The 72,089-nt window shown below is 39.3% G+C and overlaps 2 protein-coding genes across 4 annotated transcripts; both read right to left on the reverse strand.

The window, feature by feature from the left end:
- Positions 1–3,644: 3,644 nt before the first annotated feature.
- Positions 3,645–53,694, reverse strand: LOC128468057 (EH domain-binding protein 1-like protein 1). Of its 3 annotated transcripts, XM_053449829.1 has the most exons (20): positions 53,034–53,694; positions 30,951–31,008; positions 29,638–29,733; positions 29,418–29,471; positions 23,162–23,340; positions 19,420–19,550; positions 18,380–18,415; positions 18,205–18,264; positions 17,907–18,102; positions 14,054–17,228; positions 10,613–10,761; positions 10,125–10,173; positions 8,974–9,948; positions 8,780–8,843; positions 8,561–8,643; positions 7,697–7,817; positions 7,188–7,287; positions 5,339–5,412; positions 4,902–5,016; positions 3,645–4,019 (listed from the first exon to the last, which is right to left on the reverse strand). In XM_053449829.1, exons 1-20 carry the CDS (start codon positions 53,135–53,137, stop codon positions 3,932–3,934), a joined length of 5,907 nt encoding a protein of 1,968 aa, XP_053305804.1. In that variant the 5' UTR covers positions 53,138–53,694; the 3' UTR covers positions 3,645–3,931. The 3 variants fall into 3 exon arrangements, with proteins under 3 accessions (XP_053305804.1, XP_053305805.1, XP_053305806.1); XM_053449830.1 differs by lacking the exon at positions 18,380–18,415; XM_053449831.1 differs by lacking the exons at positions 3,645–4,019; positions 4,902–5,016; positions 5,339–5,412; positions 7,188–7,287 and having other exon boundaries at positions 8,787–8,843.
- A 10,274-nt stretch (positions 53,695–63,968) lies between these two features.
- ZNRD2 (zinc ribbon domain containing 2) lies at positions 63,969–65,661 on the reverse strand. The gene is made up of 3 exons (XM_053448582.1): positions 65,518–65,661; positions 65,345–65,429; positions 63,969–64,395 (listed from the first exon to the last, which is right to left on the reverse strand). Exons 1-3 carry the CDS (start codon positions 65,575–65,577, stop codon positions 64,076–64,078), a joined length of 465 nt encoding a protein of 154 aa, XP_053304557.1. The 5' UTR covers positions 65,578–65,661; the 3' UTR covers positions 63,969–64,075.
- Positions 65,662–72,089: the final 6,428 nt, after the last annotated feature.

The following is a 72,089-nucleotide window of genomic DNA, read 5'->3' on the forward strand; positions in this document are numbered from 1 at the left end:
TGACTGGTGCTGCATATTCAAGGTAGAGTCCTATTATTGAATATAGAGGTAAAATTATATGTCCCTTTTTAATGTCATTTATGGACGCGGTGTGGTAATGTTGCAGATTCTCCCTGTCCCCAGGAGTGAGGATATATGCCCCTGTGAGCGCGATGGGTGAACTCCTGCGCGTGATACCTACGGTGTCCGCCGGGGTCCCTCGCCGGTCTGCCACTGGCGGGCGGCGCTCGCACGATGGCGCGCACTCGTCCTCTCAGTGTAACGTGTGCACGTCACGTACACAGAGGGAAGTGCGCGTCAACACAGCACACTCACTGACTTCGATTCTGTGCTGCCTGCCCCGACCTTGGCTTTGTTTACCGACTTTGATCCTGTGCTGCCTGTCCCGACCTTGGCTTGTGTACCGACTTTGATCCTGTGCTGCCTGCCCCGACCGTGGAATATCCTGATTGCGTTCTCTCTGCCGCTGACCCTGTACCATCTATTTGCTTTGGACTTTCTGCCTATACCCTTCGTGCTGTGCTACGCTACCGTCTCTGCATAGTGGGTGCATCATCCGTGTTGTCCTTAGTCCCGCATAACACTGCCAAGACTTCATCCCCACCGCTGAGGGACCGGTAACAGGGACACAGGTCAGGGTATCACACTCTCTTCACTTTTCTTAGGATAGGATATGTATAACAAGCCCGGTCTTGTTACTGTATTATTGCTGTTATGTTGTTTCTGTTATTCTATTTTGTTGTTGCTGTAGTGTGTTGTATATCGTAGCCCCTTGACGGTTGTGTTCCTTGCCCTGATAACGTTTCCTGTACTCCTGTAAATCTCCCCAGTGCGTGACCAATTGAAATCATAGACATCATTTTGGTTGGTCCTTGTATCTTGCCTTCTAAGATTCACATTTTTGGCCACATTAAGTGAACACTTAGCCTTCGCGTTTAACATCCCATTGGCCTCAGATAAAAAGAGTGAACCAGTTGCCTTTAAAAACCATGTTTTTCCTCAATAAATGTTACATCTTACTTTCCATCCTGAATGGTGTGTCATTACTGGTAGTTTGACAGAATTTACCAGAAAAGGACGGTTTTGTCAGAGCATAAGACCGGCTTCTGCTATCAAACAAGAGGTTGTGCGAATTCAATAGCTCCTTTAAAATATGAGTTGGATGATTTTTTTTTTAGCAAAGAATATAGAATAGATAGGGATGTAATTTTGTAAAGACATGATTAGCTATATCTTATTGATCCTGTGAGAAATCAGATTAGCAGTTGAAGCACAATTGTAAATCACTTCAATATGTGTTTTTATTTTTTTTTGCACACTTTGGATCAACAGCAAGGTTGAACTTGATGGAAGAGTGACATTTTTTTCAACCTTCATTATTATGTCACTATATTTTAATCCTAGATCCTTAACTGGCTTTCCTTTCTAGAATGGTTCCACTATAATGGTATTATTATTTATTGTTTTATATAGCGCCATCATATTCCATAGTGCTGTACAATGGCTTTATAACGGCAGGTGTGTGTTAGGGTTCCAAAATTGGACTCTTACAAAATTATAAGCAGTTTTGTGAAAAAGAATATTTTTTTTTATCGTGTTCATAACAATATCCAAATGACCTGGACTAAACTAGTAAATGTGTGTTGTTGTTTGGTTAATTTTATTCATTGACATCTCAATACAGCCAAGAGGCTTATAAAATGAGACATTTTTTGCAGCGACAATCTCATGTTTTCAGGATATGCTACGTTATTTATTAGAGCCACGTAATTACCCAGACGCAGCTGCTGCAACTTACAAATGAAATATATTTACCTTAAACATTACTCCACAAATTATTTAATTGAGTTTTTATTGTTTTTTTTTTTTTTACTTTAACACAGCAAGAAAAGTAGCAATCCCACAGGTTTTATAGCTTTTCATTCACCTTCGTACCATGGCAATAAAAGTCACTCCACGTTGATACACAGCATTGTGTGTATGTATCTCTCATCAAGATGAGTGCATGCAACTGAATATGCTGCTTTCTTCCAGAATATAGCCAAACTATTGTCTATGGACTGAAGCTTTTGCAGGCATGTGGACACGGAGTCCGTGTTTATAAAGCATGTTGACAAAGCACCAGCCAAAAAGACAATCTTCTTGAGGAATGCAAACAATGTTCTTAAGACATATTTGCCATTCAAACAATGAGCTTGTTAAAATGATTTGGTTCCTAATCAAAGTGCAAATTACTGTATGGTATCACATATCCTTTAGCAGTTAGCTTTTAAATACAAAATCTGCTGTATTTAATAACATCTTTCCATGCTAGTGAGGGAACTGTCATTGAGAAAGAGTGAGCAAGAATATCAAATTTTATATCATTCAAATATTTATACTTCTTGCAAGCACAGCAACTCCTTGACTATTGATCATGATCTCTTCTAAGCACACTGTGCAAGGACAGCGCAGTATACCATAACACAATATCTGCCCAAGGACCAAATGCATACATATACCATAAAGAGAGTTGCATTCTGTTTCAGGCATTGATTATCATTATCTAAAGCCCATACATTTATACTTGTATAGTAGTAGCAGTAGATGTGCATGAAATAAATTAGAAATTGTTAATTTGGGAATTCATGTCTCAAAAATATGCTCTGTAAATAAAAAAATGCAGTCTTGCTTCTATAAAGTTTTTAAAGGATTTAAGAAAACTATCCTGCCATAATAAATCAGAATTTGGTAGTATACATAAGATTACTGTACATTCCTGATGGAATTCATATCATTAAGGCAACAAATATGTTTTTTTGCAAAATCCACACATTCATTATATATATACACTATATGGACGAAAGTGTTGGGACACTTGACCACTACACCTGCAGGGGCTTTTATGACATTGCATTTTAAATACATAGACATTAATATGTAGATGCCCCCCTCTTTGCAGCTATAATCTAGATCTTAAAGTGTTTCTGTGGGATTTTCTTGCTCATTCATCCATTAGAGCATTTGTGAGGTCAGGCACTGATGTTGGACGGGAATGCCTGGCTTGCAAACTCCGTTCTAGTTCATCCCAAAGTGGAGTGGAGGTCAGGATTCTGTGTGGGCCAGTAAGGTTCTTTCATACCAAACTCATCCAACCATCTATATAAATACATGGTTGGATGAGTTTGGTATGTCCATAAGGACATTGCTTTGTGAACTGGTGCGCAGTCATGCTGGAATAGAAAAGGGGCTTCCCCACTCTGTTCCCGCAAAGTTGGAAGCATAGCATTGTCCAAAATGTCTTGGTATACTGAAAGGGACATACCATGAACTGGAACGGAGATTGCGGGCCAGGACTTCTCGTCCAACATCAGTGCCTGACCTCACAAATACTCTTCCCAAAAGAATGGAAGCTGTTACAGCTGCAAAGGGGGGACCAACTACATGTACATTAATGTACAATTATTTAGCAATGTTTTAAAAATCCCTTTGGGGGCAATGGCAAGTTGTCCATATAGTGTGTGTGTGTGTGTATATATATATATATATATATATATATATATATACTGTATATATAACAAGAAGCCACCTATACAACCATGAAAAACACACAATTAATAATAATCTACGTTGTTAGCAGCATGTGAAATAACAGGAAGCAAATATGGTTAAGTTACGTTTATGAAGTCTCTCTGCTTCTGCATTGGGTACCCTTCTTACTAAGTGCCCCCCTTTGAAGTTGAATGCTATTGAGGAGGCAAAAAAACCATGTTGATACACACTGTCCCTCAAAACACTTTTACTTATTTCATAAAGTCTACCATATACCATAAGTCTCTTATGGATTTTATTGTAGGCACAGGTCGTGTTTGGTTTTGAATGACATTTAATGATATGTTTTTGGAGCCAGGCTTTTCTGTTCTACTCCCTTAAACATTGGCTGTTATACCCCTCAGCTAATTTGGCACTTCTCCTTTTTGCTCAGCTTCCTTCTTCTTTGCTCTAGGCTTCTCTCTATGTATTCATCCTCCTCCACAGCTCTGAAACAAGGAGATAGGGCAAATTATTATTCTACAATCATGATTAATCAATTATTAGTTTTATTTCTATTGTGATACTACTAAGATATCAGCACCGAAGGAAATGAAGAAGTCGTGTTAAATTATATTTAGAACGTGCAGTAGATTATGTAGCATTATTACAAAAAAACATGAACAAACGTAATAAGCACTGGTGCAAAAGGAGAAGAGGGGACATTTTATACGGTGGTTAAGGAGGGATGGGACAGAATGTAAGTCACTGTTTGAGAGAAGATATCAGTAGTCTGAAAATATCAAATGTGGTAGAAACAGATAGTTTCAAGTAAAAAGCACGCTTAAAGCATAAAATGTAGGGGTTCAGGAGTGTATCACAGTTGCAGTGTGGATGTACCAAGCACAACACAGAGAGTTAAAGCCTGAAATGAAGGGCTGAAATTCTAGCCATTATTGTAATTATGTAGTTATATTAAACCACTGAAAATGCTAACTTTTTCCCACAAATATTGTTTTTATTTCAATTTCATGATCTTGTTGGGTTCAAAACCAAAATGAAAACCCCATCTATGTCTTTGGTTGCACACTTTAAATACTAGTCATAGCTTTTCTTGCAATGTCCAAAATATTCTTTTTCTAGAGGATTAATAAACTAAAGTATAGAATAGACATATGATCATATGTAAATTGCAGAACAATGGGGTTCAGATGTAAATTGTATCACTAATGTTGTCGATTCTTGTTATACACAAGGTAAATAGCAAATATTAACTCCATACCAAAATACACCAATAGAAGATACTAGCAGCTGATTTGCCTGTCTAATATTTCATTGATAATATAATGTAAGCTAAGAATTTATGAAAAAAAATGTTTAGGGGTACACACCTTCTCTCCTTGATATGCAGGTCCCTCACAAGACCATCACGTTGGTCCACAAGAGACACCAACTCATCTAGTAGAAGCTTTTCTTGTCTCTTTTGTGCTTCACTCTTCATGCAGTCTTGAAAAGAGTGAAAATCATATACATCAGTGTTTGTGATGGTGGCCACTTTAGCTACTGGTCTTCTCCACCTTTGTGCTCAATGAGATTCCATTTTGAACACAATTTCTCCACCACCGGTTCAGTTAATAACAAGAATACCCCCGGTGCAGATCATTATGAAATAATTATGACCATGCCCTTTATGTTTACCACTACATGCATTCAACCACCTAACGCAACCATTACTCATGTTATGTCCACCTCCCTGCTTCTGGATGTGATAGGAGGATTTGAGCTACTAACCTCAATTAGCAGTTATTTTCTTTCTCAGAACACTTACCATCAATGCACAGAAGTGCTCTTAGGTCTCTGCTCAAGAGTTCAAATCGCCTTTCAAGGTCCTGTTCCTCTGCACTTTAAGAAAGAAAATATAGAAAGCTATGATGTGATAAGAACAAATTAAAGCACTTAATTAATATGATGTTTTGTATTTTTAATCCTAAAGACACTCCACGCAACAACTACTCCTTTGGTTCTATAAATCAATCTTTGTATTTTAACTATTGCTGTGCAAATTAACCCTGACTGATATGTGAAAACTTTGCGAAAACTATGTTAAGTAGCGAGTTATGTTTTTTAGGTTAGCCTTACCCAGGAAAGCGTGTAAGCAACCTCCAAGTGCTTACTTCTGTGGACCCCTACTCTATGCTTTGTATATATAATGTTAAAAAATGATATAAATGCTTCAGTATGGGGTAAATGGAATATCATCCTTTTAAATAGGAAGTGCGATTTTACTTAAATAATTGGCTGTGTTACTTTATACTATTTACCTTCGGTAATCTGAGCTCTCGATTGATACTCCGGGATTGATGCCCCTCCCTCGGGATCACCCCTAAATAGTGACTCTTTGTCGGATGGGCATTGCTGGCTTTAGAAATGTATGGTGGCGACGGGCTGTCTGGTGGTTAATGGGATTATACCTTTAATCCTACATGTTTGCTGTATATATATATATATATATATATATATATATATATGTGTGTGTGTGTGTGTGCTGTCCTCAATAAAAAGAGCTCTGTTTTACCCCTACACTAAGTCTCGGCTAGTGCTTATATGAAGGGTTTAATCCCTTGAGCAATTAAATTTGGAAAATCTCTAGGTCACCCTCACAAGCACCATACTAATCTACTCAAACAGACAATAGCCAATACACAACTGAGATAAAGAGATTTGGGAAGTAATAATTAAAATAGGCTAGACAGTGAGTCATTCTTAACCACTTAAGGGAATGTATGGTTCCTTTTTTAACCCTCCGTGACCGTGTTTAGCTGTAATTTACTTCTCTCTCATTTAGTGTACCCACATACCGTATATATTAATATAGATATACTTTTTTTTCTTCTTCAGAACAAGAGGGGCTTTCTTTAGATACCATTTTTTTATTTTTTGCTTTTTTTGCAAGTTATAGGGCAATACATACAAGTAGTATTTTTCTATTTCAAAACCAGATTTTATAATCTGGTAATCCTGTCCCCATGTCCTGTTTGAAAGATCTTTGAAGCCAGACAATTCAATTTACCCCCCATCAAACCATAAAAGCCCAAATCTGGGAGGTGCATATTTATTTCATTTTGACATCTGGTCAGTTGCACTCTTTGAACCCAGCTAATTCAATTCACGCCATCGAACCATATATTTTATTAAACAAGACACCTCATGGGTAATTTAAATGCTAGTATTTTAACTCTTTTCATGCTTGGATTTTTGGAAAGATACGGTACTAATTGTTTTGTTAGGTCTGGATGGTTCCCCTGATGTGACATCACTGGATAATTATTTTCCATTTTACCACATTTTTACCCTCTTGGAAACTTGTTTATTTTGTAATGGGTGCCACCATCTTGAGAGATTTGGCGTTTGTGACCAGATAGCGGAGCAGTCACAGTGCGTCCTATGTTGGGTTTTTGGTGTTACTGAATGGCTCACTATAGTTGATCAACATTGAGGCATTACAGCAACACTGTTTAAGCAAAGAAGATGACAGGTGCTGGACAGGTGCTGGTATGATGCTGCATCACTAGCATGTTAATGTACATTCCAAATCTTGTACATGTATGGGCAGCATAATAATTAATCATTCTTTAGCAATGAAATATTATTAACCCATGTTCAGCTCCACTACTTACAGTAACTGTAGCTCATCCTGCCGACGGATCAAGGCATTTTTCCTGTTCACCAGTGAGAACCACTCTTGGATCAGGACTTCTTCTGCTATCTTATCTGTACCTACAACAAGTGCAACACAATTACTTACAATATTTGTGGTTTTTCCATGTACTTATCGGGACCTCAGGTGCACATATTGCTGTTGAGCATAATTCAGTGCAGTGTTATAAGATAGGAAATTCATTGGCTTTTTCATATTTAATAAAACCAACTACTGCAGATAGCAGATATTTTATTATTACAGTACATTTTAACTATTTCATTAAAAGCTAATTTTCATATTTACATTCTGATTATAAGAGAAACCTCATTTTTTGCAGTTAATATCAATTCAAATTAGTAGGGCTACCCCCTTAGTTTCTCTACTAGGGACCAAAACAACCGTACCATGTGCCTGGAATTTGAGTTTGTGTTTTTATCAGCTCTCCCAAAATTTTTACTATATGCAGTGGGGTTCAAAGCTCATTACCCTTTTCCATGAACTGTCGGAGTTCTTTTTCCACTATAGCAGCCCGTGCATCAATCACTTTCTGCTCGTTCTCCAGAGCAGCAAGTTCGGAGGCAACATACTGGCTGGTGTCTTTAAGACTCTGTGTGAGAAAATTAAGATTTTAAATTCCTTATTGAATATAACAGTGGCATGATAGGAAAGATTGCCAGCACTTCATGTCTTATTGGGTCATTTTAAGCTCACCTTCTCAAGTCCACCCTTAAGAGCTTGGGATATTTTGGACAGTAGTAGGGCACTGTTCTATTTTACCTTAACCCATAATGGCCTAAATCCCATGACAGATGATAGATGTATAAAAATAACTCATGCCAACGCTTGAATTGGACCATGCCCCGGATACACACTGACACACACGCACATGTATGTGACTATATACATGCTCAGCTTCATGGGACTTACAGCTAGAGGGATGCATATAAACACATAAATTGACAGCAGATAAGAACCACTTGGCCCATCTAGTTTTATTTTTCCTTCTGTAGACCTGTTGGCTACCTCTGAGCTATATAAGATAGCTTTAGTTACAAACATGTATACTATATAAAAGCGAAAAAAGTTTTGTTTGACCCAGTGTTTTGTTTTACAAACAATTTAAAATAGGTGTTTTAATATTTAATAGGTAATTTATAGATCAGAAAAACAAAGATCATACTAAGCATACGGATGTATAGTGGAAGTAGAGTGAAACCAAGGCATATACCGACAAAGGTAAATATATAGGTAGATCCATACTAGACAACATATACATGGAAACACACAAAAGAAAAGAATGAAACAAATGGACAACATATAGAAACACAGTAAGGTGCTCTTAGAAGATACCAGGGTTTCTTCATCTTTTACTGGAGTCTCCGTGTGAGGACCTTCAGCTGAAGAAGAAAGTATGGGAATGGAAACAGATGGCTCTGTAAGAAATAAAACAAAACATTAATGTGTGATGTTAACTGAGGTTAACCCTTAAATTAAGTAAAAAGAGAGTTGTAGTAAGAGGAAGGTATGTGCAGTTGGGGGGGCAGAAAGTGACATTCTATTTATTCTAACCATTTACAATTTGAGAGGACGGCCTGGAACCCATATCAGTACTTTTCTGTGTGTTCTCTGTGTCCTGTGGATGTGAAAAACAATGTCAGGATTTATTGCAGAAATATCAAAGCTGTGTACAATAAAAACAAATAAAGCAGAAAATGCCGGGAACATGGATAGGTACATGGAGGGAATTACCGAAGGAAACTAACCTCATCTTGAGAAATAGATTGAGTCCGAATAATAGATCGTCTTTTCTTTACAAGGTCTGCATCACGAAGATGACCTAGACCACCTCCTTTTCGAGGTGGAGGAACTGGCATTGATGCAGATGAAGCAGCATTTTCTCCTTCCTCGGAGTGACCCTCTGACCCCCCGCCATTTACACTTAGTCTTTTCTTAATACGAGGGGGTGGGATGACAACCCCATGGGAAGAGGAATTCGGCAAGTCATTTTTATGGGAAATTGATGTAATAGGCTGTATTGTGCCATTAGTTCCAGATTCTTCTTTGGCTTCCATGGAAATGGTAGGGTCCTCTTCGATATTGTTTGGAACATTTTTCGGCACCATTTCTGCTACACTGCTCTGTACTTCTTGCTTTCCAGGAGAATGTTGTGACTTTTCTTCAGTGTGACACAATGGAATCCTGGTTTTCTCAGGGGAATATCTTGATGTATCCTTTGTTACTGTCATCTGTGGATTTTCTGCCTGAATGGAGGAATTTTGAACCTTGTTGTGTTCTTCAGATGAATACAGTGATATTTTCTTTTCTTCTTGGGAAGACCTCAATAAATTATTTTCCCCTTGCTTAATATTCATTACCTTATCGTCCTTAAGTGGGGAAGTGTGTATTTCATATTCATTTTGAGATGGCTTGGACTTATATTGTTCAAGACAAACAGTATCCTGACTGATGGAGCTTTGAATGGCCAGTGTTTTGGTGGTTTTAATGGATTGTTCCTCATGTGCATGGGTAGACATTTCTTGCTTTTGTAAAACAGAGCCAATTATCTGAACATTATTGCTTTCAGGTTCAGAGGTTGCACGTGGCTCAGAACTAATAAAATGTGATCTGATCTGACAGAGATATGTTAGAATTATGAGCTTGTCAGGAACAGGGCAAAGAAGCATGTCGGTGGGGGAAAGAAGAGGAGGTATACCAAGAGCGGCAAAACTATCATATGCCTGCAGAAAAGAGAGAGATGTAGTATAAACTGCAGAAATCACAGTTAATTCAACATATTTGTCCAGTGTCAATAGGTTTTTAACTTCCCCGAATTTAAGTAATTCCAATAAAATTCTTCTACTTTCTACTAATAATAAGGTACTACAATACTTGATGGCCAAGATGAAATACTTACTTTCTTGTTGTTTTCTTTTATGTTTAACGGGTCCAAAGCTTCATAGTCACTATACATAAATAGAAGAGAAAAACAAAAATTAAAGAAACTGTCTTTCTCCAAACCTAAATTGGGAAACCTATTTTTTTCAAATCCAACCCTGTTTTTTACGTCTTTCCATCCTGTATACTACCTCAATTATTTATTCATACTCTTATCACATAATTAACCACTGTCAATCAGTGCTCTATGAGATCTGCTACAAGCATGGTTATTATGCCATCTCCAATTCAACGCCTCCCTTCCACTCACCTCTCTTTTATTACCCACTCTGTAATTCTCCAATTTATCCCGATTGCATCCTAACATCTTGCATAAATCCCATTATCTGCCCTTACTTGCTTTCACCCTATATGATTATCTTTCATTCCACTTTTCAAGTTCTATATGTTCATCTATACCCATCTCAACATCTTTGCATGTCCATCCTCTCTGAAAATATTACTTACATGCTGTCAGGATGAAAGTGATGAAGTATTGCACAAAATGCTAATCCATTTCTCCAGGAGGTGGTGAAATTATTAACACGTACACCACGGTATCCTGAAGTCACCTCTTGACACCATCGCAGAAGTGAGTCAGTGCTATTGAATGCTACCTGATGGATAAAAATGATTGTATGTATGTTATATAGAGTTTATGCATAGAATAAAGCAATTCATATGCACTACATGGGCAAGTATTGGGACATCTGAGTGTCCAAAATCATATGGAAAGCCTTCCCAGAAGAGTAGAAGCTGTTTCAGCTACAAAGAGAGGACCAACTACATATTAATGTCTAAGTATTGAGAATGCAATGTCATCAAAGTCACTGTTGGTGTGACAGTCAGGTGTCCCAATAGTTTTGTCCATATATAGTGTATGTATTGTATGTATTTGTATCTTCATTTGCATTTATCTTATTAATGCATAGCAAATACATTATATAGAACATTAGTGCCAAGATGCGAATACAGTAGAATAATATGATAAGGTAAGACCACATATAAGCAAAGCTTAAAAGTTAAACATTTGAACAGCGGAACTAGTAACACAAATGCAATTCCAAGGCCAGCCTTAAGATGTCTCTAATGCTGCATGCATGTAATATGTTTGAGGGAACCCTCTAAATTTCTTGCACACGGTAGGTAATGATAATCTGTAGTTTCTTTTTGTGGCAGATTTCGGGAAGGAACAATTTCATGTTACTGTTTGATTTAGCACGGTCTGTTTCCTTGGGGGGGGGGGTTACTTTGACATCGTTCTAGAAATGCTTTAGTAGAAACACTGACGCTAAAGCATGGAAAGTTAAGAAGAAAGGTTGATTATGAACAAAAATATTTTTCATGAAGCATGACAGATGAATTTCATTCATGATGAACAATGTCATCTAACACAATAAATAATATCAATCTGAAGTATCGTTTGTACTGCAAGATAGGCTTGTATAATGTGTGACAAAAGGTGTGGTAAAGTGATAGATGGCAGGTATATTAGACCAGCCTTGGTCAATAGTAGCCTGCTTTAAAATATGTCCCAGGGAAATATGTTGTTTGTTTACAAACTGCACTACTGGCAGTTTGCAAAACATGGTAAGGGTCCCTGGGGCGGAGCATCTGGAAGAGCAGGGTGGGCCAGTGCTCCAACAGCACTAATTGCTGTTTTGATCCAGTCCAGAGCCTGCATTCTGGACAGGAGCTCCACAGGTGTGGGCTAAGTAACAGCTCACCTGTGGGTAATTAATTAGCAGGCAGAAGGTTAAAGGGTTTGAGCCTGATTCAGAGGTGGAAGCCACTGTTATGCCAGCTAGGAGAGCTGATAAACTGAGGGGTGGTTTCTCTTTGCAAAGCCATATTGATGGTAACTTGGGACCTGTTTTGTTCTAAGCAAAGACTGTTATTCTGCGTACAACCGCTGCTGTTTGTTCCTTTAAAATAAACATTGAAGCTGAGCTGGATGTGTCCTGGACTTCATTTACCCTAGAAGACTGTGGTTACAGCCAAGATCCTTGACAAAAATCCCAAGGAAAAGGGAGGCCTGTCACAAATGTTTTCTTAAATCTCTATTTTTATTAATGAATGTATTTATAGAATGACCCCATGCATACAAGCACAGCAGGAGGGAGGCAGACATATTCTGCAAACCTCTGAGACGTTTCAGGGAAGAATTGTGTTGGTGGGACTGACTGAAAGAAGGCAGACAAATTGTGCGAGAACTTAGAGTAATTTTGTAATTGCCTGTATCAAGGAATAATAATTATTTCAGAGATATTTCCACCAATAGAAGTGAATACCAGATTTGTGACTGGTTAGTGGGGAAGCAAAACATATATGGAGATATCCTACCCAGCACATAGAAATTAAGATTAAATAGTTCTAGTAAAGTGGAAGTTACACTCTATGGCTGCTTTGTGAAGGAAAGTTTTCTGCAGGTGCAGCAGGAACAAAATCACTAGGTTTAAGCACCAGGAGACTGACAAAACAGTCATGTCAAAGCAGTCATTTGTAGATATCTGAGTAAGTGTGAGACGTCAAGATCCAAATAAAAAGCAGACAGCACCTAAGCGATTTCTACAATCAGGACAGAAAAGCACATGCTCAATTAGTAATGCCTGAACACTGCAATGTTATACATAACATTGTATAAAATTAAACAATAGGGGTGATTTTTAAAGGCTCCATGTCTGCATAAAATTATGTTTGTGTCATAAAGATTTGTATAAAGAGAATTAAAATCCCTTGATACTGCATCTGTAATACTGACATTTAGAATGTGGTAGTTGATTTTGTCAGTTTTCTTTTTTTGGCACTTAACAACAAAAGGTAATACATGAGTTGCATCACTTTTCTTTTTTTTCTAATCTTTTTGGCATCTTTAGTCACCATCGGGGCAATACAGCCGGTAAGGCCCCCTGTGTACATACACATATATGCCCTCCCATGTCCACTCCCCTGTACCAATACCTCTGTGTCCCCACCAGGGATGTATAGGCACAGGGGCATGATGATAGGGAAGAGGCAGAGATGTATGGGCACTGGGGGGAGAGGCAGGGGTGTATGGATGGGGGGGGTAGAAGAACTCCTTCCATCATTATCATCATAACCCAGCCAGACAGTGTGGATATGGGTGGAGGGCAGAGGGGTAAGGACGCTAGGGTAGATGGTGTCAGAGAATTATGTAGAGGAGAGGCAGGGGCACTATGTGGAGAGGTAAAATGGAAATGGTCATTGGGAAAGATAAGTGGTCTCAGAGAACATGAGGAGTGGGTGTGATGCTGGTAGGAGTCCCAGGCACAATCATCTATAGTGGGTCCCAATATTCCCGATAGCTGCCCTAATTTACACCATGGTGCAACCTGCTGCACCTTTATAAAATCACCCCATTATTGTTTTCATAGATGATGGAAGACACATGAACTAAACAGAAGCAATGGTCTTCCACGTTCTAGTTGGAAAGATTAAAGTGTGGGAGATACTTTGCGGAGCTACGAAAGCAAAATGCAACTCAGCAGTTTTCAGCCAAGAGAAAGGAGGGCAAAGTGGCAGCAGGATGCAAGTTACACCAGTGCAGCTTTATACAGAAGGTAGAAGTGGTTGATGTTGTTGTTGAGTTCTAGTCATATCAATAAAGACAGCAAACACTTCTTGCAGGCATGGAAACACCAACACTCTGCTGTTAGGCTCTGGTAACACTCTGGGAGGGCATAGTAACAATGTTCTACTAGGTAAGAGGTTAATAGATGGGAGATACTGTCTCCCACCAGCCACATGCTTAGTCATATACTCAAGTGCATAATCAACACATTTCTGTAGAACATTGCCCCATTTATCCAACATATGAGGAGCATCATTCTGTTAAGGTGTTCCCCCTCAGAGTGTCTCTTATGATGCTACTTCAGGGCTTTCACATACCTCCCCCTCCTGCCCTGTGCACACGCTCAGTCTCTTCTTTTCTGCGCTCCTCTGTGATCCAGTAGTTGCAGGAGAGGATATAGCAAATCTGTATTCTGATAACTTCTTGTCTGCCTCATTCTCAATTCCTGTCAATCTAACACTGTGTGGGGTGCTGTAGAAATAAGGGGCAGACTCTTGGCTGTTACAGTTTGGTAGAGCTTCTTCCTGCTCCCCTATTATCTCTGGCACACTTTCATTAACTTTATCATCAACAATTATGTGTGTTCCCTCGACAACATTGTCATCTTGCTTGTTCATATTCTCACACACACTGTTTTTCACAGTCAGATGTGTCTGTGCCTTGAGAGCATTATCGTCTTTTACTGCTCTTCTCTCAACTCTATTATCTTGATGTACCCTTTCCTCCTTTTCTATTTCTATTGATGATTCAGGCCCTGTCACCTGTACAATATCTGCAGTTTCTGTCGTTTTCACTAATTCCTGCTCTGTAGGTTTTTTTTTAGATTCAATGCCCTGCTCACATTTGTCTTCTGTGTTATCCTTTCCAGCCATCACTTTCTGAATACCCCAAGCTAAAGAAGGTCTAATTTCAGATGTACTCGCTACAGTCTTAGTATTCCAAGCTGCTTCTGGTATTCCCACTTCCTCCAGAATTGTAATTTTGCCCAAAGATGTATTCTCTTGCTCTTGATTTTCTTCAGTTTTGTTCTCCACCATGGTTGCTTCTTGCATGCTCATGTCTGCAAAGGATTGATTTTCAGATACAATCTCTGTGTCCTGAACACTCTTAGCTGTTTCTTCAATTCTGAAAGGCGTCTCTTTCTGTCTATATGGTTCAATGGAAACCATTTCTTCCATACTCTTTATTTCCTGCACACCCATCTCTTGGCTGCTCTTTGAAACCTTGTGAGCTGTGAGTTCCTCTATGATCTGGTCATGATCCAGCCCTATCTTTGCATCCCTTTCTGCTGTGGCACTATCTGTATTTTCTGTTTTACTTTCTTTGAAAAATGGTGTTTCCACCATTTTATTTTCCTCTGCTATAGTCTCTTCCTTACCAATGTTTTCCAGTACATTATCATCAATGACAAGATCAGGGCACTGCACTGTCTCAGTTACATGTCCCATCACTTGTTCATTGCTTGAAATTTCTAGTGGCCCTATGTCCTCTTTTTCATCCATCTTGCTTACATTTACTTCTCTTCTCTCAACTCTATTATCTTGATGTACCCTTTCCTCCTTTTCATCACATTTGACTATGGACTCATTTGCTTTTATATACTGTGACTTTTCTGCCTCCATCCCTGTTGCCTTTACTTTCAGCATAGCATAGTCAGTTGAATTATTCACCTTGTCATTCTTTACTCTAACTTCTATTGATGATTCAAGCCCTGTCACATGTAGAATCTCTGCTATTTCTGTAGTTTTCACTAATTCCTGCTCTTTAGGGTTTTTTTTAGATTCAGTGCCCTGCTCACATTTGTCTTCTGTGTTATCCTTTCCAGCCATCATTTTCTGTATACCCCAAGCTAAAGAAGGTCTAATTTCAGATGTACTCTCTACAGACTTAGTATTCCGAGCTGCTTCTGATATTCCCACTTCCTCCAGAATTGTCATTTTGTCCAAAAATGCATTCTCTTGCTCTTGATTTTCTTCAGTTTTGTTCTCCACCATGGTTGCTTCTTGCATGCTCATGTCTGCAGAGGATTGATTTTCAGATACACTCTCTGTGTCCTGAACACTCTTAGCTGTTTCTTCAATTCTGAAAGATGTCTCTTTCTCTCTACGTGGTTCAATGGTAACCATTTCTTCCATACTCTTTATTTCCTGCGCATCCATTTTTGGAGATGCAGGTTTGGCTGCACTCTCTGTCTCTTGTCTGCTCTCTAAAACCTTGTGAGCTGTGAGTTCCTCTATGGTCTGGTCATGATCCAGCCCTATCTTTGCATCCCTTTCTGCTGCAGCACTATCTGTATTTTCTGTTTTCCTTTCTTTGAGAAATGGTGTTTCCACCATTTTATCAATGACAAGATCAGGGCACTGCACTGTCTCAGTTACATGTCCCATCACTTGTTCATTGCTTGAAATTTCTAATGGCCCTATGTCCTCTTTTCCATCCATCTTCCTTACATTACAAAATTCCAACATATCTCCCACCTTAAGAACATTCTCGACTGCAGCCTTATGCTCATTTGCTGTATCATTATTATTTGGGGTTCCTTTCTCCTGAATTGTCTCATCTCTTTTGGTTTCCCCTTCATTTATCATTTGTTCGGTTAATTTTAGCATTTTCTCTCTTTCATTCTCTATAAATGATGCCTGTGTCTTACATGTTTTTTCTCTCTCCTCATGTTCGTCCACTTTTTCGTGTACACCTAAATTTGTCTTCTCTGATAATGTTTCAAAGATGTGGCTTTCCCCACCTCCACTCTCTGTTACTTCCTCAGTCATACTGTTTATGTTTTCTTGTGCAACAGTTTTCTGGTCTTGTACAAATCCTATGTGAGCACTCCCATACAAAGTCTCTATTTCTTGTTCATTAGCAGACTTTGATGCTACCCCTTGCAATTCTGCAATCTCTAAAATGCCCTTTGAATCATTGTTTTGTGTAGCTATCTCTTTGGCAATATTTGTGTCTGGCTCACTTTTAGCAGATATGGGCATTATGTGTGTGCAGTCTAATGCTATTGGTGCTGTCTCTTGAGCTATGTCTGGTTTTACCATTCTCTCAGTATTTTTTACTATTTCTGATGCCTGATGAGTCATCTCTTGAAATTCTACAGCTTCACAGAGATTCGTTTCTCGAACTCCTTCTGTTTTTAGTATTTGCTTTCTTCTTACTTTAATCTCTGGAACCTGAACAGTTTCAGGAGGTTTTTCCCCTTTGATATTTGCATCATGTACTCTATCTCTGATTTTCTCCTTAGCCTTCTCATTAACTTGTCCATCGTCTTTTTCTTGTTTCACAACCTCTTTCATTGGATCTTTGTTCACACTCAATGTAACCTCAGGAATCTGAGCTATATCTGACAAACATTTCACTTCTACTACACCCTTCCCATTCTCTTTCCGCATATGCTGATTTGCTTCCCCAGGTTGCTTTGTGGGGGTCACTTTGAGATGTGGCATATTGCAAGAATTGACCTCCTGGGTCTTCCATACCTCGTTAGATCTGGCAAAAACACACAAAATAAAAGGAAAGTTATTATATATTTAGATTACAGTGTGTACTCTATATAAATATATTCTAAAATAGCAGTGTAACTGTCTATTGTTACTAATAAAGACTTAAAGGGAAGAGGGTACACTAAGTATATTATTGAAAATAAGAATACCGTAAATTTACTAGATTGCAGAATCTTTTATGAAATTATAGGATGATCTTCTTCAAAAAGTAAATGCATCATGGCAACTGATGAAAAAAACACCCCCATGTCAATGAAGCAGATATAAAATACAACGGGAGATGTGTAGGTAGGAATGAAATCAAGATACAAACATTTTGTAATATGATTTGGATATATAGATCCAATCACCGTCTTAAACTGTACCTATACAGTATTTAACTTATATCTGAAAACATGTATTCCTATAATTAAGTCTGAATTGTAGTACCATGAGTACACTGCTGATGGTGCCACGTGGCATCTGACAAGAATTATCAGATATTTTGTAAAATGAGGTCTGCAAAAATGTGTACCAGCTTAATATGCCAATAATAACCAAGCTTTATCCTAAAGTAATATTACTTACGTTTTATTATGGAGTAAACAATTTGAACTATTGCACAGTACCAGTAAGTAAAGGGCTGGTCTTACCAAGCTGAAAAATCACATTTTGAATTATTCACCTGTCATCGTAGTTTGGGTTCTGTCCACCTCCTGTTGGTGCTTCTAAAGGTCTGCTTGACAGATCTGTCCTACTGTTTTTATTAGAGGTCTTTTGTTCCAGATAGGGCTTTATGTCTTGTCCTCTTCCTGGGTTTGAACGTGAATATCCTGTTACAGTATTACCCTGAAGAGTAGCAGAAGCCTTCCTTTGGGTATCTTGCAAAAATTGAATATTTTTAAGTGAATATAATTGAATCTATAAACTTGAAAATTATTAAGTGGCACCAGAAGACAACTAACGGAAGCAGAGTAACTAACCTTTTGTGCTGGGAACCTCATCCTCTTCCTCAGCTAGAGTTTTCAATTCCCTCAAGGGATCTGAAAGAGAATTGTTGTTGGGGATAAATGGCATTCAGTAAAATGGAAATCTGATGTTGTAGTAATAAGCATCATAGAGGAAGATGGCAAAGGAAAGTAAAGGAAAAGGAGTTACCTGAAAAATAATCAGTGCAAATGCTTGTGTGATAGCCTAGAGAAGAGAAAGTATAGATAGAAGGTGTACAACATTTCGAAAACTATGATTACAAAAGCAAGCCATTCTAGTCATTCGCTAAAAAAAATACTCTCAACATGCATTCAATCTGCTGCAGGTGAGTCAGGTTCATGGGAGTTGAAAATGCAAGCAACTTAAGGATTTGTTAACCTGTGAATTGCTTGTAGCAAATATGAGTTGGATCTTGACTACATTTAGGGCTATGGGAATTATTCAAGTCAATAGGGGATGCAACTGCCATGTGAAGAAGGGATCAGTTTTGTTTTGTTTTACCAGAACAGCAGCCAGCAGTATGCTGACACCATTTTGTCTTTATAACATTGCTTACCATGGTAGCAAGCAAGTATATTAGAGTTTTTATTTAACATTTTATTGTTAGAAATGCTGCTGATTTGTCTTAAACAGTAAATGCAAAGCTTCCCCTTTTTGACGTGAAACTTCCACATAGTGTTAAAAGCATGATACATCCTCTGCGAACAGGTAAGGTGGCTGCTGACTGCTCTAGAGCCAATCTGCAACCTCCATTACACTGCAGAAAGGAAATGTCCACGATTGCCCCCACAAGTGCCACAAGTGGTAAATGGTTGGCATGCTAGCCATTTTTATCAACCATGTACGACATATGAAGCTGGAATTTTAAGGATTATTTTTTTTTATTAAGCTGGCTGTCACAAGGCAGGGATGTCACGAGGCAGGAGAGGGTGAGGCATTTATGCCCCTCAAAGGGTCTTTTAGTTATCTTAACTTTGAGCAGATGCTTATTTAGGGACTATAATACCCCAGAGATGATACATTTTGCTTGTTTTAGGTGAGGAAATTCAAGTTGAAATCGCATGCCCTTAACGGTCTCTTAAAAAATATAAAGTAGAAGACACATGCATGAACTTTAGTGAGTTGTTTTTCGAGATTTAACATGCAAGGGCACGCAACTTCAGCGGAGCTGGGACAGCAGAGATCTATATATATATATATATATTCACCTCGAGGCCCTATAGAATTACGACTTGATCGACGTTTGTCCTCTTCTTCCTCTTCATTGAAGTCTTCTAAGTCAGCGATATCTGAAGGCTTCAGACTCAGGAGACTGGCTACACTTTGCATGTCATCATCACTATAGAGTAACCATAATAAGAATTATACATTATAGCTAGGTTATATATTAAATCATAGCTTCCAGCTCTACCTTCACAGATTCTATTTTTTCATTTCTATATATTAAAACATATACATGAGCAAACAGATTCACACAGAGATTAATTTTCTACATTTACATTCAGACATACACTTAACCATCACTCTAAATAGCAGACATAGTCGTGTTAGCCCACTCATCACAAAGAGATTTACTGACACATGGTACAAATATTGCAACCTATTGATGTCACCATGTCTATCTAAGCTACATATTGCACAGCTAACTACACTCATTGCAATTATGTGAGTGGGTTGCTGCTCCAGAACCACATGCATGACATGAACCTGTCCTGCACAGGATAAAAACCTATAACTGGTCATGATCATTTATATTACTTACTTAGTGATTCTACATAATCAGAAATATCCAGAGATAAAGATACCAACTGCTTTACAAAATACTGTAGAATCAAGATCTATGCCAGTCCTCAATGGTTAGTAGTCAAGAACATTTCCAGAGTACATTGAGGGATAGAGACCAATCATATGTTATTCTGCAGTTCCTCTGGTGTTACAAATACATCATGAAGATCCACAAAAACGTTTGCCCCTTGACACAGGGACTTATTGGATTAATAAAATCAAAAACAATGGCTACCTGATTGGGTGCAGACCCAGTTACTTACTAAAAAAAGTAAATCACCACATACCACAAGAATCTTGTCTATCTTGTTCTATGGATTTGTTAATAAAATAAACTGGGGACCTAAAAGTATAATGGAGATCTATTCTGATATGATTTTGTAGTTTAATCTTTTAGTGGGACTTTATATATTTTTTGTTGGTGTTTGATCTAATGTAGTTTTATATTAGCTTTGATTTATGAAGGGACTTTTATAATAACAGAACGATGCCGTCCTGGTGCCGTACATAACTTCACCAAGTCGACATCACCATGTTGCATCAAGAAGTGGGAGTGAGTTCTTTCAAATATATTATTGTTATAGAGTTGTTTATTTTATAGTATTTAATAAATGGGTTAAAAGTCTCTTTTCACTTAATGGTGGAAGCATTGTAGCCCTGAAATACCTGCATCTTTAGTGGCATGCATTAAACTGTCTTTCCGAGTATACTTGAAAGAATTGCTTGGTGCCAATTATTTTTTTATTTCCCAGTGTGATGGTAGTTCAGCAGCACAGTTACACACTGCACCAAGCAAGAGGTTCATCTGAATAAGTGAGTCCTTACTCATTCATGTAGTCATTTGACAATCCTATTTTTTTGTAAATGTGCTTGGAAAAAGACCCATCTTTCTAAACATCTTGCCATCCCTAAGCATCCCTGGTCAGGTATACCTGTTAACGTCATTATTGACTTACCTCCTGCTCATAATTCACCAATCTAATTGTTATAGTTGCCTGAGATGGCAAGGAGCATATAAGCATTTGTCCCAGCATCTGAATGTGCTTGAAATAAGACCTATTGTGTTGTAGGATTCCCTTAGCCTTCAGTGTCATCCTGTTAAAACCTTGGATCCATAGACTCTTTCATAGTCACTAGCCTCTTCCCCCTCAACCTATACTCATTAACCCCTTAATGACAAGACTGTTTCTTACTTGTAGTACACTTTGTATGAACGAGTATGCGTGATTGAGGGAATAAATGAGTATCTGTGAATGAGTGAATGAATGAGTATCTGTGAATGAGTATATGAATGAGTGAATGCGTATCAGTTAAGTATATGAACGAGTAAATTAGTGTTTGTGAATCAGTAAAGTAATGACTATGTGCATGGATGTGTAAGTGAGGGGGCATGTCACAGGGAGGCTATTTGAGGCTAGGATGGCAAGTCCTATGCTTCCAATCTGGGTGTTGAGCAGGTCCTGTTTCGAATCTGGGTCCCATGGCTGACAAGATACTAAAGGGAGGCAACATGCATGGGTATGGGGCATTGACTTCTACATATTGCTGACAAGCTCAGATAAAAATGCTGCCCTGCAGTATGGGGGATGTATAGACACATGGAAGGGAACCAACTAGTCAGATACACATATCCCATACTGCAGGGCAGTATTTTATCTGGGCCGGCGGCATCAATACACAAGGGGGCAGCTGGGGGAGTTTAGATTCTGTCTATTTTAATCCTCAGCACCAGGCCCCTGATACTCTCAATCTGCCCAAAATATTCTAAGAAGTATTTTTTTTTTTTATCTCATGGACAAAATGTGAGAAATAACGTATATATCATACAATCACTTCATAAACACATACCAAATACACTGCATATATACAGTTTAAAGAAAATATGTTTATAAAATAGTTTTTTACCATTTGCCAATTAAAAAAATGTCCCCGGATTTCATTTTAAAAACCTAGTCACCCTATTTAAACTCTTTCTATGCGACAATTTTTGTGAAGATATAGCACAAATTTTATGACTCACCCATACAAAAAGTACCTATATTCAACCTGCAGAGGGAGCTCGAGAGTGCTGGATAGACCCTCTGTGTGTTAGCAATGCCACTTACTGATGGTGCTTGTGGTTGCTCTTCGGAGCAATCACAAGGAGATCGGGGTAGGGGGGTTGTGTTGCTGAATGCCTCAGTATAAAGGCATGTAAGCAACATTGATTACGCTTAAAAAACGATTCCTCATGGCTTTCTAAGTTCCGTTTTAGCCGGCCCACATTTTTGTTGATCGGTTCGGTGGCAGCCATTTTTTGGGAGGGAGGGATTTTCTCCCATCACCCACGGCTAACTTCACTTGTGAGACTTCCGTGGATGCTGTAAAGCCGCCGATCACAGCGATGGAGGTGTTTGAAAGCAGCCCGTACATTGCATTGTGAGTCCATACTTGTCAAAAAGGAGTTAATGAAGAAGAACATTGAAGAAAAGAGTTGTTGAAAATACTTGACGCTTGAGTCCAAAGGTAGAGAATCTATTCCATTGAAAGGTTTATGGACCCATTCTTAAGAACCTGATACACTATATGGACAAAAGTTTTGAAACAACTGACCATTACACCAACAGGGACTGTTATGACATAGACATAAATATGTAGTTTGTCCCCTTCAGCATACCAAGACATTTTGGACAATTTTATGCTTCCAGCTTCATAGCCATGACCTCAACCTCATCAAACATCTTTGAGATGAACTAGAACTGAAATTGCGAGCCAGGCATTCTCGAACAACATCAGTGGCTGACCTCACAAATGCTCTAATGAATGAATGGGCAAAGATTTCAGCTGTTATAGCTGCAGAGGGGGGACCAACCACTATAATGTCTATGTATTTAGAATGCAATGTCATAAAAGTCTGTGTTGGTGTAATGGTCAGGTTTCCCAATACTTTTGTCCATATTGTATATATCCAATATATATGCCATATATTACAACAGAAGCTGATTGACAAGTCTAGGTAAACACTTTTCTAATAAAACATGAGGCACTACATCAACTATTACCATTGTATCAATTATGATTAACTTTAAATATGTACCTCAATATTAAATATTAATTAAGGCCCACAATAGTAATTGTTATACCATAGGAAAGAGCAAGCATAACGATTTTCCGCCTGAAACTTACGTAGCTTTGCCTTCACGCAACAGGGTGCAAGCAATCGTAACAGTCAATATGGCAGACACAACCTTGACAGATCGTGGTGACAGTGTGAGCTTCACTTCCCGTGGGGCAGAAGATATTGCTGCAAACTTTCGCAGGTCAATAGGGCCAACTGCCAGAAGTTTTTTGTGTCCACGTGATTCCTGCAGCAATGAAAAGCAGAAATAAGAGACAGAAAAAAGTTTTTGTACACAGAAAGAAAAAAATGTTTTTGGATGCTTATGTGTGACACTATACTGTTCTCCAGACCCTCTTCAGCTAATGATGGGTAGGGGCAGAGGACAGAGACAAAGGCAATGCTCCTTAACATTGCTGTTGTCTATGAAAGGTTTCCATTTATGTGATTGGTTAAAAAAATTATTGCGTGAACAAAAGTACTCCGAGAGGGTGGTCTCATCCAGCATGAGCCATGCAGCCGACAGATCACGGAGGAGAACGTGCTGGAGGTGATCAACCCCTTAGGAAACGCTATTACGTCCTCTGTCCTTAATGGTAGGGCATTGTAGTACGTCCTGCTATGCAAAGAGGTTAAGGAAGGCAACAAAAACTGCCCCAGTTATTCAGTGCAAAGTTGGACAAATCTAATAGATTTATGAAAGAAACAATATGTCTGTCTTTTATTTAATAAAACTTTTTTTTAATGATTGTACTGATAATATCAGTAGTATCTATACTACAGAATTAAGGAAAGGGTTAAGATTCGCTCCAACTTATAGATTCAATTTGTTTTCAGCTTTTATTGATATTAATAAATTAACACGTAATATCACCTTAAAACGTTATTATGCTCTTAAACCACAAATCAAACCCACAAATTAAACTAATGAATACATTAGAACAGATCTAACAAAGATATCTATTTTTTTACACAACAAATTTTAAATCGGGACCCATTCAAATGCTTGAAGCAGTGGTTTTAAAAGATCTGTAAGACTGGAAATATGACAGACAGAACCTTTCAAAAATAATTAAAAATAACACAAAAGGATGAGCAAATTGATATAACACCAGCGCAGGAGGAGACATAGTAATACAATCCAGAGATAATTATATTAGAGAGGCTTATCGACAATTAAAAGACAATAATACTTATCAAATATTAAAGGAAGACCCAACAAACGAATATAAGAAGATCCTTAATAACTTCCTAGATAGGGGTACAAACATAGGGATTCTAGCAGCACACAAATGAACAAAATACATATATTCTGTAATCTATCAGAATATATTGATAACATTTTGCAAATAATTGTTCAAAACACTTGCTCATATTTAAAAGATACGATGAATCTATTTCAGATTTTGGGAGAATTAGTTTGGGAACCTGAGTATTACTTAGTAACTAGTGATGACACATCCCTTTATACAAATATAGACCGCTAAAATGGGTGTAAAGCGATAAAACATATGTTTAGTCTATCCTAAAAATCCAAATTTAATTTATATTAGAAGGTATTGATTTAATTCTTATCCACAATTACTTTTTTTCATGATAAATACTTTCTACAATTGAGTGGAGCAGCTATGGGGACCAGATTTGTCCCCAGTTATGCAAACCTCTTTATGACTTATTGGGAAAATCAATATAAAAGTATACAGGGTGAGCATAACTGGAAGGCAAACTTGGTCCTTTATCTACAATATATTGATGATTTACAGTACATAGGTAGAACTATTAGGCCCCTAAAAAGAGACTAGAAGAACATGTAAAAATATTCAGGATGGTCACATACATCTTCTGCCTAAACATTATCTAGAACATCGTCAAAAAAAAAATCCCAACCATTTCAAATCTTGGGCACTTATGAAGGTGAGAAAATATTGGAGAGGAAGAGATAATATTAAAAATATATATATGAAGTAAATTGAAGTGGGTATTCCACCTACAGACTCTATATCAAAATGGTCTTAATGCTGATTTTGATCTCTTCATTTTTTTATAATTATGGAAAATCTCATTTTATGTTAAAATATTTTTATTTGATTGAATAAAGAAATTGCTAAAATACTCCTATTTCATGTAATGCTAAAATACTTTAACGTTACGTAAAAAATTATTTTAAGGTTGAATTTAATTCCAAGCTTATATATATTTTTATTTGAGCAAATACATTTTAAATGAATTTACTTTATACATTTATTTTACATATAACAACATAATAAATAAATAGATAAAGTTTCTAAAAAACAAAAAATAATAACTTTATCTATAGACTGTGAAAATGATTTGTTTCATAGTTAACTGAAGATCAAGAATGAGTTACTGTGAACATGATATATATTGTTGCCACTGTTTTGTCTTCTCATTTTGTAGTGAATGGATTTCTAGAAAAAAAGATCATCGTAATATTTAGTACATAACATTTTTTTTGTATTTTAACTATGAATGGAAAAGCATCCGCTAACCTCCATTAACGTAATGAGCTGAAAAACATTCACATGTTTATATGAATAAAATGATTGAAGACTTAGCAGGAGCAGTGGGACACTATAAAACATCTAACGAAGAGAGGATGGCATCTGAAAAAGCCTATCTGAAAGGCGAAACGCGTCAGCACCAACAAACTGCATGAACCAACAGGGTGGACACACCATTTTCCCACGGACTTAACAATCCAACTGTGTGGACACTGTTCTCTCATGGACTTCTTGACTGCAATATGGTCTTTTAGCTACATCTCAGCTAGAGATGCATTTTAATAAAAGAATGTCAACTGTATGATTGCTTTAAAGATTTCTTCTATACTTCTTCTATTCCTAAAGTCAAGTCCAAAAGCAGCCTTTTAACATTCGGGAGAAAACGTAATTGCAGTGTTAGAAAATCTAATCTATTTGTGAGTGCAATATATGATATTCTCCCACGCAGTATACGCTATGAATGTTTCTTCTTTTTGTTTCATGTAACATTATGTACATTTCTAGGAAGAAAACAAGCAGTTAAAGTCAGTTTAGTGTCTTTTGGTTGATGTTTTTAACTTCTTTCCACTTCTATAAAGCGCACATTGAACTTGTTCTGTTACATACTACAGAATTGTTTACCCTTAAGAGATAACCTTAATGGTTATATTTTTATTTTATTTTATTTATTGCAGCAATATCTATTCCTCATTCAATATATTTCCCTAAGCTCGCAGCTTCCTCTTTATGAAACAGAATATGTCAACATTTCTGCAGCTTCTGCTTTACTCTTTTTTGGGGCAGTTCTTTGATTATTTCATTAGCACAGTCGGGGCATAGTTTATCATGGTTTGCTTGAGAACACAATTGTAAACTTTCAGCAGTCTACATAGTATGCTTAATTGTGCAACTTCCTCGCTAATCCTCGGTCTTTTATTCCAATTATTGAGTCACTATATAATATAGTGCACAAAAACAGCCCGCACCATCAACAACTGCATTGGGGCTCATAATAAATTCCACTTCCCACAGTTTTTTGGGTTTCAAGTTAATATTGATCTCAAGTTAAGTTGACCTCAACCTACTAATCTCCTAACAATCAATTTAACTGCATCACATCTAATCTTAGCCCACATTAACGTGACATATATCCAAATGATACCGGATAATTAAAATTACAGTATGCAAATCATGACACGTCAGTTAAGATTTGACTTGACTGACAATTGATATAAGGTGATTAGTCTTGAGTTTCAAATTCATATAAACAGCCAAATGGCTAAAATGGAAGTATGAACATTAAATTATTTGAGGGAACATGGATATTGACACTGTGATCAGCAAGCAGGGCTCCACAGACTTGCATTGCTCATCGCAACGCATAGGACCAGCCAGCAATTGGAGATTCCAGCTCTGTCTAAGTCAGTAATAGCGAACCTATGACTGAAGCATGGGGTATGTTCATACAGACCTCTGTCTACTGCTCCAGTACAACACTATTGAGAAATAAAAGAGACAGTATGAAAATGGAGAGATATAGAGAAAGATATAGGTGAGATATAATAGGGAGCAGAGAGAGATAGAGAGAAGGGGAAAGTAATGAGAAAGAGGGGAGATAGAAAGAAAAGAGATAGTGATAAAGACAAGATAAAGAAAGGAGACAGAGAAAGGGAAGATGGAGTGCTTAGATAAAGAGAAAAATTAGAGGTAGGAAGAAAAGGGAGAGATTATGAGAAAGGGGATATATATGAGAAAGAGGAGAACTAGAGATAAAGAAAAGGACAGATAGGGAAAAGAGAGAGAGAAAAAGAAAATGGAGTGATTAGGTAAAGAGAAAGAGAGGTAGGGAGAAAAGGGAGAAATAAAGATAAAGTGGAGAGATAAAGTGGAATAGAAGGCAAAACAAAGTGATATAGGAGGAGATATAACAAGAAATAGGAGAGATGGAAGAAAAAGAGGAGTGATATCGAGAAAGAGGGATCAAAGAAATGGGAGATATAAAAGAGAAAGGGAAGAGATAGGTAGAAAATGGAGAGATAAAGATATAGGGGAGAGATAGTAAGAAAGGGAGATAATGAGAATGAATAGAGATTGTGGAAAGGAGGAGAGAAAGCGAGAAAGAGGAGAGCTAATAAGGATGTTTATGGTTTTCTCTAATATATATATATATATACCGGTATTAAAAGTATAAATTAAACAGCATGGGTGCAAAGTTTTTGGTTACCATCAGTGGTCTAGAAGACCCTGCAGAGTCTCTCCTGCTGCAGTTGAGCATTCCTTATATAACAGCGTACCGGTACTTGCGCCATTACACTGGATGATGGCTTCTGCTGACAGAGAGATATCCCTGCCACTGCAACAAACTCAGGACATACCCATATGTCCACATGGTCACAAAGGGGTTAACGAAAAACTGTAATTTTCATATAACCCAAGCCTTTATTCTGGCATCCATATGCAACATATGTATCATGTTTGTTTTCACACTTCAGCTTGCTGCTGCATCCCACCTTCTCAGATATTCATGAAAATAAATTGTGAAGGAAAGGACATAAAGAATATCTGGTGCTAGATGTGCAGTAAACAATAACCACAGAGTGCAGGAAATGAGTTACTTCCTAATTTCCAGACTTCCTGTTGGAGACTACGATTCTGGTACAATATGTAATTTAATAAAGATGGGAAATAAATAAATGCCTTTAATGGATGTGAATTTTAAAGCTTGAAAATAAAAATTAATAAACAATGGTTTTCAGTGTCGCACCAGTTCCAGTTCCCCCTCAGGTGTGACAATTCCTCATTAAAGCTGTATTATTGTGATTATTACCAGGTTGTTGTTGTTTTTATCCTTAATGTCAAATGTCATGCTAATCCCAGCTTTTCTATAATGTAAAATGATGCTATCAAGGCAGTTGTTTTTATTATTTTCAGCTGTACATAAGCTTGTTTCTAATTTCCTTATATTATACCGTTCTCTGCAGCTCATTTCTTCTTTATTGTATACATGGAATATGCATTGGATTGCCACATTTTAAGTACTTCAGTACTTTGAAATACAAAATTAATGGCACTAGATCCCACTAGATCCACTTCTATTTGGACACAATTTGCTTAAAATAAAGTTGAGCCCACAAATATTTTATTTTTTCAGTACAATACAGTTGTTTGTCTATATTTTAGGGGACATGGTGTTTCTAAAATGTAAATCCAGTGCCGACTCCAGGAATTTGAGAACCCTCAGTTAGAGCTGGACGCTGGGTTCATTCTTTCCTCTGTGTAACTTACTATTAAGCCTACAAACGACACTCATTACTCAAGCTGCTTTTTTCTACTGCTCTACCCCCTCTCTTTTGCTTTGACCAGTGCAGTGAAAAGGGAACAGAAAATAATTAACTCTGCACTTTCACAATACATTTTAATAGTACTTCTTTGTTTCTTTCAGCGTCATGAAGTTCTCTCCTATAAATGCTATAGACCTAGGACTGAAAATCTCAACTAATCTGTGACATATAAATGACAAAGAACCAGATAAGTAAAACATGTTTACTTAAACAACATCAAAATTAAATCATAAATCATAATTTAATTTAACCCCCCCCCAAACTTTTCTCCAGCACTGCCATGAAATGAACAGCCTTGGGTGGGAGAAGAAAAAAACATACCAGTACAGGCAACAACAGGCAAGATACTGCTGTTTTTATCACTAAAGGTAATGCACTCCTCAATGCAGAATTACAAACATCATTTGTCTGAAAATTGTTAGGTAGAGACAGGTAGTAGCTAAAAGGGGGTTGATATGGTAAAATAATGGGTTCAAACATACCCCTTCAATCTGGAATGTCCATTCCTTCTCTTCAAAGTGATCAGAGTGCGGATCCTACAAAATATGTTAAAGCAATTAAAGGACAGATTCACCTCTTTTGTTCCTTCATTTTATCACTTTCTTTCATATTTACAATGTGACATGTTATCTATATTCTTGTTCAGTCACTGTGCCCTTTTCCTTTCGGCCCTCTTCATTACCTGTATAACCATTTACTCACTCTGTATAGTGTTGCTGTGATGTCCACATTTTCAGGAACAGCCCAAACAACAGTTCCGCGGAATGGGTCCCTAATACCAGGTTGCCAGCTGTGAGCCTGAATAAGAATAAAATCACTATTAAAGTTTGTCACAGTAGATGTTGCATATCTAAGCAGGTAGTTGGAATATCCAGTTAACATCAGAGAGAAAAAGGGCCAGGGCAATATACAAAACAGCAGTGAGAGATTAAGGTTTACCTACACTGGTACAAGTAACGAATAGCACTGAAAACAGTATTCAAATACATGTTTGTAAAAAATTGTACGATTTGTATGATGTGCACATATGCAATATCTCATGCAAACGGCTGTGATAATCTGGACTGATTTTGGAGGCACAAGCCACTTTCCATCTGTGTGCCACTCATCATCTAAGTGCCTGTTTCCAAAGTGCCACTAAAAAGGGAGTTAACTAAGGGATTCATTCTACTGCATGATCTACTGACATTCATACCATACTCACATCAGGAACTATGTTATCTCTCTACTGACATTCATACCATACTCATATCTCTCTTCTACAGGTATTCCCTTTTTTTGCATTTACCTCTCCTTGTCATCCGTATCATTGCTGGCTGTCCTCCTTAATTCATTATTTAGGTCTTCCACTTTTTTGCATTTCCCTCTGCTTGTCATTTGGATCGTTAATGGCTGTTCTTAATTATTTAATTATTATTATTCCACTTTTTTACATGACTATGATTTCTTTGTTTGTCCTTTAATTTGTCCATATTGAATTATGAATAGTTTGTTGGCCATCTTCCCTTCTCCGTTGTGGGGGTAATTAATCAATTGGTAAATATCTAAGAAGGAACCATCCCTTATATCTGGACTGAGTTTGGAGGCCCAGGCCACTTTTCATCTAAGTGCCAGTTTCCTAAGTGGCACTAGAAGGTAGTTTACCAAAGGATTTTAAAGTACCCCTTTAATCAATAATCAACGGTGCGTTTTTCCAAGAACTTCTATTTCCATTTATCTCCACCACCTTTCACTCTCACTTCCATCATCATCGTGCTCCAGGTAACATGCTCACCATCCTCCTCTAAAAAAATGTATTGCTGTTTTGTTCCTGCTAAATGTTTTGGTAGACAATAAAAAATGGTAGTGTGGATTTCCTGATAAGATCAATAAATTATGATGAATTGATTTATTTAGTTCAGAATGAATAAAACAATTCACTCATTAAAAGAAGGGAGAGGAATGGGGACATGTAAAAGATAAAGTGTATAAAATAAAGGAAGTAAGAGGAAGAAGCCAATAGCACATTTTAGTACCTTGGAAGAAACTCTTCTGTTCCTCCGAGTCCATACAACCACCACCTTATCTGGCTGCCTAAAGAAAGAAATGGGAAATAAAAATTAGTAGAGAAAGGCAAGACAGAAAATGATTGAGACCAGAAATGTATTACTCACACTTGGATGTATACATAAAAAATATGGAATGAAAATAAATGAGAGGACAAAATATGTAGCAAAACAATATTCAAATTTACACAGTCATGTGTAAGAATGAAAGGGACTGTAGATTTATATGTATACCTGTTCAAATTTTACTTGTGTACAGCCCAGCGATTGCTAGAAACAGCTTTACTGTACTCTAAACACTTTTATATAAGCACTGGAAGGTAAGTCGCATTACTTTGGGACAACGTATGCATGGTTCTTTACTTCTAAGTTGAATGTGCCATAACATGTATAATATATTGCAGATAGCTACATTGGCCAGATCTTCATATTTGTCACTGTTTAATAAACTGCAACAAAACCCTTTCAAATGACTGAATATGCTGATTACATATGGGTTCTATGTTCCTGTCTCATTTAGTACACCCACAAAAATGACATGTTGATTCTGTTATAGGGAAAGTAGGGATTTAAAATAGGCAACAATTTAAAAAAAAAATGTAATTTTGCTTGCTATTAGTATCACAGGAAAAGAGCCACTGCTAAAAATACTCAATTATGTTTAGCAACATTATGTTTAGTTCCTTGAGTAATATCCCACATGCGTAGCTTGGTCAGGCTTATAAGTGCCAAAACATTATCATTTTATTACTTTCGTAATACCTTTGGGTTGGTGGACAGCAATGTTTGTTATTGTATAAGTTATTGATTGTCTTTGAAGGCTTTTTAAGATTCTTTTTTTTATATTAATAATTTATTGGTTAAAATAAAAATATATAAATACATTCAACAAGATAGAAGCCGAAACAGTTTACAAAAGAAATATTTCTTAGATATAAACATATATACCGGAGAATAATTTTTATAATTCGAATATCCGCAAGACCTCTAATACACTCCCATCCATACAACAATACGACCTAGACGTAGTCAAACAGCAGCAGCGTCAGTAAGGGACCCAGACACAAATTCATGGCCATTTGGGGGGGGCTCTGGCACACTAAACCCATTAGGGTGTAATCCTTAAAGTAGGTACATTACCAGGTACATCATTGCTGAAACAGCATATCTAATTGATTCCCTTCTCCTCATTTGACCCTTCCAGAGCTTCCAAAAGGAAATGAGGGATCATTTAACAATAATAATTTATTGTTTTTAACAATAATTGTAATAATTTAAAGGGAGGTGATACAAAGAAATATTTTTAAAAAAAATGCAGACTGTAGATGCAGTTAGGTCCATAAATATTTCAACGGTGACCCAAGTTTCATAACGCTGGCTCTGTATGCCACCACAACTTGAAATGCAGCAAACAGGTATTTACATCCAAATGGGGTGAATGGTTTGGAATTACAGCAATTTTCATACACAGTCCCCCATTTCCAGGGAACCAAAAGTAATTGGACAAACTAACAATCATACAAACATGATCATTCTTAATACTTAGTTGAAAATCATTAGCAGTGAATGACTGTATGAAGTCTGGAAACCACAGACATTACCAAAATCTGTGTTTCTAACCAAGTGATGCTTTGCCATACCTTTAAATCAGTTGTCTTACGTCACTGCTCATTTGTGGGTATTTCTGCCTTTAGTTTTGTCTAGTCTAGTCAAGTGACTGCCTTGGCTGTTGAATACTATTGCACTTCTTTGTCTTGAAAAGGTATTCGGTTGCTTTCATGGTATGCTTTGTCCTATTAGTTTTGCAGCATTTGTCTGAATCTGAGCTGATAGTATAGCAGAATTCATCTTTCTGCTTCTGTCAGCAGTCTTATCATTAATAAACGCTACTGATCCAATTCCATTCGCAGCCATACATGCCCATGTCATTACAATGCCTCCACCATGTTTAACATATGATGAGATAAGCTTCGGATCATGAGCCATTTCTTCCCTTCTCTATACTTTTCTCCTCTCCTCCTGGAGAGTGTTCTTCTCATAGCTAGATGGTGTAAAGAGGTTTAACTTCACTAAGGTAATAAGTCAGCTATTTTCAGCTACATCTGTCCTCCGTGGTCATCAAAACTTTTTGGTGTGGATGTGCTCAGAAGTACATTTTTCTTTTTCAGAATGCACCAACTTGTTGATATAGTCACTCGTAATGTTTCTGCTATCTCTTTAATGGTTCTTTTCAGCCTAAGGATTTTACGATCTATTGGCAGCTATTTGGACCTGGTATTCAGGGTTTACAGCAACAGCTTCCAAATGCAAAGTCCACATTTGGAATCAACTCCAGATGTTTTAACTGCTTAATTGTTAATGAAATAATGAGGGAATAGTCAACACTTGGCCATGAAACATCATCTCAATTGTCCAATTACTTATGAGTCTCTGAAAATGGGGAATTATACATGTAAATTGCTATAATTCTTAAACTATTCAGCCTATTTGGATGTAAATACCATTAAATGAAATCTGAAACTCCTCAATCACATCTTGATTGTTGCATTTCCAATTTATTGGGGTGGCATACAGTGCAAAACCTATGAAAACTGTGTAACGTTCCAAATATTTATGGACCTAACTGTACTCTTTTTTTCAAATAAACTTTATTCGATGTCAGGAAGACAATTATTCCACAAGCCTCTGCCTTTTTTAAGATCAGAACGTTTGTTAGCATGTGAGGGGCAACAGACTTTCATCTACGGGCAATGGATAATTTAATTGCTATTAGAAAGTGAATAACTAGTTTCCTAATTCAGGAGGCAAAATCTCTGGAAGAACAGAAGTTAAAGAGACAATACCAAGTTAATGGTTTGAAAAAGGTTTGACCATAATGGTTTGACTTTTGGACATTGCTACCAAATATGAATCATGGAACTCTCATGTTCACATTGTCTCCAACAGTTCAATAGGAATGTGTTAATCATGTGGGATAAACTCCAAGGTGTTAAATACCATCTACAACATTGTAACTACATTGAGAGACTTCATTGATTTGTTTGCCTACTGCCAGGACTCAATAGGGAAATCTCACCATAATTCTCATTCCTATACTTCCTATATAATTCTCATTCCTATAACTTATCCACCAGGAGGTGATCTAGGAGGCTAGCATAATATCAGGAAACTGTCCCAGACACACTTGGAGCTATAATGCACAACAAAAAAATAGGATGTAGTGCAGTTGCTGCAGTCAGGTTCTGTTTCCAAGAAGGTTGCAAGAGGTGGCAAATTTGCATATATCTGTAGAATTCGAAATGTGATAAATTGAACGTGTGATGCAACTGCTCAAATGAACACAAAACAAATCCCCAACTCTGAAGATACAACGCTGACACCACTGAGTGAAATAGCTTTCAGCTATGAGCAGCTTCAAAGCGGAGAAAGGGGTAGCTACTGTGATTTGGGATCCAGTGAGCCACCCTGTCCCTCACCTCTATGGCAAATTTAGTGGTCGAGGGGATGTAGGGCAGATAAGGTTTAACAGTTTTTTCAAAGTCACACTTGAGCCACTGTTTAAAGAAAAGTTCTTATTTGCAACCCAAATTGAGGACATTTCCTGCACATGAAAAAGTATAGCCTGGGAGAGAGAACACTTGCCAAGTAATAATACTCAATATTTGGAACTCCCAGGCCACCTTTAAATCTGGGAACACACAAGGTGGTCTTAGAAACCCTAAATTTCTCTCAAATTTTAATAAAGTCCATAAACGTGTTCTGAATGGCGAGTAAGAGCTTACGCGGACATTTTACTGGAACTGTGCTCATAAGATATTGTTAGGGACCAGGAACCAGACGGACACAAAACTTAAAATGCAATCACCTTTATTGTAATGACAATAGTGAACAAAGCCAAATTGTGATCCAAAAGCATATACCAAAAGACAAGCCGGGGTCAGGAACCAAGACAGGTACTCAGACAAGCCGGGGTCAGGAATACAGAGATCAGCGAAGTCAGGAACAAGCCAGGAATCAGGAGCCGGGATGGACGTCAGAGAAAGCCAGGTCATACACAGGAATTCAGGAACACAGCAATAGCACTTGCAGCCGGAAACAACACAAGGGCAAGGAGGAAGTGAAGTTTAGCTGCTTAAATAGCCAAAAGGGGCTGGCTGTGGGTTGGACAATGGGCGGAGTCACAGGAGTGACAGGAGTGTAGCCATGGCAACCTAGCCAGGCTGTATAGCCTCCAGCAATGCAGAAGAAAAGCAGCTAGCCCATAACAGATATGTAATTTAGACCATGATCTTAAGAGCAGCAATTATACACTTTCAAAAAGTCCTCCTTAATTTGTTTCCAGATTATTATTTTTTTTAAAATTAAGCGAGTTAAGCACTTGGGGAGTTTTGGGAAGTCTAATACCCACATAAAGCAAAACAAATGGGTCTCCATCAACAATTATAGGAATTGGTTAATTTCAGTTTTACCCTCTAGTTTACATTGAGACCTAACGCTTGGGACCTCATGTCATGGTATGACACCAAAGCGTTTGAGTGATTCTAGTAGTGAGGGAAGAGTAATTTCCGGGTTGACGATGGAGGCCAAACCTAATGTGATCTACAAACCAGATTTATGAGGAAAACTTTGAATTGATTCGTACATTAACTGTCAAAGGTTCCAGTGCTATGGTATACAACAAATGGAAAGAAGGCAATCTTGACTTGTACCATTCGTTATTGAGAAAAGTTTTAAAAGAAAACCTGCCATTGATACGCAAGCTGCCCGTGTGCCATATAGTACCATAAAAGCCTGGATCATAGCATGGGGAAATTCAAATTAGAAAAAAACAGATGAGGGAAAGAGTTCGCTTAACCTATCAAATACCCCAGGCCTAGAAAATGAGCTTACATCCCTGTGTATCATAAAGTGCAGGTAACAGCAAATGCTCTATATAGGAGGGTAAAATGTCAATACAGCTCAGTCATGCAACACAATGTCACACGACCTGTCTGCAATAGGAGCGCAATAGAAAGAGGGAAAGCTAAAAACAGCAAGTCACTGGACGCCCGCTGGAGTTAATTAAAGTGATGAAATTGTCTGTTATATTAAAGGCCTATAGTTACCTTTGCGTATTTTGGGGGGCTGATAAATATGTAACCTCAGTGAAACTTTGTGATTACTATAACTGGATAACAACACTCCTAAAATTAAGTTAAAAGGCAAAGCCATTTTCTAATAAAGATAAAGACATCTGAATTTTGGGATTCCAAGTTAATCCACGAGCCTATATAAACATTTTTGTATTATGCAATTGTTGGTTTGCAAAAAGGTGTTTATTTTACTAAAACAGAGAAATAACTTTTCCTTTTATGCATCTACATGGAACAGGATCTGCCATACCACACATGTAAGAAGGTTTGCTTCAAGAAAGAGGTGAAACTGAATCAATGCATTGTGCTAGCCAAGCCTCTAAATATACCGTATTTGCTCGATTATAAGACGAGGTTTTTTTCAGAGCAAATGCTCTGAAAAATACCCCTCGTCTTCTAATCGGGGTCGTCTTCTAATCAGACCTCAAATAGAGGTCTGATTAGGAGACTAAGATCCAGATAACCCGCACCACTGCAGGGGACCTGCACACTTACCGGTGCTTCCTGCTGTGTTGCCGGGGCAGCGGGTTGACATCTACACGATCCGCGTAGACAACGTCCGCTGCAGCCGGAAGGAGGTGTGGCTAGCAGCGGGGGTTGTCTGCGTCCGTCGCATAGACCTTCCCCGACTGTCAGAGATCAGAGTTCCCCGCACCGGTGCGGGGAACTCTGATCTCTGACAGCCGGGGAAAGTATACGCGACGGACGCATACAAACCCCCGCTGCTAGCCACACCTCCTTCCGGCTGCAGCAGAAGGCGACGTCAACCCGCTGCCCCGGCTGGAAGCACCGGTAAGAGAGGGGGGAGAGCGGGGGAAGGGGGGTGAGAGAGGGGGGGAGAGAGAGTGTGTGTGTGTGTGTGTGTGTGTTAGTTAGTTAGTTAAATGGGGGTATAGGGTGTGTGTGTGTGTGTTAAATGGGGGCATAGGGCATTTCTGGAGTAGCGTTAAGGGGGCATTTAATAGAGCACTCTGCCTCCTGAAATGCCTTATACCTCCCTATATGCCACTCTGCCCCATAATATGCCTTTTAACCCCCTAAATGGCAGAGTGGCATATAGTGGTATAAGGCATTTCTGGAGGCAGAGTGCTCTATACAATGCCTTTTAACTCCCTTAATGCCACTCTGCCTCCTGAAATGCCTTATACCTCCCTATATGCCCCTCTGCCCCATAATATGCATTTTAACCCCCTAAATGCCAGAATGGGATATAGGGGTATAAGGCATTTCTGGAGGCAGAGTGGCACATAGGGGGTCAAAAGGCATACCATGGGGCACAGTGGCATATAGAGGGTTAAAAGGCAAATCATGGGCCACAGTGCCATATTGGAGTGGCAAGCCTGGGGGCAGATGTGCGTAACTGGGGGACAGGTTGGAAAATACAAGAAATAAAAACAAAAAAAAATCTTTTTCTCAATCATAGCTTTTATTTAAAAAAATAGTTTACATGAATTAACATTTACTGGTAAAACTTTTTTCCTTTGGGGTCGTCTTATATTCAGGCTTTTTCTTTTTTTCCTAAGTTAATATTCAGATTTTGGGGGGTCGTCTTATAATCGAGCAAATACGGTATGTCAATTTTACATAATATATTAAAGAAGAGTAGAGTGCCATTCCCAGGTCAAAATATCCTAAATGCAAAGGTGCAAATATTTCGTCAAGACTTGGACCTCATCCCACTGAGCACAATACCGGGATAGAGACGCACAGGGAGTTTCATCCCTTCCTAAGTATTATTTTTTATATAATGTGACAAGCCTCCCTTTTCCTTGGGATTTTTGTCAAGGATCTTGGCTGTAACCACAGTCTTCTAGGGTAAATGAAGTCCAGGACACATCCAGCTCAGCTTCAATGTTTATTTTAACGGAACAAACAGCAGCAGTTGTAAGCAGAATAACAGTCTTTGCTTAGAACAAAACAGGTCCCAAGTTACCATCCATATAACTTTGCAAAGAGAAACCACCCCTCAGTTTATCAGCTCTCCTAGCTGGCATAACAGTGGCTTCCCCTCTGAATCAGGCTCAAACCCTTTAACCTTCTGCCTGCTAATTAGTCAACCACAGGTGAGCTGCTACTTAGTCCACACCTGTGGAGCTCCTGTCCAGAATGCACACTCTGGACTGGATCAAAACAGCAATTAGTGCTGTTGGAGCACTGGCAAACCCTGCTCTTCCAGATGCTCTTCCAGATGCTCCACGTCTGTGGGCAGTCCTGGCTGCGTCCAGCAAGGAAAGGCTCAGAAGTTCCCAGGTATGACAAAATCTATGCTTAAATTAGAAATATATGAAAAATGTTATTAGAGGTTAATTGATGATAGCACATTAAATTGTCCTTTTGCACAAGAACCTAGGAAGTATTGTTTTTATGGATTACCTACTAAATTTTGAATTACTGTATACATTCTCAGGGGTGTATTAATATGAATAAGGGATAATATGCTACATAAAAAAATGGTTCTATAATTGCTCAAGTTTAAATTATTTATAATATTCACTGACATAATTTACTTACTCTGTATCTTGAATAAGCTGAACAAGTAACACTTTGTGTTAGAATGAGACAAAGGAACCATGCCACTAAGGGGGTGGCAGGAATAGGAAGTTCTGGATGGGCGCTCCAGACTCTATCCTAATTACAACAGGGTTTTATGATTTAAGGACTAAGATTAACCCCTTTTTGGCAATGGCTGATTTAATTTTTTGTACCCTGGCGGTTTTAAGATTTCTGCTGTGCTCACATTTAGCTGTCATTTTCTTCTCTCATTTACTTTTTCTTACTTTTATTTAAAAAAATCTTTTAAGCTAATGAAAAAACCTGCTAAATACTACTATTCGCCCTGGGTTTAGAAATACCCAATGTTTTTAGGTTTTCTTGCAAGTTATTGAGTAACAAGCATCATATTGCTATTTCAAAACATTTTTTTCAAAACTGGTCATTCTGCCCCTATCTTTGAAGCTGGTCACTCCAATTTACCCCCATCAAACCAAATATTTTTGAAGACTAGACACCACAGGGTGTTTCAGTGCTAGTATTTTTACTCTTTCCATGCACTAATTCTACCACCAGCCTTAAAGTTAAACTTTCTTGTAGTGATTTAAAAAAAAAACATTTTATTAATATACAGTTCATGGTATATGTCACTGTCTCCAATATGTGTTCAGCAACCTCTCCCGAGTACAGTAAAACCACCCATGCTTGGGTGGGTTGGGTTGTTTTGGGGGTAAAGGCCACATTTTGGGCTTGTGCAATTCAGTTTTTGAACTTGGAATTTTGACATGTTGAAAATTCTGCCCCCATATCATATTTGGGAAATCTTTGAGCCCGGCCAATTCAATTTACCCTATCAAACCATATAGTTTTCAAAACATGTTTCAAATATTTTTAATTTGGGAGGCCACTGGTCAGTCTGTACCCACGTATTTTTTGGGACATGATTGAACCCGGCCAATACAATTTAACCCATGAAATCATACATTTTTGAACTGGATGGTTTGCTTGATGTGACATCAGTGGGGAATTATTTTTACATGTCACCAATTTTTTTTTCCACTATTATTTTACTACATTGGGCTCCATTGACTTGGTTGAATGTTTTTAAACTGCAGGGGAGACGCTCTGAACAGACCTTTTGTGAACTTAATAGCCTTTTAGTTGGTGCCGCCATCTTGTGAGTGGCAGCAATGTCACTCACTGATGGCGCTTGTGGTTGCTCTTCAGAAAGCCTCGATATAGATATATATATTCAGCAAAATCGATTACGCTTAGGAAGCAATTGCTGATCGTTTCTTAAGCTGTTTTACCCATCATTGTGTAGTCATTTATAGTAGTCATTTATAGAAGTTTAGAATGAGAAAAGACTTGCGACCATCAAGCTCCACCCTTTTCCTATTTCTTGTTTACACAAGAAAACCCTTATGTCAGCAATTTTGAATTGTGCTTTCAATGAGAAAAAAATCCTTCTTGACTCCAAATGGCAATCCGATTTCTCCTTGGATCAACAAGAACTAAATAAACATTAATTCCTATACTATCATACATAGCCCTATATGTTTTGCTTCATTAAAAAAGTGTACGGGCCCCCTTTAAATGTGTCTAATGTATTTGCTAGCACCACCTCTTAAGGCAGTGAATTCCATAATCGTATAAAGGACAAGAGGGTGACCTCTTGTCCTTTATAATGTTCTATTAATTGTTGATCGGTTTAGCTGCGGCCATTTTTTTGGGGAGGGTAGGGCTTCCCTTTCAATGACCTTGGCTAGCCTCACTCACGGTGATTACAGCAATTTTAAAGCAACCTGTACATGTATGGGCATTGTCACTAATGCACTGCATTGTGAGCCCATACATTACAGGCTTTGTCGTGAAGGGGTTAATGGTATAATTCAGAGGAAGAACTTGTTTCTAATGGGGTACCCCAGGGATCAGTATTGGGACCTGTATTTAATTAGAACAATGGTCAAGAGTGTGGCAGCAGCAGTTTAATGTTGATAAATGTAAAATAGTTCAGTTGGGATGCAACACAGAATATAGTGTTCTGTCACTGTTCTGTCAGTGACAACAGGAGAAAAGCACTTAGGAGTAATCATTTCTGATGACTTAAAAGTAAGTAGACAAACAATAAAGCATTGGGTTGCATAAGGAAAGGCATTAGTAGCAAGAAGAGGGAAGTGGTTATGTCACTTTACAGATCCCTGGTCAGGAGACTCCATCTCCAGAAGGATATTTATACATTACAGATAAATCTAAAACTAGAGGGTCAGAGGCTTAGATGTAATGTAAGGAAGTTCTACTTTATTTAGAGGCAGTAGCATACCTAAAGGAGGGCAGGGAGGCAGTCAGCCCTGGGTGCCACTCATCAAGGAGGTGCCTGGTGGCCCGGCGGTAGCCTAACACGGTCCAGCATCCTGCCTTCCTTGCGCAGGAAAACAGTTTTGTCACAGCAGGTGGGTGCCACATCAGTAAGCTAGACATCTGTCGGGCCGTATAGATGTCTGCATGGACCCAGTGATGCTCTGTCACACCTTGGACCAGTGAAATAAAAAAGTGAGTGAGTGTTTAGGGGCAGAAATGGGACGGACGGACAGGCAGGCTGATTGGGGGGCAGAGGTGGCACGGGCAGGCTGCTAAAGGGGTAGAGGTGGCACAGGTAGGCTGTTTCCAGGGCTGAGTTGGCACAGGCAGGCTGTTTCCAGGGCAGAGGTGGAACTGGGTGGCTGCTTCAAGGGCAGTGATGGCACAGGCAGGTTGCTAAAGGGGATGAGTTGGCACAGGTAGGCTATTTCCAGGGCAGGGTTGGCACAGGCAGGCTGTTTCGGGGACTGCACTGGCACAGACAGGCAGTCAATAATTTATTTATTCAAATTTCTACTCTTTCCAGTTGACATACAGTTTACAAATTTGTGAAATATATATTCTTGCCAACATTATTTTTTTTGTGTGTGGGGTGCCACATACAGGATCCGCCCTGGGTGCCAAATACTCCAGGTGTGCCCCTGGTTAGAGAGTGGTGGATAAATGGAACAGTTTCTTTGCAGAAGTGACAGAGGCTAATACGGTGAGGGAATTTAAGCAGGCACGAGTTAGACATTAAGCTACCCTCACTGTAGGACCAGGACAAAGACTGTCAGGGGTTTAAACCCCTTAGATCAGGGAAGATGGGAAGACTAGATGGGCTAAACGGATCTTATTTGCTGTCAAATTCTATTTTTCTAAATCACCCACTACAACAAGATTAGAGGGTATAATCATGAATACATATTAATGGCGGTACCACATATGGATGTCGTTAATGATTTATTACATGATTGAGGTTTGACTTTACCCTATGTGCACACTGTTGTAAGAAATAATCAGGCATTATATGAGTCACCATTCCATGATAAACTGTGACTCCATAATCTTTAAAATATCTCAGTTTAACACTGTGTGAATACAGATTATTACAGGGACTAGGGTGTGGTAATGCATGAACTACAGAGAATCAGAGCAACAAACAAGGCAATAATGTAAAAACGTTCTGAATTATTTTTAGTTGCAAATTCAACTCCTTTTATATTTAGCCTAGTGTTTCTTTAACTATGTGTAATAGCCACATAGTTTGGTGGGAATGTTGGATGGGACAAAATTAGGAACTTTATTTCCAGCTCAGTGTTAGACTTTATTATTAGTATCCTTGTCATCAAATACAGAAATGTACTGTTGGTGGGGAGGTCTCACCAAATCGCCACAGAATCAAATTTCAACAACAGATAAAAACTAAATGCCACATCTAAGTCATCTATTCACCTAAGTACATAGTATAACCCCTTCTTTAATAAGGCAGTTTTGTCCCCAAAAATCTGATAATCATAAATGAAAATGTAAATGGAACATGCATATATATGCATTAAAGTGATCTATGCACTATGCAGAATATTTCTGCATTTATTTTCAACACCTGACCCTGACCATACAACCATCATTATACATTCCTACAGTATCACATGTTTTGCATCACAACCTATGTCAATGTATCCCTGCACACGCACAGCAACACATTCTGTTACATTATTTCAGTTATTCAGGCACTGGTGGCAGCATGACCATAGAAAACAGATAGAGTGTACAAATCAAAAATCTATCAGACCAAAGTCATTTGGTAGTGAGGGTGAAGTTAGTGATCAATATAAATTGTCTTCCATAAGTCATGCCCTGCATAATATGCAGTATCCTCCATTTAACAGCCTCCATCTTTTCAATATTTTCAGCCTTTTGCTGAATTGAAAAGAAAAGCTAGCAAGATCCTATACATTTGCTGTAATAGAATTGTTTACACATCAATCAACCTAAGCTACACTGAAATAAACAATGTCAGACACAATGCAAAAGACTTGATGTGTAGTGGTTGGCTTAACAGTGCAATAGGTTTATGCATTCAATACATTTAATGATGGTGTCTCTTATTTTGCTCTATGTGCAATATTTTCCATTATCTGTCTATCAGATTTTATCCTGATGTATGGTGCTGGGACATTATATAATTTATCATATGGTAAAAAAGACAGGAAAAAAACTCTTAAAATAAAAAAAGGAGATTATTGCTGGAGGCTACTCCAAAACTTTGCCTTCTTTAGCAATGACTCTTCCGCATATGTGCTGCTCTAAACACTTGTAGTTATGGTATTTAAGTAATAGCTGTATCATAGAAGCAGCAGCTATACACTGGAGCAGTACTGGATCAGTATGGCCACAATCAAACTAAATATCAAGCTAAACCTAGTGGCCCAACAGGCATTTGTCAATCCAGGATTGGATGTGGCTTTGATGTTAAGCAGCACCTATATTTGCTGGTGTTCCTTAGTTATGAACATATACAAACAGCATACACTTCATTACACGTTGACATGAGACACAACCGAACCGATTCTAATTGGGTTTATGAAGGTTAAATTACAATGTAATCTCATATAGCGTTCAATACGGTTGCATGATTAACACTTGTCTCAGAGGGGGTTGCAAGGAGATGTGCTTTGAGGTACATTCTCAATCTCTGCAAAATGACAAGTCCCAGAATCCTTGCAGTATAATCAAGGGATAGCTTTTAATATCCACCCCAGACTGTAAATCCAGCCAAGCAGCTCTGTTTTAAAAAAAGCCCAAATTATTTTTGGCAGGCAGACACATGTTCAATGTACACTATCCAGTCCTGCCAAAAACAAATTTATTGAATAGAATAAAGTAAACAAACACATTGAGAAAATCATAGGTAGGACATAGTCAATCTGCAAGTTATTTTATTATTTTTATAATATTATTTTTATTATTTTTTTGTTCTGTTTAAGAGATAAGTGAAATTATGGCGATGAGTGTCATCACCTTTATCTTTAATGAGATTAGAATAAAAGTCCCCGGCATGCTAAAATAGATTTGGAAGGAACAGTAAAATGAAATACCGGTACTTGTTATTGGATTTTATTATAACAGAAATTTAGAAATATAAATATTTGTTCTTAGAAAAGAAGCCACCAAAGATGGGAATTAGAATGACACATATTACATTCAATTAAATGCTACCCAGGCACAGACTTAAAATAACATTTCATTAACCTATCCCCTGCCAGAGACATGCTTAGCAACACTGCACACACTCTCTTCCAAAAGAAAAATTCAGACTGTGTAAACATCAGGGAAAAACATCCATAAAAGGTATGAAGGGCAGAGAGGAAGAATGAAGGGACAGATTTATGAAATGAGGGGAATGAGAGACCGAGAATAATATTTATGAGGGAGGGAGTGAGGGAGGAAAGAAAGAAAAATTAAAAACATTGAATATACCGTATTTGCTCGATTATAAGACAAGGTTTTTTCCAGAGCAAATGCTCTGAAAAATACCCCTCGTCTTATAATCGGGGTCGAATAGGTCTGACTATGAGACTAAGATCCAGATCCTCCGCAGCGATGCAGGGGACCTGGATCCTCCTGTGTTATGCCCCCCCCCCCAAACTTACTGGTGCATCTGAGTCCCCGGTGCTTAGGTACAGCGGAAGTTGTCTGTGCGAATCGGGTAGAGCTCTACACGCTGCCCGGACTGAGCACCGGGGACTCAGATGCAGGGAACCTGGATCCTTCCCCCCAACTTACCGGTGCTTCTGAGTCCCCGGTGCTTAGTCCGGGCAGCGTGTAGAGCTCTATGCGATTCGCGTAGACAACTTCCGCTGGACTCAGAAGCACCAGTAAGTTTGAGGAGGGAGGGGGAGTGTTAAACGGGGGGCATAAGGCATTTCTGGACGCAGAGTGCTCTGTGAAATGCCTTTTAGCCCCCTTAATGCCACTCTGTCTCCAGAAATGCCTTTTAACCCTCTATACGCCACTCTGCCTCCTGAAATGCCTTATACCCCCCTATATGCCACTCTGCCCCATAATATGCCTTTTAACCCCCTAAATGCCAGAGTGGCATATAGGGGTATAAGGCAATTCTGGAGGCAGAGTGGCACATATGGGGTCAAAAGGCATATCATGCGGCCCAGTGGCATTTAGAGGGTTAAAAGGCATATCATGGGGCACAGTGGCATATAGGGGGGTATAAGGCATTTCTGGGGCAGAGTGGCAAGCCTGGGGGCAGATGTGCATAACTGGGGGGGCAGGTTGTAAAAAAAGGAAATAAAAACGAAATATTTTTCTCAATCATAGCTTTTATTAACAAACAATTGTTCACATAGTTTACACGAATTAACATTTACTGGTAAAACTTTTTTTCCTATAGGGTCGTCTTATATTCAGGCTTTTTCTTTTTTTCCTAAATTAATATTCAGATTTTGGGGGGTCGTCTTATAATCATGGTCGTCTTATAATCGAGCAAATACGGTATTTATGCAATTTCTGTACATATATATGGTAACAAACTTAGGCATTTTCTAAAATCAGTGACATTTTCTCTCAAAGACCCACTATGATGTACACCGATCAGCCGCAACATTATGACCACTGACAGGTAAATTAATAACACTGATAATCTTGTTATCATGGCATCTGTCGATAATAATAATAGGCAGCCGTAACATTATGACCACTGACAGGTAAATTAATAACACTGATAATCTTGTTATCCTGGCATCTGTCAATAATAATAGGCAGCAAGTGAACATTTTATCCTCTAAGTTGATGTGTTACAAGCAGGAAAAATGGGCAAGCATAAGGATCTGAGTGACTTTGACAAGGGGCAAATTGTGATGGCTAGAGGACTGGATCAGAGCATCTCCAACACGACAGCACTTGTGGAGTGTTCCTGCAGTGGTCAGTACCTATCAAAAGTGGTCCAAGGAAGGAAAAGCAGTTAACCAGCGACAGGCTCATGGGCAGCCAAGGCTAATTGATGGACGTGGTGGGCAATGGCTGGCCCGTGTAGTCAAATCCAACAGATGAACTACTATAGCTGAAATTGCTAAAAAAAGTTAATGCTGGTTCTGATAGAAAAGTGTCAGAACACACAGTGCATCACAGTTTGCTGCGTATGGCGCTGCTTAGCCGCAGACTAGTCAGGGTGGCCATGCTAACCGCTGTCCACTGAGGAAAGCACCTACAATGGGCACATAAGCACAAGAACTGGACCAGGGAGCAATGGAAGAAGGTGGTCTGGTCTGATTTTATTTTACATCATTTTTACATGGCACCAGAATGCATCCACGCAGGCCCCAACTTGCAACTTAGAGGACTCATAGGATCTGCTGCTAACGTATTTGTGCCAGATACTACAGCACACCTTCAGAGGTCTCGTGGAGTTTATGCCTCAGCAGGTCAGGACTGTTTTAGCTGCAAAAGTGGGACCTACACAATATTAGGCAGGTGGTCATGATGTTATGGCAGATAGGTGTATATATTCACCAGATAAACTATTTTCAATTGTGTGGTTGTGATTTATCCAATTTTAAAACCACCACTACAACTGAACAGTGATTATTTTAACTCAGTGAGGCTTAGATATATAGTCATAGGTGCATATCTTATCAATTTATTGACTTATACCTCTCCTTTCCTTGTCCCACCGTTACAAAGCTGACCCAACTCCATAAAAATCAACAAACTAACAATAGGTAAGCAATAACTTTAAACCTTTGTACAACATGATGGCCCATGCCATTGCTTAAACAATGTTTCTTAAGTGCCATTGTTACACCACAGAACAATGAACAGGCACACTCAGTGCAGAGATCTTTTCTCGGAGACCTGATTCGCCTATCACCCAGTCATGTGATCTCTGGGTTAACCAAAGCTGTTACAGTTCAAATGACAAAACTAGTGAATACAATCACTGGGTTTGACTTCAAACCTGTTTTAAAATTAAAAAAAATGTGTAGCACTGTACCCCCTTATAAAATGAGAGTCTCTGTGATTCATAATACAGTGCACTCACAATGATTCACCTCCTTGGTACGCAATCTAGCCATGCAAAATTACATGGGACCCAATGAAAGTAGGTTACTTTGATGTATTGGTGGGCTAAGCAATATATGACCACATCGTATGACAGAATCCCCAATAATAATGCCTTCGATGGCTTAGGTGTTTTTAGAATGGTACGCACTTAATTTTACTCTGTATTGTGTACTTATTGGTCAATAATATTGTGTACTTATTGGTCAATAATATTCAGAAATCTGAATGTAAATGCCTTTTATTCTATTTGTTGTTGTTCAAAATTAAGTATTGAATGCACTAATTTGCTTTTCAAAATATACAAAAAACATGGGCATTAACATGGTGTTGCCCTCAACTTTGCAGCTATAACAGCCTCCTCTCTTCTTCTGCAAGTAGTTATGCACGCTCATTTTTCTATTATTTTTTTACTCTTATTTCTTGTTTCAAAATAAAAAATATTTTGCATCTGCAAAATTGGTAGGCATGTTGTGTAAATCAAATGATACAAACTGCCAACAAATCTATTTTAATTCTAGGCTGTAATGCAGGCTTCTTAAATTTCGGAAACAAAATTTGTTGTCCGTCGCCCATATTTACTTTCTCACACATTACCTCTCTCACATTCTCAGTCTATCTCTCTCACTCTCTAAATGGCTCTCTATCTTCTCCGCTGACTGCTTCCGTGTCTCGCAGCTCCGCTACTTCTCTAGCATCATCTTCTTCTCTTTTTGTCCGCATCTCCGCAGACATGACCTCCTGGTGAAGTTCCGCAAAAATGGTGGTGGTTCCGTTGACATCCTCTCCTTCGATTGGAGGGCTGGTGATTTTTATAGTGCATGCATGGTCTACAGCTTCATGGCTGAGCTGTTGCTACTCCTACACGCTTCCACTTCACAATGATAGCTTTCACAGTGGACTGGGACAGGTCTAGCAGTGCAGAAAATTCAACAACTAACTTATGGCAATTGTGGCATCCTATGACAGTGTCACATTTAAAGTCACTGGGCTCTTCAGTACAACCTATTCTTCTGCCATTGTTTGTCTATTGAGATGGCATGCCTATTGTGCTTGATTTTATATACCTGTTATTATTGGGTGTGGCTGAAACACCAAAACTTCACTAAGTAGGAGGGGTGTCCACATACTTTTAGTCATATAATGTGTATGGACACAGTGTAATATCAAGCCATTGGCTGCTCAGTAGGCTTACTGCATTTCACTTTTTACGCATAACATAGTTTAGCGTGGGACTGCTACTACCGTGTTTCCCCGATAGTAAGACACCCCCGATTGTAAGACGTATCGGGAGTTTCAGAGGGGTCGGCTAATATAAGCCGTACCCCGAAAGTAAGACATATGTCTTACTTTCGGGGAAACACGGGGGATTTGCCGGGTCCGCCACTCTAAGGGGCCGGGAAGTCCCCACCAAGGCCGGCCTTACGTGTCTGCGGCCGCACAGGATTTAAATTAAAACATCGGGGTTTTTTTTTAACTTTATTTAACATCCTCCATGTTAAATAAAGTTAAAAAAAACTTTATTTAACATGGAGGATGTTAAATAAAGTTTTTTTAACTTTATTTAACATGGAGGATGTTAAATAAAGTTGAAAAAAACCCCCGATGTTTTTATTTAAACCCTGTGCGGCCGCAGACCCCTAAGGCCGGCCCCTTAGAGCAGGGCCGACCTTTGGGGTGTGCGACCGCACAGGGCGCCACACTCCAGGGGGTGCCAACCTGCGGCACCCGGCACCCCTCCAGAGACGGACAGTAATGTCCGCCGCTGGAGGAGCAGGCTCGCAAGGGAGCGGTATCGGAGGTCTTTAACAGACCTCCGGCTCCCTTGAGTGATTTTAAGCCGGGTTCAACCCGGCTTAAAATCACTCAAGGGAGCCGGAGGTCTGTTAATGACCTCCGATACCGCTCCCTTGTGATCTGCGCGGCAACAGCTGTTGTGCGCCGGGGTTTCTTGTCAGATCCCGGCGCACAACACTGAAGCCGCGCCCACCGCTGTCCGTGCCCTCTGACCCGGAAGGAGACAAGAACTGAAGAAGAGGAGCGAAGAGGAGGAAAAGAAGCTGAAAGAAGAAAGGAAAGGTAGGAAAGCATTAAGTGAGAGTGGATTGGTGTATATGTGTGTGTGGATTGGTGTATATGTGTGTGTGGATTGGTGTATATGTGTGTGTGGATTGGTGTATATGTGTGTGGATTGGTGTATATGTGTGTGGATTGGTGTATATGTGTGTGGATTGGTATATGTGTGTGGATTAGTGTATATGTGTGTGGATTTGTGTATACGTGTGGATTGGTGTATATGTGTGTGGATTGGTATACGTGTGGATTGGTAGGTGTGTTGATTGGTAAGTGTGTGAGAGTGATGGGTGTTATGCTGTACCATTTCCAATGTCTTTTTCATGATCTAATTATGCTCTAAAAGTACATCATAACTCCCATCACTCTCAATTTTTCCCAATATAAGACATACCCCGAAAGTAAGACATAGTGGGGCTTTTAGGGATAAAAAGAAAGTAAGACACTGTCTTACTTTCGGGGAAACACGGTATCATTATATTTAAGGAGACAAGAAGGGAACCACAGACAAAGCCAGTTGGAACCATCATGCAAAGTAGCCAGCTAATAGAATGTCCACACACAACCGCATTCTCATCAGGTATAAATAAATAAATGGAAGCAGAGATACTGATTCTCTTCATGTGCTACTCCACTCACATTTGTAGGCACACAAAGCATACCTCCCAACACTCTCATTTCTTGTGTGACAGAGCCAGTTTTGGGTACTGTCCCACTGTCCTGGGTAGCGTTATGGACCTTGCTTTGTGCTCTGGGGCACAGTCAAGCTGGAATTGTAAAGGGCCTTCTCCAAACCATTTCCACAAAATTAGAAGCATAGTATTGTCCACTTCAGCATTCAAAATTTTGGACAATGCTATGCTTCCAACTTTGTGGGAACATCATGGCTGTGTCCCAGGACACAAAGCAAGGTCCATAAAGACATGGTTGTTTGAGTTTGGTATGGAAGGACCTGACTGGTCTGCACAGAGTCCATCAAAGACCTTTGGGATGAAAGCTTCCTCACAAACGCTTTGGATGAATGGGCAAAAATCCCCACAGAAACTCTCCAAAATCTTGTGGAAACCCTTACCAAAAAAGTGGAAGCTGTTATAGCTGCAAAGGGCGACCCACCGCATATTAATGTATTTAGAATGCTATGTCATCAAAGACCATGTTGGTGTAATGGTCAGGTATCCCAATACTTTTGTCCATATATTGTAAATGTATTTCAATACAGGAAAGTAAAAGTGCTTCCTGGAAAGAGACTTGAACCGTTAAGTGTCCAACTTCAACTTGCAAATTAACAACAGATCATTGGCTGAAGTGGCATCATTCAGCAGCATCTATGACATAAGACATGGATCCATTGCTTACAGCAAGGCTGATCACATAAGTCAAGTAGTTATATATATATACTGTATATCACTCACTTGGAAAAAGCTCACACATCAGAATTTCTTAGTACCCAAGCCATTGCTGCAGTATTAAAACACACATTGTTCCCAAGTAAAATAAAAACTAAGCTGATTTGGAAGCAGAAATAATGCATCATTTAAGGTTGGTGTTGAAAATAAAAAAGGAAAATAAAAGTTAACATTCTTCCATTTTATGCATTCATTTTCTAAAACTATGTCATTTTAAAAAACAAAATGTAGTTAATTTACTAAAGGGAGAAAAATTAAGAATCAGAGTGCTCAAGTAAAGCAGTAGGTCAAGAAAAAATGGAACTCATACAAAAACGACTGCAGGCTGCTTAATGGGGAGCCCATGTGCCCCACAAACATTTTATATGAGCCTTAGCATGCCAAAAATCTGTATATATAGGATAATACAAAGGTGTAATACACTTAATACACTTAAACGCAACAGATACTTAATAACAAAGTGTATACAGATGTTATGTGTACCGATAATAAGTATGAAGCAGAAACACAAACATTTTAATATAAACATTTAAAATAAAATAAAAAACACAGGCTTGGACTAAGTTACATAAAAGTCAGGAGCTAATCAGGAAGCCTGGTATTCATGAACAACTATAAAAAATCAGATAGGGTAACACTTTAGGTGCCTGGGCTACCTGTCTTCTAAAATTTGACCAACCTCAAGTAGTTGCAAGTAGACTATCACCCCCATATAAACATAGAAAAGATAAATATTATCAAGCAGGTCTTTCACTTATCCCTAATATATACACATGACAATGAGCTTAGAGAAAAACAATTATATCAATGTATTTTTCTTCAATTACACGCAGCTGAAAACATGTTGGTGAATGTTTGTGGTCTTCCACATGACCTGTTCAAAATACTAATGTGAAAGTGTTTTTGACCACAATAACACAGAAAATTAATAAATAACTTTGGCAGAGATTGGTGGCCAAATGGCTGCATGGCAAGTGCCCAGGGCCAGACTAGGGATGATGAGGCAGCCCTGGCAGTTTAAAGGTGGACACTCCAGTGGTGTTGGCCAGTGGCCCACCAGGCATTTTCCTAGTGGACCCTTCTGGACCTGTAAGTATCGAAATGTATCCTGAGTTCTCCGCTTAGTCCAAATCTAGTGCTTTCCTCCTGGTTTGCCTTTATTAAGAGGGTCTTATGTTTTAACATAATATGGGACCCTGTCCCCTTTAAACCATGACAGTACATTATAAAATGTTCTATTTAACATCTATGAAAACTGCAGTGAAGTTCTAAATATATAGGTAACATTTGAATTTGATTACTGGGGAAGTTGGGGGTTAAGGATAACGGATTTGGATCATACCTTCTGATTTGAAGAATAGCAGCTTAAAACTAAAAGCATTAATTCCTAAATAAAGGGCCCTGCTCTAAAGTGAGTCATAAAAGTTGCAAAAGCCAAAAAGTACATTTGCCAGTGCCACATTTACACATCGGACTAGTGGTTTGGAAATGCAACAGATAATTCATTGCAACTCTGGTTGTTAGGAGTAAATAAATAGCAACTGTACTCTAAATAATGTTTACATTTACTTCTGCATTTTATTTTTTTAAATAAATGGCAGCACCGCCACATTTGCTTGTTCAAAGATGGAGACTGCCCCCCCCCTCGGCTTTATTGCATAAGGATAATGGGCAAATGCTATTTTAGGTGCTGTGTATTAATAAATATAGTGCTTTGTGTAGTAAATCTCCTCAGAGTTTAGGCCTTGACAGAGAAGCTGTTGCAGGAGTGGAATAATTAGGATGGGTACTGAGGCATAGAGTTCCTGCCTTTTTTGGTATATCTAAACTAAATTGTGTTTCAGGACCAAAACAAACATTTAGCAAATGAATGGTGCTGGTCTGGTAGTGATAATTTTTAAGCGAAACCAATAATGGCCATTTTTCTTATCTCACACAGCAAGGCCATACAAACGCCATTAATTGCCTCGCATTAAGGGTCACATACTTAATATATAATTAAAATATGCTATTGGCAACCACGTTGGTGGGGTATAATAAGCATAGTCAACGTTTGCCGAACGCTTTCGACAATCCCACTCCATTCATATAAACGAACAATTCAAGAAGCGTTATAACGTAAAGCCACATAAAAGCGAATAAACGAACACCTTCCAAGAGGAGAGAGTTCATAGGTGCGACATTCCATATCGCGACATCTCACGCAGAGACACCCTTACAGAGAGAGAGAGGGCAATTTATATGACATTCCGGTCTGAGGAAAGACCTCTTAAATGTGACGTACAGAGACAACTTCGAGTAAGTTCAGACATTTCTTAGACCGTGAACAGAGAGAGGTTTCGCAACGCATACTGCCTACAAAGTGATCTTATGACTTCAGAACTCACACACGGAGACGTCAAATTGAATTGGTCTGAAAATCGTCCTTCGTGCAAAGGACCTAAGAAAAGGACACGCCAATCGCAATAACATTATTCAGTCACGCTCATACACATATCGTAACAGTTTTTCCATATTTCAATCGCCTATCTCACCATTTCTGGGTGCACTCTAATATCAGTTCCTGGTAAGAGGCCACGAATTGAAAGCGGGACGCTCTCTTTCCAGTACGTTGCAGTCTCTTCCATACCGAAGTCATGGCTGTCTCTCAGTGAATTTCTCTTGTACAATCCAGCATGATTATGGGACAACACGAAACGCTCTCAGTCCAGACTGGTTACTCAGTCTTGCGCTTTCTCCTTGCCTCTCCCTTCCTGTATGTCTACTCAGGCTGTCTCACTATTTCTGTGTTTGCATGTCATTCTATACAGTCATGCAAACTGTCACTGCCTGGCAGTCTAATTTATTCCTGGCTGATGCTCTCTCACTCTTTCTTCCAATTTGTATATATTTTGCAATCTGGCTATATTTTAATTTCGCAGACTGAACCTCTGGGCTACTTCACTCAGCTTTCCCCTCTAGTCACTTCTGTATTTGTTTTAATAACTAGCTGTCTCTTTCCTAATTCGGCTTTCTTTTTCTTAGACCTCTGTCTCGATGCGAGTCCTCTTTCTCTATCGTACTTTGTGCGATGTGGTCTGTTCCCCTTTGCTTTTACAGAAGTAAAACTTCTGTCAAGGCAGAGGGAGGAGAGAGGGTGTGACTAGATGTGTATGAATTCAAGTGGTGTTTGTGTATGTGCATGAGTCAAGCCACATGCATTATATATCAGTCCAACGTACTAATATACACGGTTAACGCACACACCAAATACATGTCAAAGAAAACATGTGCTTACTGTCTAGGGTATATTTGCTAAAAAGCATTAACTAAGACTGATGGTCTGATCATTTCTTAGATGGATTAACTACCAGAAATGTTTTCTACTGTTACTTTATGGAACTAGGAAAATGTATTCAAATGCACTAATAAAACTGCTTATATTTGTAATCAATTTATTCAAAACATAATATATCAAATAAAATAATTAAGACCAGTGCGTATCTCTGTGTTCTATAAACATTATGTGGTTCATGATAATACATTGTTTGTTGTAAGCGCTAAATTGGAGAAACTTTGACCTCCAATAAACCCTCAAAGTCTGAATAGGTCAGAAGTGCTCGGTTACCACGAGACACGCAGACCAGATCAATTTTGTTCTTTTCTACTTTCATCTATGGCATCATCTCTTCTCCTCATGTCTTTCCGCAACACATCCCTCCTAAATTGTAAGCTTGCAAGCTGGGCCTTGTTTACCTAACGTACCAGTTGGTCTTTGTAAATTCTTGTTTTGTCACACACTTTCAATGTATGTACCGTAAGATGGACTGCGTAACTTGTTAAGAGCTATATTCCATTTATCTACCACCCTCTCAGTAAAGTAAAACTTCCTTAAATATAAGCCTCTGAGACTCTAATTTTAGACTATGACCTCTTGCGGAGGGATATAACACTAACTGTGCAAGAATTTTAGTTGTGATGGCAAAATCACTGACAGATGCTCAGATATGTCTGCAAAGGGGATTAGACTGTCTGTAAAAAAAACATAAACTGCAAATTATATTTCTAGTAATCCACTGGCACAATATCATGGAAAGCGATGGCAGATAAGAAGCATTCAGCCCAACAAACATTACTGGATGCTACTTTAACCCGAAAAGTAGTTCCAAAGCTAGGTCCAATGTATTTGTTCTGCCTTGGATGCGTTACGCTGGTTTGTATTCTAATCGCTTCCCCCATCTCCTTTTGCTCAGCTGTCTCGCTGTCCCCTCTGTCATTGCCACTGTATATAACACACAGTAACAGGTGTGAGATATTTCTAGATGTGACAGTTGCTAAGTCACTGTCAGTCCATTCACTATCCACATATGCTAATCCCATAACACATTTCTACAAGAATCCATTTCTTGTGAGATACAGACATACTCATGCATTGAGATGTCTAATTAACAAGCAATTAACTTACATTAAAAGGGGAGTTTTTTTACCAATAGCATTATGTATATGTGTATATATACAATTTAATTTAGCTTGGTTTTAGCACACTATGATACATTCATACCACCAAATATTCCAAGCGACATCAGGGGAGCAAAAGGCGCAAACAGAATAGGAGTATTCTATAATTTTTTTTTGAACCAAAGTGATTTAATCAACTATTTCTGCCCGCTTCCACGTTGTGATATCCAAAAATCCTGGCTTACTTGCCTTCGTAAAGGCCTGTAGTTCAACACCTTAGTTGCAGAATAAATATGTCTATCTAAGCAAAGTTTGCAGGTCCCAATGTGAGTTTGCCTTGATGACTCAAAATGACAGAAGCACCTAAAGGCGAATTTCTAAAGGCAGGTCACAGAGCGGAGGAGTAAGCAACAGCTGCCTGCAGCCCAGGCCCCTCCTTTTCCTTTCCTGCCGTAACTTGAAAAAGAGAAGTTATAGAAAAAGCTGGTTTAGCCACTTTAAGAAAAGGCGTGTCCCAAACAACTGGCCAAGGTGATGTCATGGTTTAAACTAAGAAGTCATTAAAATGGCAACGGCAGTAATATCTTCAAGTGCGGTAACATCGTTTGCTGTTAAGCACACATGAAGTAAATATGTTATAGTCACTACATTCTATATACTGAACACATTAACCAATTAGTGTAGGCTTATTGTGACGTTAAAGAAAAAAAGTGTTTTTTTAAAGAGAACTTTCCAGTACCAAAACGTACGCACATTTTGTTATATTGAAGTCTGTTTTGCATTTTACTACAAGTAAATACATTCATTTTTACTCAAGTTGGAAAATGGGACTTACAGCCGGGATATTGTTTTTGGTTCAAGTAGCAAGTATGGCAGTGGACGTGTGATGTACTACAATGCATGTACGTGTAGCTTTTAGCAGGAGCAGGCATGGGGAAGGAAAATGAGAGATCTATAATTTTTCAGCTCCAGTACGCATGCATGAATTTGCATGTAGTTGAATGGTCTGTGCATGTGCAGACTCATACTTTAGTTCATTTTTGCATGGCCTTAAGTGCATTTTACCGCATGTAAATACATGCATTTATTTTTGCATTGATGTTAACTCTAAATCCAAAGATTGTAATGTTTACACATCTAATGTGTATAATAGGGTTATGACAGTGGGAATTGTCGGTCACACTTGGTGGGGTTTAAAGTCATTTCAGCTTCCAGGAGAGCAAGTATCTGCTGTTCCCTTTGTGTCCCTCTGCTGCCCTCAGCAACCCCCCATGCCAAACCCTTCCTGCCCCTACTGCTCTGACCCTCAGCCTGAACCTCCAATCTGATCCTCCCAGCCCCTTTCTGCCCCTCTCTCGTCTGACCTACCCCTTTCCACCACTTCTGCTCTGGTCCACCAGTGCACCTCCCTTTTGATCCTCCAGCCCCTTCCTGCCCCCATCTGCTCTGATACATACCGTGCCCTCTGCTCTGACCTGCCCCTCCACATACCCCTGATCCTTTAAGTTCCCTCTATCTCACCTCTACTCACCTTTCGCATTATGGTACCCCAAGCCACGATGTTCAGAGAAAAAGAGATTGAACAAAGGTAATAATTATCCATATAAAAGTGGCTCGTTTTATTCATTAAGGTGTAAGCAAGGTCTAAGGTTAACAATTACATTTAGTTATAAAGCGCCTGCAGATTCCACAGCGCTGTTACAGTCAGAACAATTTAGAAACACATACAATAACAAACTGGTGCCAAGGAGAAGAGGGCCCTGCTCTTGCGAGCTTACAATCTAGTCGGTGGTTGAGCGGAAAGGGAGACAATAGGAGAGGACTGCTTGGATGGGGATGAGTTGATCGGGTTCCGACGATGTGTTGAAGCTGTTCATTATTCAGATGGTCTGATTATGATGATGGTTGGGAATACTGAGAAGGAATGTTGTACGCTTCCCTGAACAGGTGGGTTTTCAGAGAGGTTTTGAAAGTTGCATTCAAGGCAGAAAGTCTAAGGGAACGGGAATTCCACAGGAGGGGTGCAGTGCGAGTGAAATCCCGTATACAGGAGTGGGAAGAGGTAGTCAAGGGAACTTGGTGGGTCAAGGGGGCATTCCTTGCCCTCATATACTCAGAAGGCGTGTGTGTATTCTGCAAGTGGGAAATTGCCTTCATGGCTGGTTCAAAATGATTCAAACTCTCGAGGAGGCTGAAGCACAGTGGGGCCACATAATGCAATGTCACACAAACCTGTGGTAAGTGCATTGCTGTTCACACAAGTAGAAAACTAGGCATAAAAGCCATAAAGACGAGCTCCAGGCAAGGTAATGTTTGATCTGTGATATGTGAGGTGTGATAGCGCATTGAAGTGGGATAGAGGAACAAATGTAAACATTGGGTGTAAGTGTGTATGCTAGTATGTATGTTTGGGGGCATGGGACCAGAAAGTGCCAGCCTTACCATGGTGTATCCACTGGCAATCTCAAAGAATGAATAACATTTTACTCTATACATAGTTAACATAGTTAACATAGTTCATAAGGTTGAAAAAAGACCAAAGTCCATCAAGTTCAACCTATATACATATTGTGTCCCTACCGTGTTGATCCAGAGGAAGGCAAAAAAACCCTTATGAAGCAGATGCCAATTGCCCCATACCAGGGGGAAAATTCCTTCCCGACTCCAAATATGGCAATCAGAATAAATCCCTGGATCAACGTTCTGTCCCTATTAATCTACTATCCATAACTTGTGATATTATTGCTTTCAAGAAACACGTCCAGGCTCCTTTTAAACTCTTTTATTGAGTTTACCATTACCACTTCCTCTGGCAGAGAGTTCCATAGTCTCACCGCTCTTACTGTAAAGAACCCCCGTCTGTGCTGGTGTAGAAACCTTCTTTCCTCCAGCCGTAGAGGATGTCCCCTTGTTATAGATACAGTCCTGGGTATAAATAGGTCCTGGGAGTGATCTCTGTACTGCCCCCTTATATATTTATACATAGTTATTAAGTCCCCCCTAAGCCGTCTTTTCTCCAAACTAAATAACCCTAATTCTGATAATCTTTCTGGGTACTGCAGTCCTTCCATTCCCCTTATTACTCTGGTTGCCCGTCTTTGAACCCTCTCCAGTTCCACTATATCTTTCTTGTACACTGGTGCCCAGTACTGTACACAGTATTCCATGTGTGGTCTGACTAGTGACTTGTACAATGGTAGAATTATTTCCTTGTCATGGGCATCCATGCCCCTTTTGATGCACCCCATGATTTTATTTGCCTTAGCAGCAGCTGCCCGACACTGGTCGCTACAGGTAAATTTACTGTTAACCAAGACTCCTAAGTCCTTTTCCATGTCAGTCGTCCCCAGTGTTTTCCCATTTAATACATATTCCCAGCCTGGATTTTTCTTCCCCATGTGCATAACCTTACATTTATCCGTGTTGAACCTCATCTGCCACATCCCAGCCCAAGCCTCCAACCTATGCAGATCCATTTGTAATCGTGCACTGTCCTCTATTGTGTTAACCACGCTACAGAGCTTAGTATCATCTGCAAAGATTGATACTTTACTATACAATCCCTCTACAAGGTCATTAATAAATATATTAAAAAGAATAGGACCCAAAACTGACCCCTGTGGTACCCCACTAGTAACAGTCACCCACTCAGAGTATGTACCATTAATAACCACCCTCTGTTTCCTATCACTGAGCCAGTTACTTACCCACATACACACATTCTCCCCCAGCCCAAGCATTCTCATTTTATGTACCAGCCTTTTATGTGGCACCGTATCGAATGCTTTGGAAAAATCAAGATATACGACATCCAGCGATTCTCCCCTATCCAGTCTTGAGCTCACCTCCTCATAAAAGCTGATCAGGTTAGTTTGACAGGACCGATCCCTTGTAAACCCATGCTGATATGGAGTCATACATTTATTTTCATTGAGATACTCCAAAATAGCATCTCTTAGGAAGCCCTCAAACAGTTTACATACAACAGAAGTTAAACTAACAGGCCTATAATTCCCCGGGTCACTTTTTGTCCCCTTTTTGAATATTGGCACAACATTTGCTATGCGCCAGTCCTGGGGAACAGACCCTGTCACTATAGAGTCCTTGAATATTAGAAATAGGGGTCTGTCTATTACATTACTTAACTCCCTTAGAACTCGGGGGTGAATGCCATCTGGACCTGGTGATTTGTCGATTTTGATTTTTTTTAGGCGGCACTGCACTTCTTCCTGGGTTAGACAGGCGACATGTACTGGGGCATTTATCTCATCCTGCTGTATATTACCTGGCATTTCATTTTCCTCTGTGAATACAGCAGAGAAGAATATATTTAATAGATTCGCTTTTTCCTGATCCCCGTCTATAACGTCTCCCTCATTACTTTTTAAAGGGCCAACGCTTTCATTTTTAACCTTTTTACTATTTATATAGTTAAAGAACATTTTGGGGTTTGTTTTACTCTCTTTGGCAATGAGTCTTTCTGTCGCCACTTTTGCTGCTTTTATCTGATTTTTACATATTTTATTTTTTTCCCGATAGCTTCTTAGTGCTTCCTCACTGCCTTCCTGTTTTAGTAGCTTAAATGCCTTTTTTTTTGCCATTTATTGCCACCTTTACATTTTTATTTATCCACATTGGTTTTCTCTTGCTCCTGACACTTTTATTCCCATACGGTATGTACTTTTCACAGTGAGAATTTAAGATATTTTGAAAAATCTCCCATTTAGTATCTGTGCTTTTGTTTTTGAGGACATTTTCCCAATTTACAGTGTTGAGGGCTTCTCTTAGTTGATCAAACTTTGCCTTCCTAAAGTTCATAGTTCTTGTGGCTCCTCTAAGAGTTCCCTTATTGAACGACAAGTTATAATGTATTATATTGTGATCACTATTTCCTAGGTGCCCTCTGACCTGCACATTAGTTACTCTGTCAGGTCTGTTGGTTAATATTAAGTCCAGTAGAGCGCCCCCTCTGGTTGGGTCCTGTACCATTTGGGACAGATAATTATCTTTACTTATAGTCAGAAAGCGGTTTCCTTTATGAGATTCACAGGTCTCGGTTTCCCAGTTTATGTCGGGATAGTTAAAGTCCCCCATAATAACCACCTCATTGTGATTTGCTGCCTTGTTTATTTGCTTTAATAATTGATCTTCTGCTGCTTCAATTATATTTGGTGGCTTATAGCAAACCCCGATCAGTATTTTATTATTTTTCTTTCCATATATTTCTACCCATAATGACTCCACATCATCATTTCCCTCACATATATTCTCCCGCAGTGTGGCCTTTAGGCTGGACTTTACATAAAGGCAAACTCCTCCCCCTTTTCGTTTTCTTCGATCCTTCCTGAATAGACTATAACCCTGTATGTTAACCGCCCAGTCATAGCTATCATCCAACCATGTCTCTGTTATACCCACTATGTCATAATTTTCTACAGACATTATTAACTCCAGTTCGCCAGTTTTATTGGTCAGACTTCTGGCATTAGTAAGCATACAATTTAGAGGTGTATGGTTTTTTCTCCTATCAAGCCTATCCCTATTAACTATTCTAACCCCTCCCTCCGCTCCACCCCCAGGTACATTTATATGCCCCAGCTCTCTATCTATACTATCTTCCCCTTCTATATTGTAGTTTCCCCCCCCCTTTCCCTAGTTTAAACACTCCTCCACCCTTCTGGCCATCTTCTCCCCGAGCACAGCTGCACCCTCCCCATTGAGGTGCAGCCCGTCCCTACCGTAGAGCCTGTATCCGACAGAGAAGTCGGCCCAGTTCTCCATGAACCCAAACCCCTCCTTCCTACACCAGCTTCTGAGCCACTTGTTTAGCTCCCTAATCTCCCGCTGCCTCTCTGGTGTGGCACGTGGTACAGGTAATATTTCAGAAAATACTACCTTGGAGGTCCTTGCCTTGAGCTTGGTACCTAAGTCCCTGAAATCATTTTTAAGGACACTCCGCCTACCTCTTACTTTGTCATTGGTGCCAATGTGCACCATGACAGCTGGGTCTTCTCCAGCCCCTCCCAGTAATCTGTCAACCCGATCCGCGATGTGCCGAACTCGAGCGCCAGGCAGACAACACACTGTTCGGCGATCCCGGTCTTTGTGACAGATTGCCCTGTCTGTCCCCCTAATAATAGAGTCCCCTACTACCAGCACCTGTCTGGCCTGCCCTGTGCTCGTCCTTCCCTCCTTACTGGAGCAGACACCGCTCTGGAGGTCAGAGGCAGTGACTTGCTGCAGTATTGCTAACTCTGAACTAACATCCCCCTCATCTGCCAACCGGGCAAACTTGTTGGGGTGTGCTAGATCAGGACTAGCCTCCCTGGCGCTTTTCCCCCTACCCCGCCTTCTAACTGTAACCCAGCTAGCTGCCTGACTGAGCACATAGAGTATCTCTCTTTGTACTTCATAAGTAATTCATCAATACAACCGCGTGTGTGGTAGGGGTTATACGCCTCTGCAAATTTTGTTTGTACGTGAGTAATAAGCGGACAATTTTTAAAAAGCCTGTCATATTTGGGTTCATCTTTGCGAAGGTACTGGGTGTTGTCGCTGGGGACTGTGCGCTCTCTCTCTTTCAATCCTAAAAAATTCCTTACTAATTACCAACACTAATACCAATTACAAATGAAAAAAATTGCTCTTTAGGGTTAACCACGGCCGAAAAGAACACTGGTCAAACGAGAAAACTGCTTGTAGGAGAACGAAAAATAATGCATCACAGTTCCACGTCTCCCTGCAAATCATCAGAACACAGACCTATTCAATGCTTACAAACATTAATTGCGAACACTGCATTTGTGTTATTCACTTTAGGTCCTTAGGAGGTAGCTGTACATCCTCAAAACTTGTGGAATGAAGCCCATTGGGACGTACAAGTAAGTCCTGACTTTGTTGCTGCGGCAGGGACGTGGCAGCCTGGACTTTCCTCTGGCTGCAGAAGCCAGTATGGCTGGCGTCCTGCTTACTGATCGGGAGTAGTGGCGCTCACCACAAGTGCCAGTACTGCGTCACTCAGGGAATGACTGATCACTTGATTGGACAATCCCTTCCAGGACGTGTCACTGATGGCACCCATCGGAAGCTCACCTGAGGACAGGAGAGCCTCAGCAGGGTCTCCCATTGCTCCCGCTGCTGGCTGATTGTAATTATTGCAATCGGCAATGCAGAGCTACAGAGCCCGGCGTGCTGATCACATTGTGATCACCACAAACAGATCAGGAGGAGAGTGATAAAAATACCCCCCCCCCTCTTTCAGAAAAAAAAAAAAAAAAGCATTTTGACACTTTTTATGCAGCCGTTTTGACACCAATCACTGACAAAGTGATGTATTCAGCTGCGTCTCTTAATTACGGAAATACTTCACACGCATAGCCTCTGAGATGAGATGGTGAGGCGGCTGGGTAAAATAAAAACCTCCACACATACTTCTAATAAAAGTTTCATTCACATCAAAAATGCCTGTTAGTTGTGCAGAAGGTGTTTTGGATATGTTGACTTAACTAGCACCACCTAGTGCCTGCACACGGTTCACTAATGTTCCAATCCACTGTTTAAAAACATTATGAGTAGGGTTACAGTTAATTCCTGTCAAGATGAAGTTTTACAGACTACTTTACGTGAGTTTAAAGTTGAAGCATTTTATTTGCGTACACATGCATCTGCTTGGGAGTAACTCCAATACTAATGATTATTCAGACTGCTTGTTGAGCTGTAGCATGTGAGCTTGTGTTATGTCATGTTGCGTATACAGGTTTTCGGTACGTTTGACTAGAACATAGGTCTACAAACTGCAAATGCAGGCCAGGGGTAGGGAGGGAGCCCCGTGCAGTTCTCAAACAAGGCTTATCCAACAACCATGATGGTAATACAGTAATATTGCTGCTGCTCGTATAGTGAGGTTTGCTTCATAGAGCAAGGTGTAATGGAGTATGTTTTAGTGCCCAGCACCTAGAAAAAGAACATGTAGGAGGACCAAAGCCTGATGATATATAAGCCTCCCTTACTGTAGAGACAATCCTGATTGTAGCTCTAAGTGACCTTTTAGACCATTTCCCTTGACGTCCAAAGGATGGAGACTTTCTTACTTCTTACTGTTATTTGGAAGAAGGCAGAAAGTGGGCAAATAAATCTATTGATCCAGGTGAAATGACACCACCTAAGTTCCAAAGTCCAGAGGTAGACACAGGGAAACACAATCTTCACTGAACTTCAGAATTTTCTGGCTTAAAGATGAGGAAATGAAGGGAGACGTCTTGGGAAAACGGAGCGGACACCATCTGGGACAAAATTACATCCAGATCCCAGGCAGGAAATCTTAGTGACCGCCGAGACCAAATCTTGGAAGTGGCTAGGTCAAAGTAGCCAGGGGTCAGTAACAAAGATTTGCAATTTAGATATGATAGTCCATTTTGAAATGGTCTGCATTATTATTATTATTGATTTTAACCCCTTCGCGGCCACAGATGTACCTGGCACTTCATGTGGACATGGTACAAGCCGTTCCATGACGTACCAGGTACGTCATCCAAAAAAATGCCCCCACGTCACCACAATCGTGGTGATCGCGGGGACACTGCTGCTGCCTGCCCAGGTGCCTGGGCAGACCAGCCTAACCACCCCAAGCCACCGATCACTCCCACGGAGCAATTCTGTAGGCTCAAAACTGCCGGTAAACCACAGGCAGCTTCAGGGAAGGGGGTAGTTTGTTTATTGGGTCCCCACACAAGTGGGGACCTGCCACAACATTCCCCTGCTGACTGATCGCTCGAAGAGTGCATTCACCTGCATCTCTCTTATAATAGGGTGACTAGATGACTCCTGTATTCAAGGATGGTTACTGAATATGTCATCTAGCAGGCTTTCATTAAAAAAAAATCAGTGCTGCCCTACATTATCCCACTAGCTTGTACAGAACATTCGCAATACTTCTGCAAAGTATTGTTTGCATCAGGCCAAGTCATAACTGGCCCTACAAATATGGAGCTGTAAAAGGCTAGCTAGAACAAAATCAATCAGAAACCATAGCATCAAGATAAGCACAGGAGGCATTTTTGCTGATACCCCTGTCTATATAATTAACACTATTAAGAAAAAAAGAACAGTATGGGGGAAACACTGTGTACATTTAAAGCGTTTAGTTGTGGAGGTCTCTGACATGACGTAAGCTCTGTGCACAAGAGCCAATCAGAGCACAAAGCTGAGAGCTGTATTCCACAGAGGGAGTCCCTTGCAACTGCTGAGATGCCCAAAACATCTTGTCCAGAAGAGCAGATTCAGCAGTTTGTATGGGATCAGGGGTTGTATGCATCGGATCAGAGGTAGAGGCTACGTGATCTGAAGTACTCTTCGGAATGGGTGGAGCCTGGAGCTGCGGAGCAGGAGTAATATCATGGCAAGGCTGTAGAGACATCTGATGCTCTCTCACCTGAGACAAAGCTGCCTGATGGTTCAGGGCTGCAAAATAAATAGAAAATAAATAGAAAAGTGAGTTGGCCAAAACACAATTTATCCGCATATTATTCATTATTAAGATTAGATGGTGAATGTTGACAGTTTCCTCAGGCATGTAAAGTACATGTTTTGTGGACTGCATTGAATTATCAGAAATCAAGGCACGTAAGTTTTATTAAGCTGTTCAGAAGAAGAAGAAAAAAAAACACACAAAAATATAACATTGCCATCAATAGCGTTCTATGCTGCCACTCTGATCATCAGACAGCAACAAACAGAAAAAAACTATTAGTGTACTGAGACTTCTGAAGAGTTATTTTGCCCTAATAAAGCTTTGTTTGGTTGTTTTACTGATTGTAGCATAAGTATGTGCAGGAATGCTTTGGACATTATTTTTTCAAGTTTGACTTGGGTGGGGAAATAATCTGTATATATACAGGAAAGGCTGTGGTTTGTAGTTATACATAAGCAAAAATTTAAAATGTTAAAGAAGCACAATATGCCACGTTGGCATCAAAACATGACTAGCAATGTCTGTTAATTATGTGTGCCCAACTCCGCTGGCTATGAATTACATTAGTATGGAATGGAAACCTTATTAAGGGTACACTTTTCAAATTCCCCCTAGCTTCACCACCAGCCCTGGAGTCAGGGTTAAAGGATGCTGTTCCACTTACTCTGCTAAATTCAAGGGAACAAAGCTGTGCTGAACATAACACATTTGCCAACTAATGCAGCACATTAAAAATCATTACTACTATTGTTAAACTACTCAAACCGTAGACAGGAATATATATTTTGTTCTTGGTAGTTATTTTTTTGGGAAGTGAACTCTAGCAAAAACAATAAATAGAGAGAGAGCTTAATTTTATCGTGATACGAAAATAAATTTACCTATACATGCATTGGTTAAGGAATAAGTTAAAAGGATACCCGGTTCAAATGTTCTCACCTGGATTGTCTTTTTCCGTGTCAGAATCAAGCTCTTGGCATGAAACACAAAGCATTTTTTTCTGTCTGTCCTGTAACAAGATAGTCTGTGGACAAAGGTTATGGAAGAAAGTTAGTTATTCATATTTGCATATTTCCCAAAGTTCTAGATTGTCTTCAAAAGCAAACACTCACCCCGCATGTATCACAGCCCTCTCCAAGCATCTTATATCCCTTTAACAGGTAATCACCCATTAGGCGACTAATCTGATCTTGCCGTTCCCGTCGTGCTCTTATAATCTTCAAGTCTGACTCAGACGGAGACCACAAATCATCATCACCACCTGGAAGAGATGGAAAAATATTTCTGTCAGATGTGCCATGTAGGAATCAAATCATCTCTGGATAGTAAGGATGCACCAAAATATCGGTGGCTTCTCGGCCTTTTGGTTAAGATCAAGTGTAGTCTCTCTTGTGGTGGGGAGGGATGACACTGATCCTCTGGCCTTAGGGTCGGGAAAGCATGGAGCCCGAGGTGCCTAAATTGCCCTGACGTAATGTCGGAGTTACCGTGTGCGGTCTTGCACGCCGCTGCACACGGTAAATGCATATTTTTGCACAGGCGCATCCTGCACTTCCTCCATCGCACCATTAGGGCATGGAGTGAAACTTATTTTTAAACTTGGCTGGGTCATCTATGGCCTGCCCTTATTTATTCTTATTATTTATATATCACAATGTGTGAAAGCACGTGTGCCAATTAATTATTTGATTTGGATTTTCACGGTCACCAAACCTTATGCAAGGCCACGTTCACCTTTTGTTTTACGATTTGGCACTTTTGTTTTCGGACACTACCTTCTGGTGGTGAAGCCTAAAGGGGGTTACTTCCTAACGGGAGTGCCCCACGGCAATGGGGTCTCACCCTTCGGGGAGAGTCCCAAGATCCAACCCTCCCATGGGGGGGGGAAGGAATTAGTCTAGGTTCCCCTTGTGGGGACCCAGTTTCGTATTGGGCTTCTGCTGCCTCCTCGGAGCACAGAATGCGGCACCAAAGAAGCACGCACCTCGGGCTTCAAAAAAAAAATAAAAAAAAATTCGGTGGCTGAAACATATCGGCTGAAAATGGAAAAATGCCAAAAAAAACCCCCTCTGAAAACAACCAATCAACCTCCATCCCGGGGGCGGGCTGGGGAGCAATTGCTGCCGCTTCCCTCTGCGTTGCGAGGGACATCTCTCGTTCTGTCCAGGGGAAGCAAGAACCCAGCGGAGTCACGTGAATTTAACTCATGTCACAAGACTCTGCTCCATTCCAGCTTCCCCTGGGCGGAACAGTTGAGAGACGCAGCGGCCCCTGTGGAAGTCTGAGAGCGGCACCAGGAAATCTGGTTAATGTGGTAGGGGAAAATGTATGAACCAGTATGCGTGATTGAGAGAATGAATGAGTTGATGGAATGATGGAATGAATGAGTAAATTTGTGCTTACGAATATGTGTGCGAAAGCATGGATATTTAAGGGGGGGGAGCATGGCACAGGGAGGCTGTAAGTGATGTGCAGACCCCATCATGCAGGGCAGCATTTTATCTGTGCTGGCAGCATCAATACACAAGGTTTCAGCATGCATTGGCTGCTTGTGCATGATAGGAGCATGATTGCTAAATTAAATATGTTTGCTAACAGCAATTACACTCCTATCGTGCCCAGGTATAGCCAGATTCCAGCATGTCCTGGCAATCACACTCCTACCATTCCCAGTTTCCAGCATGTTGCCTGGGCATGATAGGATGATAGCATGTCCTACTTTAGTGTTAATGATAGAGTACAGTAATTTTGATGCATAAAAAAATTTCAAAATGAAACATTTGTATTTATTTAAATAAATGAATAAATAGTTATTCCGAAAGTTATAAAAATCATTCTATTTTAAATAAATCGCAAGGTGCATTAAAACAGGAATACCATACATAGTAAGCAACAAAAAAAACCTTTACAACATATACCATATTTTTGTTGTTGTTGTTTGAACACTAAAAGTAACAGAAATGAACCAGTAACGCTCCAATATAGTTTCAGAATGTGTGGTAGTGATGGAATAGAGATTGTATAGATTGTTATATTTTTAGAAATCGCGTTTTTTTTGTACAAACGTATGGCTATTCCCACAGCGAATATTTCGCAGAATAAATTGCACTTTATATTTGTATTGCTTAATATTGTGTGCACAACTGTTCAGGGAACTGCATCTTACCGAGTTTTATCGCCTCCCGTTTATCGTTTAATCTCAATCATTAACGATAATACTTATAAGCGACGCATTACTATCCCGTCGTATCTCATTAATACATTAAGAAAAATGTTTCTTACCCTGTAAAGCCATGCTGAAAACACAAGCGGAAGGCTATGCTTTTTCTGTGTTACCCAAAAAAGGCTCCCACGACAACAAGTCAGCATAAACCGGAAGAACTATGTATCAATTCCGCCTCGGGGTTGCCGCGCGTAGAAGCCGATAGGATGCTTTCCGTAGCCTTCTACGGTTTGTTGACTGGAGGGAGGCGGTTCAAACGTAGAACGGGCTTCTTGGTGCGCTTGTTAAAATGCTGTGAATGCAGCTTTTTCTATCAAGTCATTTGTAAATGTCAGAATTCCGCCCCATGCTCGAACAAAACCCTGACAGGACCATAAGCGTGATCGTGTATTGTTAATCCCTCAATCACTGGTTTACCGCTGATCGAATGGATACGGATAATGTTATCTCTGGTCCCCTCGCAAGCGTGGAGACCAGCTCTGACCATCCTCTCTGCTGCATGATTACTTGATGAAAACGATCCTGCAAGCATTTACCCCATGCAATGTCACAATCGTGTTTTTGATGCAAATGCAATTAACTGCCGGCTTTAAGAGGTTAATGTTTGTTTCTTGTGGAGACCCAGTCGCAGTCAATGCTGTGCTCCTAAAGGGGGGTTATCTAGTTCATACAGTAAAAAGAAAAACCACAGCACATATGAATAAAAATAAGGCTTGTATTATTTTGTATATTTTATTGCTATTTTATTTACTATCTGATCACTGATTAGTTACACATTTGGTCACTGATCATTGATCAGTCACACTAAAATACTACCATGTGTGGAAGGACAAAAGGACTCCAATGTAATTGGCCTAGCTGCCGCAATTTATATAGATTACTTTTTCTTTATTTTACAACGTTCGTTTTATTGTTGACATTTTTGAAATTTATTAATTTCCATCTAGTCACCGAAAAGTGACCTTTTAGGTAATTGATTGGTCTCACTGATCAATACCCAGTGACCTAATCTGATCATTATCCCTATGACTATACGCTGTTACCTAATCCCACCATCTAACTGCACCTAACACTTTCACATCCTGTATTAGTACCCCAATGCTACTCCTTACACTATTCCCTAATCCCTAGATATAATAACTAAGATGTTTTGTTAATTATTTGTATGCTTGTTGGCTTTGAGACAATCAAAAAATGTCCCCAAACCTAAGGATGCAAACCTAGACACCAAAAAAACATTAAAAAAATGTCCCAAAACCCAGGCAAAGAGACACCAAATGTTGCTATGTGTGGAAGGACAAAAAGGACTCCCAACAATGTAGCACTGATCCTGGTAAGTACAACAAATGTGAAAATGTAGAAGAAAAAACCTCAATATCTTGGTTGAGGTGTTTTCAGGCAAAATATAGGGGTTATTTTGTTGTTAAGGAGTAGTTTTATCCACAAAAGCGAGAGGTGCACCTTCCTGGTTAAATTGAAAAAAAAAGAAAGGTTATGGCACAGTCAGTATGCCTTCTGTATCATAGTGCCAGATTTGGTGTGTATGTGCCCATAGAGTTAGAGTGTGTGATTTTATATATCAAATAACAGATTAAATAAGTATCTTGTGATAATACCTTTTTTATTGGACTAACAGAATTTTGGAATGACAAGCTTTTGGGAGCTTTTCTCCCTTTCTCAAGTCTAAAATATTTCTGAAGGAAGGTATCAAATATTCTATACCTTGGGTTTTTAGGCCCTAGATGGGTTTTTGGCTTCTCCCTCCAGGAACAGCAACCCTACTGCAAAATTTTGTGTCGTCAGCAAAAAGACATACCTTTCCATCAAGACCTTCTGCAATATCACTAATAAAAATATTAAAGAGAATGGGTCCAAGTACAGATCCCTGAGGTATCCCACTGGTTACAAGACCTTGCTCGGAATATACTCCAACTCTCTGTTTTCCGTCACTCAGCCACTGCCTAATCCATTCAACAACATTGGGATCTAAACTCAGAGATTCCAGTTTATTTATAAGTCTTCTATGTGGCACAGTGTCAAAGGCCTTACTGAAATCCAGATACGCAATATCTACTGTACCACCTTGATCAATTACTTTAGTCACCCAATCAAAAAAATCAATAAGATTCGTTTGGCATGATCTTCCTGTGGCAAACCCATGTTGTTTATGATCTTGAAACCCACGTGACTTCAGTTGTTCAACAATCATGCCCTTTAACATAGTTTCCATTAATTTTCCCACTACAGATGTAAGACTAACTGCCCTGTAGTTGCCTGACTCCTCCCTACTGCCTTTTTTGTGAATAGGCACAACATTTGATTGATTGAATTTCCAATCCCCTGGGACGGCTCCTGTTACCAATGATTCGTTAAATAAGTCAGTTAACGGTTTTGCTAGTATACCACCAAGCTCTTTTACTAACTTGGGGAGTATCCCATCAGGCCCCATCAACTTATTTTTCTTTACCTTAGACAACTGACGTAGAACCTCCGCCTTGATAAACAAGAAAGGGGGAGGGGTAGCCCTATATGTGGAAAATAACATAAAATCTAACTTAACACAAGTTGGGGAGCAGAACATAGAGGCAGTTTGGGTTACAGTACAATTTGGCAAAAGTAAAGTAACTTGTGTAGGTGTGATTTATAGACCCCCCCCAGGACAAGTAGAAGAACTAGATAATCTACTAGTGGAGGAAATAGCTAAAATGACAGTGAAGGGGGATGTTATAATCATGGGTGACTTTAATCTCCCTGATGTGAACTGGAAAACAAAAGTAGCAGGTTGTACCCGGAGTGTGGATATTCTAAACTCCCTACTGGGATTATCTTTAAAACAAGTAGTTGAGGAACCAACTCGTAAGGAGGCCATATTGGATTTAGTGTTCACAAATGGAAATTTGTTAACAGATATTTCTGTAGGTGAAAGTTTGGGATCTAGTTATCATCAGTCTGTGTGGTTTAATATATGAACAGTGACTCACATCACACAAAAAAAAAAGTTTTAGATCTTAGCTGACTTTTCTAAAATGAGAATATGTGTAGAGGAGTCATTATCAGACTGGGGCAATTTAAATGGAGTCCAGGAGAAATGGGATTATTTAAAAGTTGTATAATTGAACATAACAGAAAATTGTATTAGGCTGGTCAGTAAGAGTAAAAAATTAAAGAAACCGATGTGGTTCTCCGCAGAAGTGGCCAAAATCGTAAAAGACAAGAAGTTAGCCTTTATTAGATACAAAGATACCCAAAGTGAGGAAGATAGACAGATCTATAAAATTAGGCAGAAAGAAGCAAAGAAAGTTATAAGAGCTGCCAAATCACACGCAGAAGAGAGAATGGCCCTGTCAGTAAAAAAGGGAGATAAAACATGTTTTAGATATATAAATGAGAAAAGGAAAGTAAAACAAGGTTTTGTTAGATTAAAAACAAAAGAAGGAATATATGTAGAAGAGGATAAAGGTTTAGCTGACTGCCTCAATGAATATTTCTGCTCAGTTTTTACAAATGAAAATGAGGGAATGGGACCTCAATTAGAAACATTGTTAAGGAGGGAACAGTTCTAGTTATCATGTGTTGTTTGCTGCATTGGCTATTATGAGAAAATCCTGAAATTATTCCAGTGCTTCTTTGGGAGTGGCCTACTGTTCTTTTTGGATTTGGAAATGGGACATTGGAGTGAGTGTTTTGTGGGTTGCAGGTGTGTTATTGTTGGGAAGTAATATAATATTTCCTTTTCACTTATACACATATTTCTTTTTATTGACTTGTAGTTTCATAAGATATAGAAGCATAAACTTGATATTTTTGTCCACAAGCTGATTTTTGGAAAATCCTGCAATAGAAAGAATTCTATTTTGTTGTGTACAGTAGACCTGGCTTATTTCAGTAATCATTCAAGATCTGTGTCTTGTCGTGGAAGTTTACCAGCTTGGGTGCCCACCACTGCCCTCTCTCTCTCTCTCTCTCTCTCTCTCTCTCTCTCTCTCTCTCTCCAGACGAACGTGATGGGTTCTTTCAATTTGCAATGGGATGGCCTCTTCAACACTTGCCTTAGACATGCTTGAGGTGTAGATAAAAGATATTATGGCTTAAAGGAATCAGGGAGCATGATAAATATTAAACAGTTGCTATGACTAAGTCGTCAAGCTTTTCTGTTAAGGCTTTTTTATTAGATCTGGTTTAATGAAGGATAAATACTCAAATAAAAAGTAGTTTATTATATAAATATCAAATATAAATATCAATATCACTAGGAGCTAGCTCATGCACAAAACCCCTTATATTTGTGCAATAATCACACAGCTTAACCACTTATCTTCCCCCCCTTTAGGAAATGTCTCTTTTTTTTTTTCCTACTCCAGGACCCACGGTTAGCCTCACTTGTGGATGCTGCAAAGCCGCCGATCATGGCGAAAACGTTGTACAGGCCTTGTCGTTATTGAATTGCACCGCAAGCCGTCC

Source organism: Spea bombifrons, chromosome 10 (genome assembly GCF_027358695.1).
Source record: "Spea bombifrons isolate aSpeBom1 chromosome 10, aSpeBom1.2.pri, whole genome shotgun sequence".
Classification (NCBI taxonomy): domain Eukaryota; kingdom Metazoa; phylum Chordata; class Amphibia; order Anura; family Pelobatidae; genus Spea; species Spea bombifrons.

Coding starts and splice junctions, on each gene's coding strand:
- LOC128468057 (XM_053449829.1), bottom strand. CDS start 53,137: ATGACTTCGGTATGGAAGAGACTGCAACGTACTGGAAAGAGAGCGTCC. Junction 10,174..10,612: donor CACTTTCATCCTGACAGCAT/GTAAGTAATATT, acceptor ATTTATGTATAG/TGACTATGAAGCTTTGGACC. Junction 4,020..4,901: donor CTGCATATCAAGGAGAGAAG/GTGTGTACCCCT, acceptor TCCTTGTTTCAG/AGCTGTGGAGGAGGATGAAT.
- ZNRD2 (XM_053448582.1), bottom strand. CDS start 65,577: ATGGGTGATTACCTGTTAAAGGGATATAAGATGCTTGGAGAGGGCTGT. Junction 65,430..65,517: donor AGGGCTGTGATACATGCGGG/GTGAGTGTTTGC, acceptor CTTTGTCCACAG/ACTATCTTGTTACAGGACAG. Junction 64,396..65,344: donor CACGGAAAAAGACAATCCAG/GTGAGAACATTT, acceptor TTTATTTTGCAG/CCCTGAACCATCAGGCAGCT.